Consider the following 72,089-nt stretch of genomic DNA (forward strand, 5'->3'; position numbering starts at 1 on the left):
TGGTTGAAAAATTGGTTAATGACCAACCGTAGTACTGAGAAGTATAAAAAATACTGAAATATTTTTTAACAAATTAATAATAATTATATGTATAAAAACTAATACGTCAATATTGGTTCTTAGTATCAAATTGTTTGGCAACTATCTTAAAAAATTGTGATTCTATTATTAAACTACGTGTTTACTTTAAATAATTTAATAGGGAATTGTTGAAAATAAAATTTGTGCATTGTCGTAAGATAAATAGATAGGTTCTGCAATGGCTGCTCACTCCTAGCGGAAGCAAGGTGTGCGTATAGTCTTCTTCATGTATTACTCATTGCTACAGTTGGTTATTAACAACATTAGTCGTACAGTTCCTGCTTGTTTGTTTACGTTTTCCTGTGCGTTTAATTGCGACTTTTTAACAATTTTATTCCTTAAAATAGTTGGAAGGTGTTAATGTTTATTTAGAACTGTTGTTATATTCCGTTCAGTTACAACATCATTGCAATAAATAATGCAGTTTTCTTATGGACAATAGTTCGCCTCTGTACTTGGTAAGTTGCATATAGAACCTTGACCGAGACCCGTAATTTTCAAGGCTGTTTTAAACGTTAAAAGTTCCGAAATTAAAATAATGTATTTTGTCTGCTATTTAGCGTGCGTTCAATTTATTTTCATTGTCTTTTTTGGGATACGGTAGCGAAAAAATTAAATTGTTGCGTTGTTTTTGTTATCTTCGTAGCAGCTCACTGTAATCTTATCTCTACGATAATTGAATGAACAAAGTAATTATGAAGATTTTTAAATACGATTACTAGTGCTTTTCTTTTTAACAAAATTTCCGTTTGCTTGTTAATTTCATGGCGCAGCCTATTATTTAGTTTCATGTTCTTTAAGTTCCTGGTGAAAATTTATGAATGTATATGTTTACAACGGAGTTTTGATTTTGTTGGGTAGATATGACACTTATTCTGATATATTTAAATTAAAGAAAACTCGTATAAGGTATTATTACTTCCTTAAGAATTTTTTGAGAACGATTTGTTGATTTTCAATTTACTGGATTACGAGCTGTGAAAAAATCAAGAAACATTTTTATACAGTTTGAGATTATATTTTTGTATTTGTTTTTTCTGGTTAATTTTTTTGCTTTAAAATTGTGCTACAGTATATTGGTTTGCTAAGGTGTTGTATTATTGATCATATGTGTTGGTTACATTTGAATTGCTATAATAACCTATCATGAAACACAGACAGTATTTAATTATTTTCTTGAGAAGCTTAAAGCTTAAAAAAATTTAAGCGTAAATCAGCTGACAGAATTTAGTTTTTTTATCTTAAAACTTGAATGAAAATTTATGTTGCTGTTTTATTCAGACTATTGAAACACTAGTTTCTATATATATTGTATCTGTTTGATATTAATTATACATTTAGGAATTTATTTGTTAAATTCTTGTAATACTGATTTATCTAGGGTCAATCTATGTCAAGTCACCCAATGGTGGTTACATGACGTATGTTTTTATATATTCATTCTCCTGTATTTCAAGAGTTCAAAATAATTTTTTTTTTTATTTTAGAAATTATATGCAATAGGTTAAATTTTACAATGCCCCACTTGCCAATTCTTGCATTTGTGGTTTTTCCAATATTTCAAAAATTAATTGAAGTAGAGACTTAAAACAAAAAACTATTGTATTCTACACAAAAATTATTACATATTGTGTTATGTATATCATTTTCCTATCTTGTATATTTATGCCCTAAAATCAGATTTGAATGAAAGTATTGGGAATGCAAGAATTCCAATTTTTGTTCAAGTAATTCATTGTGAAAGGAAGGGACATCAGTTATATAATATTTATACTCCTTTTTATCATATTTATCAATTTTGAAAGCTGATATGTCCTCTTCCTTTATTTTTTTTTATAAAATATAAGTGCAGGATTTAAAAAAAAATTAATTTTTGATTCCTTATATCTCGGATGAGGAAGGTAATACAAAGTCCCATCAGTAAAAATTACAACATTGATATTCAACTGATAAGAAGATACTGTAGTTACAATATGTTGAAAAAATTGTAAAATCGGAAAGTATAATTTATTCTTTTAAGAACCAGATCTTGTACTTAGAAACGATTAAAATTCCAAGAATTATATTTTTGTTTAGCCATAGAGTAAAATTAATTTGATATATGTTCTTGAAATGTTAAAGAAATAATTTAGGCTCAAATTAACTGAAAATGCTAATTACAAATAATGCTGACACATGTTAATAGTACATAGTGAATTTATGCATCATAAAAATGAATGTAAAACACTTGATGTGACCATTACAATTTATTTTAACATAACTTTGAAATCTCATTGTACAGTAACTGTTGTAAATTTGATTTGATGTGGAATGGCCCTACAATATTATCAATTATTTATCATATACCGAACTAAGTTTATTTTAATATATTTTTTGGTACTTGCGTATTAGCTTGTCAACCTCTAAATTGAAAACTTTTGGGTTATTGTTAGTATCACCTGATATAATCATTTATATTTATTTATTTTATAAAAATAATTTAACCAAACTTAACCTGTGCTCGCTAACCTTAAATAATTAACACAGTAATGTTTTGAATATTAAATAATAAATTCAGTAATTATTACAATTATTTATTATTTAAATAATGAAAACAAAACATTACTGTTAATTAGTCGAGCAAAGTGAGTGTTAAATTTGGTTAATTTATATTCATAATTATATCAATAATGCTTATATTTTTAATATGTAAAATATATTAATGATCCTGTAACTTTGAAGTATTTTCAGTAACAGGATCATGATGGGCTAATACGTAAGTACCTTTTTTTAAACTTGCATCTCTTAGAAGAACTTAATATTATAAAATATTTTGCACATATAAATGAGTATATCGACACACTAATAAGAGTGGCACAGATAGCGTTAGCCTTTGTATGAGAGATTCAGCCCCAGTTAACTCCCTGCTGAACCAGTTATATTTGAATGCTAATGCTCTTTGATAATATTTTCAGCCATCATTCTGCTATTGGGTTTTGATTAATCACACACCTTCAACTTATAATCCATGAATAAATATAACTGAACATATATATATATATATATATATATATATATATAGCTATATTCATATATAGCTATATTCATTGATTACATTCATATTATATATATATATATATATATATATATATATATATATATATATATATATATATATATATATATATATATATGTGCATGAATGTAATCAATGAATATAGCTATAAGTTATATAGTTCTACAACTTTTCTAAGCCATTTTGATGTTTGTTTCTGATTAATCACAGACCTTCAACTGGTGATCATGAATTTAAAAAGCTACAGATCCACATATTATACAAAAAGCTGCTTATCCCCAAATCCACCACTGTTCTGAATGACCTTGATATACATGCATCCAAAAAAAAGTCCATATCTTAATACATATGAACAGTTTTTGTGAAAGAAATGCACAAATATGATATACTAAATGGTAGAATTTATTTCTAACCACTTTCTAAATACCTTTAGAATCTAGGAAATAATACTTTATTCTTATACTTAACTTTAAATTGTAAATATTTGGTATCTTAATTAGTCGTCAAAGGCTATTAAGTAATTGAATGTATGAATTGAATAAAATTTTATTTCCATTGTACAAAATATGATATAAAAAAGAATCGCAATTTATAATTAGTTAACAATATCTGCAAATGACAACTTGTGCGCAGGTATGAGCCACTTTACATAATGTTTCTATAAAGTTAATATAAAAATTAAAACAATTTTTAAATTAAATAGTAATTAAAAGTTCCTAAATAAATAAATAAAAGTTCTTATAAACAAAAACTAATTGTTAAAGATTAAGATCAATTAAAATTTAAACTTATCTTGCAAAAAGGATGAAAGAATAAACAAAATTAAACATAATAATACTATAACAAATGAACAGCTGTACCCATGCATTAAAATTCAATATTCTAGATTTAGTAATATCAAAAAGATACAAGAATATGAAGATGATGTATATAATGAAAATATTGTACACTTTTATGCTTATAATCACAAATTTACCCATAATAAGTTTGCCTTCTTTAGCTTGTATTTTCAATTAAAATTTTATATAAAATTCCAAAAAAATAAAATATTTAAAGATGGATTAGAAAAAAAGAAAATTATCTAATTTTGTATGATTTAGACAGGATGGCAAAAATATGTTTAGAAGAGTGATTCGTGTACATTATTTGTCAGTGTCCACTCATCTGTTTCTTTAAGAAGTTTTTTGCTCACCCTGTTATACATAAATTTATCAGGAATAAGATTTATTAGTTTAGCAGAAATATACATGAAATGCCCTTTGTTGACTGATAGGGATCGTTTCAGGGTATTATAAAGGTCCCTAAATGGCCCTAGATTATTTTATGAATTACTGATATTAAAAAGGTTTATATTTTTGTTAATATATAAAACAATGCTTTTGACATAGAGCTGTATCATTGTTAACATATTTAAAGTCTAGGCCTATTTAAGGTTACTTTTATTAAGTGTTTTTGAAGCCCATACGCATTATTTTAAATTTATTTGTGAAACACCCTATGGCAAAACATTATTTATTAATTTTTTAATAGGCTTAGCTCTATATGGAGAGATTTTTTTTAAGAGTGTTTTCAATACCAAAACCTGAATTATTTTTGAGAAGAGTAATTAATTATATTTTTATTTGTTGAAAACAGAAAAAAAGAACCGGATTTGCCATATCAACATCTGGTTGATGATTTTCTTGCATAACAAATATATTTGCATTTAACAACTTTTCTGCATATTCCGTACCTACTTGAACAAAATAAACATTTAAAATTGCAGGATCTACATTTGAAATAATTTTTTGTTCTTTTAAAATTTTACTTTTGTAATAGTCATTTACATTTTTTGATTAGTTTGGTTAAAAGATTTCTGTATTTTTTATATTTAGATTATATATTGGCATTGAAAGGTTGTTTTAATGCAAAGGTTGAGGAGAATTTTATATAATTTATCATGATTTCTTATAAACATGACTAAGCCAATAGTTATCCAGTTTTCTGTGTTATTTGTTTTTTACATGTTACATTTTTTATGTGGTCGGTCAGTTTATTAAAAAAAAATAATAGCATATCATCATTATCTGTTCGTGACTCAATATTCTCCCACTTTTCTACTTTAAGATTTTGCTCCTAACGTATCATAATCTACTTCATTAAATGACTCCTCTTCAGTACTGTTATTTACCATATATTCCTTTCCATGGTGTTGGGAAGTGCAAAAATGATCGGAGATCTTGTTTTTTCATTTGGCATTTCTTCCTTTTGAATTTTTGCATAGTTTCAAGTCCTGCACATGAAGCATGGAATAAATTCTTGCATTCACTACAATTAATAGCTTAATTTTCACTGAGAAATATTATTTTAAATTTATACCACTTTAATTGGATTTATTTGTATGGGTCAACTTGATCATCTAACTGGATTTTTTTTAGTTTTGCACCATGTGAATTATTGCTTTTAGTACTTGAGGTAATAGGAATGGAGTAAATTGCTTAGAATAATGAATTGCTTGTCTGTTTATGCATCCAAAGAATATGTAGACACCCTTTCACTTTTTTCAAGAACTTGACACCAGTTGCACTGGTGTTCACGTGCCATTCGATAAAGTCTGTCCAATAAAGTAAGTTTTATTTCAACAAATTTGATGTTGTTTCAAGATAATTTTTCATATTTTATTATGTGTTTAAAAAGCCTAATTTATCAGAATGATTTCTCACTGGAATGAAATGATGATAAAATTTGTTGAAGCCTTCAGGGGCAAATAGGCTTTTGAATACTAATATAAACATTTATAAAAGTTAACACCTAACATACAAAGAAATTTAAGAAATAAAATTAAAAAACAGATTATTATTAATAATATTTGATTTGGTCTGGAATACCGCAAATCAAAAACAAAATTCAAATTTTAAAATCAACATACTTGCAAGAAAAATGAAAAAAAGACTTAAAAGAATCATGAGCAACTAATGGTTCAAAGTAATGAATGAATTTGTACGTTATTTGGAGGAAATGAAAGACTGACAGAAGATGATTTTTCAGAAGTGTATTTACTAAATGAATCCACCAACATTTATTAGATAAACACAGTAACTTGATTAAATAGTCTAGTTTTAGCTAGACTATACCTATATTTATCTGTACATATGTTCAGATCTGGCATGTATTCACTGAGTGTATAAAATATAGTTTAGATATTTATAAAAATTTAAAAACATTTGTAAAGAAAAACGTACAAGATCCTGCATTTTGTTCTTAATAAACCTTCTAGAAACATAACTTAAAATTGATGGAGATTATATGGAACGATGTTTTATTTTTTGCTTGCTGATTTATAAAAATATGCTGTTAGATTAAATGAAATGTAATTGCTGTTGGTAGCTATAAAAGTAGATCCAGCTTGACATGCTTGTATTTGGACATTATATTGCAAGTGAAGTTGTTTTCTTAACCAACCACTTGTAGGGGATTATTTTTAATCACTTGGGGTTATTTTTCATAGCAGAGGATGTGATGATATGGTCACAGTACTCATATCTTATGAAAAATTAAACTATACGCTCTTGTTAAGGGTTCTAAATAAGAGTATATACAATAAATTGGATGCTAGTATTGAGGAAAAACAGTATGGATTTAGAAGTGTTGGAACAAGGGACATAATAGGGCTGCTAAGAGTAATAGATGAGAGGTACATGGAAGAGAGACGGAGGGTGTATTTGTTGACCTAGAGAAAGCTTTTAATTGGAAAAGAAGGAAGTTAACTGGAAAGAGAGGCGCCTAATAACAGCTACTATAACCAGAGAATAAAAGTGAAGGTAGGAGATGAAATGACCAGAAGAATAGGGATTGGAAGGGGAGTGAGGGAGGGAGGCTGCATGCCATAAACACTGTTTATATGTCGGAAAGAAATAATTAAATGCTTTCCAATTGGGAAAGCATTTAATTATTTTAGTATATTTACTTAAGTGTTATATTAGTTAAGTTATGACATTTACTTTATCATAGACTGTAAGTCAGTTTTATTTTTCAGCTCTTTTTTTAGGATTAAATTTTATAAAAATATAATTATTCTGATAAAAGTTGTGCTTTTTTTCCTTTTCTTTCAGTTCATAGTAAATGCATTAATATGATCTATAGGACAGATATATAAAAAAGAAAAATATTGTATAGGTGTTTGTGCAAGAGTACAAGATCAGTAATAATTGTCAAGATCAGGGGAAGAAGAATATAATGTATATGTTTTGCTAATGACATGGTGGTACTGGTGGAGAGTCCAAGTAAACTAAATGAAATGCTTGATGACTTGAAACTTGTGAATGTCAGGGTATGAAGATAAAAAAAAAGTAGATAAAATATTTGATATTAGGTGGAAAACAGGAGAAGATTGAAATTAAGATAGGAAATGAAGTTTTAGAGCAGGTGAAAAAACCAATTTCAGTACTGTGTAACTGATGACCTGAGTTGTAACGTAGAAATTAAAACAAGAATGTCAAGAAGTAAGGAGGCATTTAATAAGAAGGGAATACTGCTGTATGTGGAAAGTTAAATTTAGCATTAAGGAAGAGATTAATGAATTTTTTATTTGGAATGTGATGTTCTATGGAGCTGAAACATGGACTATGAGAAAGGCGGACAGAAAACGAATTGAGGCGTTTGAGATGTGGGTGTGATGCAAAATGATAAATGTCAGATGACAAGACCATGTAACAAATGAAGAAGTATTAAGGAGAATCAGAGAGAACAGAAAAATGCTAAATGTGATTGAATATAGGAAAAGAAACTGGCTAGGACATTGTATGAAAAGAAGGTGTTTATTAGTGGATGTGATGGAAGGAAAGGAAGAGATTTCAAGTGATGGATGGTTTTATGCAAAAGGGAAAATTTGTGGAAACAAACAGGTTTGCAAAGGATAGAACAAGAGTGGAGAACCGCAGCCATGACAGGATCTGCCCTAATGGCAGAAGACAGTTAATGAATGAATATGCTCTTGATCAGTTTAATTGCATTCCACATAATTTGATACAATTTTGTAACTCATAAGTGCTAGTGAAATATGTATTTTTTATTTTATTGCAAGATGCATTTTTTTACTATAAATTTATATTGCCATTTTGGTTGAGTATTAGTGAGTATAATTTCTATGAGTTAATGGTACCTGACTTGTTTGATATTACTGATGAAATATCAGATATTAAAATCCTTTATATATATATATAGGTAATTTTGTTTCTTTATAATGTGTCTATGGTTTGGGCACAGTGACCTGTGGATGAAGGATCAGGTGTTTCAACATTGCTTTACTTTGTAAAACACAACTTAGATTAAAAAAAGATTGGTGTATGGCTGATTATAATTAAATTTAAATCTATCATTTGATGATTCATACATTTTTCTTAATTATTGACAACAGTTTGTGAATTTTCTTATGAAAATTATTGTGTATGATTTTTTTTCATTAAAATCTGTTTAGAAAAACAAACTTTTTAAGATTAATGTGCAACATAAGCTTAAATAGCTAGCAGCTATAGATTTCTCTAAGTAATAATTTTGTAATTGTCAACCTAAAGCTGTGTATAAGTTAGAGGAAGAAAATAACATTTTTTTTCTCTTCAGATTATGTAAGTACTGCAAGTATTCCACAGGTTGCTGGTTATCTTTGAATTTATTTTAATGTTATTTTAGTTATATTATGACATTTACTTTATCATAGACTGTAATTCAGTTTTATTTTTCAGCTCTTTTTTTTTTAGGATTAAATTTTATAAAAATAGAATTATTCTGATAAAAGTTGTGCTTTTTTCCTTTTCTTTCAGTTCATAGAAAATGCATTAATATGATTTATAGGACATATATATAAAAAAAAATATTGTATAGGTGTTTTAAGAAAAAACTACACACAGCTGTGCACTAGTACAATATGTAATATTGACTTACATTACAGTAGTTAGTGGAAATGATTTTTGTAAACATCCAGTCATATCTGTGTGTTTTTCTTGTTCTCAAAGACTTACAAGTTCATATGGAGTGTTCTTGGTGAAATCATGAATAGTAGTTTGAAGTTTGTGGAGGCTATGAGAAGCTTCATCGATGAACAGTTTTTGTATAACCCTAGAAGTAAAAAATCTGGTGGGCTTAAGTCTGAGAATGAGGGGACCACAAACTCTTAGAAATGATTTGATCTCCAAAACCTTGCAGTAATTTAATGGACTACCTGGCTGTATGCATGGTTGTGCTATCTTGCTGAATCCAAGCATTATTAATTTCATTCTTTGTTACCTTTCCCATGAACAGTTGAATGATTTCACAATAATGAGCTGAATTTATTGTTTTTGGAAAGAATATTGGGCATACTATTACTTATCTTGGATATTGCAATTCACATTCTGATCTTCTGGTCATGTATAGGAATTTCATGTGTGGCAGTATGTTGTTAGAAGACTATAAAAAGTCATTTCTGTATGTGTACATACTCTGATAATTGAAGCCTTGCCTTGTCAGAATAGAAAATGTAGTCCAAAATATCATCAGAATTGTCAAACAGTAGAAACCATTCACGATATTGAATTCACTTTCCACAGTCCCTGGCCAATAACTATTGAACAGCTGTCACTTTATATGGATTGAGACTAAGATTTTTATGAACTGCATAGTTGTATGTAGTTGTCTGTGTGTACTCACCATGCTTACAGACAAGTGTATTCAATGAGAAATATTCACTGGCTAAAATTAACACCATTTTGAGGCATATAGAAAGACATAGTCTCAGTCGTTCAAAGGCACTTCTTGTCTCAAAGACACCAGCCTGATTGGCCTGCGTAAGCAACCTGCACTTAATGCAGGATTACCAATCTTTGCAGAAAACATCCACAATAACTTATCTCAACATCATTGTTTTTATATAGGTGTGTAGTTGTTACTTTTTGAATGTACTGTATATGTCTGTGTTGACTTTAAGATAAATTTATCAGGCATTGATCATAGCTACTTAAGGTTTTGTTTCAAGGGTGATTTTCAAGATATAGTTATGGATGGATAAAATTATTTTTTCAGATTAGTAGTTCTGATGTGCTGTTTGATAATAAAATATTTTTGGGAATTCAGAATGTGACAGTGTAGTCTTAAAATCTTAAAAGTCATTGAAATTATATGACATCTAAAATACTTATATCAGAAATAGCCAAGATTAATGCGATTTGAATAAATATTGAAAACTATGTGTGTATGCAATAACTAATAACATGTTAACTCCAATAAGCTACAATATAACAAAATTAACCCTTAGAAAAATTCCATCAAGTAAATTGCTTCGGTTCCATTGATGGAAATTTTTTTAATATAGTACTATGTATGTTTAATATTTTAAGTTATAATTTTAATATTTTAAATAGCTAGTTTTATATTTTTATTATTTTTAGGCTCATCAGAATGATAGGAAGGCTGAAATTCATATCCAGTTTAGAAGATTTGATGAAGCATTATTGTGCCACCAGCGTGCTTCTGAATTATTGCAGCATGCCATGACCTTGACCAATGTCACCAAGGCTTTAGAATCGCTTAAACTGCAACAAGAATACCATAATAAACAGAAGGACATTATTCGGTAATAACTGTTAACGATAATGTATTTTTTGTCAGCGGGTACATTTATATTGTTATTGATGGATGAATTATAATATACTGCAGTAAATTTTATTAATATTATTATTTTATTTGTATTATTAATTTACTTTTTTCTAGAGTAAAAAAATTCCAATTTGATAAAAGGAAGAAAGCTATTGAACATAGAAAACGTAAAATGGCTTCTGAAAAGAAGATTCAAGAAAGCAGAGATCAAGATTTACAATGTGCTATATTCAGGTTTGTAAAATTTTTAATGGTGTAATTTCATTAATCATAATATGCAATGGACAATTTTTATTAAAAACAAGAACTGAAAGTAATTATATAACTTTATGGATTTTTTTAGAACATTTTATTAACCTATAAAGTTTAATTTTGTTCAGTTTATCTGTTATGTTTTGACTTTTGGTTATTTTTTTATTTCCATACAGTATGCTGTTACCATTTTTATAGATATTTTTCAAATGTGTTTGAGTGTGGACAGCCAAAGAAGAATAGGTAATTCCCTCAAAATTATTGAAGGTGGTATTGATATAATGAATAGACTGATTGCTATGAAAAGAAGACCATGAACTGCTAATTCTCTGGAAAAAAGAATTCTGGTTAGTCCCCCCCCCTTATTAATGCTATTTGTAGTCATTCTTTGATTGAATTAGAGAAGTGTGTACTTTTCTTCTAAAATATTACAATGTACTTTTAAAACGTTTTGTTATCCATTTATGTATAAACTACTGACAGAATTATAATTTAAGGTAATTTCATATCCAGATTAATTTTTATAAAACTCAAAAACTTAATGGCTGAGCTTAATTTTTTATCATTGTATTTATTGAGTATAGAGGAATGTTTTAAGTATAAATTTGTTTAAATAGCCCCTTTACTGATTGATCAGTAAGACTTCAACTGATAGCATGCCATATTTTACAGCATTAATTTGCATTTATTGATATTTTAAGTTAGTCGTATTGTCTAAGAAATAGCCAAAATCTTTGCATAATGAAATTTTAAAAAAATAAACAGAATTTTTTTCTGATATTTCTTTTATCACAATCATGTAAAAATCTTTAGATAATCAAATTTTAATATAAAATTTTATTGTTACAAATTTCATAGGTAGATATGATGTGATTCTTGTTTAAACAAATTCATCCTAATTCAAAATAAACTTATTTATATTTTATGGTATTTTTTGATTAGAAGTTTTCAAAGTTTTCTATGTTATTAAAACATTTTTTTTTGGGTTACTTTTGAGAAAAATCCTTGCATAAATTTTTTCAACTTATTAATTGTATATTCTAAGTGAAGTGTATGTTATATTTTACCGCTTGAGTTTTAATTTAAGTCGCCAAATTATGATCTGCCTAATTTTCTTTTAGTTTTTAATTTATAAGATTTGGCCAATCTATTCTGTGAATGTCACAGATTTAGTAGAAGCTATATAGATTTGGAGTTTTTTTTTGTTAAAAAGTTTAGATTCAGTTTTATGAGAGAAGTGGTAATCTGGCTTAACCCAGTAGGCATCTCAAGTGCTAGTTTGTGATATCCCTCCATGGATAGGAAATTGGGTTCTTGGACAGTTTCACAGGCAGACTGTCATACATCATGCAACCCTAATAGTTGCTGCCTGATTAGCTAGTAGAAGGTTCCATGAAGCAGGATGATCATATTCCTATTTCATTCATAAAAGAAAGAAAAAATGAAAGATGAGGAAAAGGAAGAGATATGAGATGATTAGGCCCCACAGAGAGACTGCTTCTGAGAAAGGTAGTCTTGTTTAGGTAGGCCAGTGATGTAATTTTTTTTTATAGGGATCACAAAATTTATATTTATTGCGTACAAGTTTTATTTGTAAATTTCTAAGAATATGTTTTTTCATTTTATGCTTGCATTTCACACAAGATTGAAGTGAAAGAAGCATTCTCTTTTCTATTTAAGCTCATTATCGTGTTAGCCCATTTTCTCAATTTTTCCCATTTCTGTTTGTACAGGATTGTGCATGAATGGCTGAACTGGTTTAATAAAATTTGTAAATGAACTTTCTTTAATAGTCCAAGGCAGCTGATTTCTGCAGGTATATGTTTTTTTAATGAAATTCGATTTGAATGAATGATTAATGATAATTAATACATTTACTGCCTTACCTAGCAAAAATTAGCTGCAGTTACCTTTAATTAAATATATTGCAATTAATTTATTTTAACAAATTGCAACTATAATTTTTAAGTGAATTAAACATCATTTGAAAGAAAATGACGTGAAGAATTAAAAAAAAATATTGCCATCTTTGAGTCAGCCACAACCTCCAAGTTGCCAGGTGTTAACTGTTATGTTATTGTTAATTATTTATGCTCATCGTGTTTTCCAAAAAATTATGTACTAAATTGAAGTTTATTTCTTCTGTACACAATAGTCGTTGTTTACAACATGAAGTATCGCACGCATTCCTTCTCTCTCATTCACACTCATCCAGACTGAAAGTAATTAGTTCAAATAATGGCAACCACCACTTGCGGCCATTTTTTTTTTTACAGGCAACCATGTAGTACCGTGTACAGAAAAGATTAAACCTCAATTTATTATATAATTTTTTTGAAAAACATGATTAGCTTAAGTAATTAACAATAACATACCTGTTTACATCCGGCAGCTTTTAGCTGCCGTTTACATCCGGCGGCTGACTGAGAGCTGGCAACAATTTTTTTTACATTCATCACATTATTTTCTTTCAAATTATGTTTAATTCACTTAAAAACAATATAGTTGCAATTTGTTAAAACAAATTAATTACAATATATTTAATTAAAGGTAATTGTGACTAATTTTTTCTAGGCAACCCGGCAGTAATGTATTAAATTATCATTATCATTAATTTAAATCAAGTTTCATTAAAAAACAGATACCTGCAGAAATCAGCTGCCAAATCTTGTACTATAAGCAGACATAAAAATCTGCATAATTAAATTTGTAGCCTTAGTAAAAGTTGAATTATAAACAACTTTCCTTGAAAGATTTTTTTCAATAGAAACTTGGATTACAACCAATTAATTTTCTTTATAGTGACAATTTTTAAGTGATTAGTACTGTTTTGTACTTTTTTTTTAAATATTGTTTTATTGTAATCATTTGGACTGTTATATTTTTTAATTCTGTCTATAGGTTTGCACTTGTCTTAATTGATATTAGTTGACATATACCAGGCTTGTTTTTAAAATAAGGTCCTTTTTGAAATAAAAACAAAACTAAAAAATATGAACAATTTTTATTACTTGTAAATAAAAACTACATTCATTTACTAGTTTTCTACGTAGCTACATTTAAATTAACAAATTTTTCATAGCATTTTACTAGCTTCTTCATTTCCTCTTCAAGAAATTCTGCTGCCAGTGACTTAAATCATGCAGTAATGCCTTTTATCAATTCGTCTCAAACTTTATCAATTCTTTTATTAAACTTTTTGATGCAAGTCATTATTTAAGGAGAAGAAAAATGAAATAATTGCTGGGAGCTAAGTCTGGACGGGCTATAGGATTGATGATAGATCTTCCTGCAAAACTTTTCCAACTGCTCACTGTATGTTTCACCACGTGTAGCCAGATATTGTCTTACAAAAACAGAATCCCGCAGGATAGCATCTCACATCATTCATTTTCTTGTAGCTCTTCTGTGATTTTTTAATGTTTCACAATATATTTGGTATATACAGTAGCTTACTAAATTGAACAAGCAAGACAACCTTTTTGTCCGAAAACCAGACAGTAGCCATAAGCACTTGTACTGAACATTCTTGTTTGAACGTTTTTGGTCTAGGAGAATGGTGCAGTCCCTTTGGCTGGTGTTTTGTCTCATGTTTAAATGAGAAATCCAGGTTTCATCTCTGGTAGGAATGTGATCAAACAATTTATCACCTTTAGACAGTTCATTTGCAAATTTTCATGCGCTGCAGAAAGATGTTTTCCTTGTGTGAATCAGTTAACGTCTTTGGCAACTATGTGGCACACAATTTTTCAGTCAAATTTTTATAAATGAAAGATTATGAAACAAAGATAATTGTGAAATGGCAAAGTGTTTTATCAAATTTTTTTGTCAACTTTTCAATCAAATCTGTTATCACTGAGGGCTAGCTGCTTTGTTCTTCATAATGAATATTCTATCACCTTGGAGTCAATAGAACCATTACCTTACTTTAGTATCACACAATATTTGGCCTGTAGGGCACAAGTTTTCCTGTGAATTTCAGCTGCAGAATTGTTTTTGCCATCAAAGACTGGATTATTCCTCTTATACTATACTTAGTGAGATTGCAAATTGTAACACTAATTATAAATGAATAAACAGCTTACAACAAAGTGGATAAACTACTGTGGCTAATCCCTGACAATGGATTGAAGACTGAGTTACGCAAGTGCCATCTGTTTGCATCACATACATAGGTAGCAAATTCAAAACTGAACTTACTTAAAAAAAGATGCCTTTTAGTTTTTCTATTTTCATGGTAATGATTTCTGTTTTGTTTAAAAAAAGTTTTACTATATATATTTGAAGATAAAAAATTCAAATTTTTAAACAAACTTAAAATAAAATTAACCAAAATTAATGCATTCAGAAACCCATTTCTAAATAAGTTTAGCCTGTTGGTTAAATGTAAATCTCCCTTTTTAAGGAATTGATGCAATTTTTTTTTATTTATCAAGTAATTATTTTATCCCATTTTTGTTTGAACTTCTTTGGTCTGGGAGAATGGTGCAATCACTCTGGCTGCTGTTTTGTCTCTATGTTTGAATGAGAAACATAGAGCCTAGGGAATGTGTTTATATATTCCTAGGTGAATATATTCATAAATTCTTGGGAAATTACTCATGAGGCTAGGGAATTTTCAAACATACTTGCAATTTGATTACTTTTAAACAAATTGAATATCTTCACAAATTTTATCAAAATTAATTTTTAAAAGCACCGCTTAAATGTACTCAGAAAGACGCTTCTTAAAAAAAGGTTTGATTGTTAATTATCTCAGGAGATTTAATTGATCAAAGTTGCCTTCCATGTACAACAATACTAAAAGTACAGTAGAGCTGTTTTTTGACAAATATTTTCATTTCTCCAAGTACTTTCCAGGTATATATTTTCCACTCCTGTGCTCATGTGCAACATAGATAAAATGTCGATTGAAAATACTCAAGCTGCACGAAAAATGCATGGGTGGCAGTGGTGGGGATAGCTAAACGTTTGGCCGCTCTGGCCAGCTCAAAATAGAATTCAAGCAAATCAAAATTGATTTCATGCAATCCAAAATAGTGATGCACCTTCAAAATGCAATTATCTCAGCTTCTATTGGACAAATTTCCATGTTTTTTTTTTTTTAAGAAGTGTCTTTCTGGGTACTTTAAGCTGTGCTTTTTAAAATTAATTTAGATAAAAATTTGTGAAGATTATAATTTGTTTAAAAGAAAAAAAAATTGCAAATATGTTTGAAAAATTCCCTAGGCTCTCCGAAATAATTGATTTAAATTTTTCAAAATGTATTTGAAAATTTAAGTGTTCTTTTATATGTGATTAAATTTTCCAGTATCTAGAGACTTTATTTCAGGACGTACACAATTTGGAAAATTTGCATTTTTTTTTTTAAATCTGGATTGGAAAATTTTTAATTTGGTATATTGCTTTGTCATATCTTTGAGACAAAATCTGAAGGGCCTATGCATAATATTAGTACTTGAAACAAATTCCCCAAAAAGTTTTTTTTTTTTCATTTTTTGACAGTTATTGCTATTTTTGCATCAATAATAATGTATTTTTTGAATTGGAACTGATGATATTGTGTATAAAATTTAATAATAAAACTGTTTTCTCTATCTTTTCTCCAAAGTGAACAGTTATTGAGTTATCTGAAATAGGTGAAAAAACTACATATTTTTGTGATTTACATTTTGGTTTAATAAAAATTTAAGCATACCTTTTTCAACTGGTGCATAATGAAGTAATCATTTCTGATGATATTTCAGAGGCGTTAAAGCAAAAATTAGCATCATATAATTTATCATATAAAAAAGTCCAAATATGCCCATTTTAAAATAGATGTCTGGATTACCAGAACTATGAACATCATCAAACTAGGATTTGTAAATTATGTAATGTATGAACTAGACTATGCTGTATTGACTGTGGAATAATTCAGTTATGAAAATTCCAGTGTAAACAATAATATAAAGAGAGAGAAATAACAAGTTGTAAGTCACTACTCTTATTTAGAAAGAGAATCAGTTAATAATCTTTAGAGTTCTAGTCAATGTTTTAAATTCCAGACCTGAAGTATTTTCTCTTTTCTCTTTACTGATAAATTTTAATGATAAATTATCATTCTTTAATAATAAATCTCTTAATAAATTATCTCTTTAATGATAAATTGTCATTCTTTTTATTAATTGAATGGAAATACAGTAAAGCATTAAGTTAGTATGGGGTCACATTGAATATTTTTTGTTTAGCATTATGTGTTAAAGGTTTACATATTATGTAAGTATATACATACACTATAAAAAATGTTAAATTATGCAACTATAAAAATAATTACACATTCACAAATACATAAATCAACATTTTTTAAAATTTAAAAAAAAGGCATTACAGTAATACTATTTTTAAACAATTGAGTAATTTTTTTTGTTATTTTTTGTAATCACTTATACATTTTATGATTAAAAAGTCAGGTAGACTTGTTAATAAAAAAAGCAAAGCTCTAAGTAATTAATACTAATTAATTAAGTATTTAGTAAGCCTAAGCAAAGCTATTAAGTATTTAGGAGTGTTGAAGATCTTTTTTTTTTGCTGGAACTGTAGAAATCTTAAATAATTTTTAAATTGGCTGTATATAACATTTAAAAAAAAATTTCAATTCTGAAAACACCTGATAATTCCAGTCTTATCTTCAGTTAAAATAAAGTACTGTCGCCGAATGGCTTTGATGGCATTGGCACTTTAAAACCTTATGGTAGCCCTGAAATGGGCTGTTGTCGCCGAATGGCTTCAATGGGTCATGGCAATTTAAAACCTTATGGTAGCCCTTAAAAGGGCTGTCACTGAATGGCTTCAATAGCTTGTGGTAATTTAAAACCTTGTGGTAGCCCTGAAAAGGGCTGTTTGAGGTTTCTGGAGCGGTTGCCCTGAAAAGGGCCATTTTAGCATTAGCTCTGAGAACAGCTGTTGGGCTGGAAGCTCGTCCCCAGCGATGTAGACTCGGCTGTAGTCAGGGAGTTGCGGCTCGGCAAGTGAGATCAGACCAAACTTCCCTTCAGCGGCAGTTGGGTCCCCACTATAGTGTGGCAGTGATGGCCCCAGAGCCCTGCAGTGTTGAGTTGGTGTTGGTTGTCTTCTGCTGGCGTGGCTGAGGCGGTTCTCCCTGAGCGATTCCACGCTGGGCTGACTCCTGCTGCTGAGTTTGCCGGTCAGGGCGATTGAAGTTTGGCGAGCTGAGGTGGGAAGGTAGCGTTGGCGGCCAGCGGCTTCCTTGGTGGGATGACCAGGCTTGCTGCTCCGGCAGGGAGTCCCACATTGAGCCAGCCAGAAACTTCTGTCTTCTTCTTCTTGATCTTCTCCAGGTGGTGGTTAATGGTGAATTGAACATTTGCTCTTTTATTGGAGCCTGTGACTGGTGGGGCCGCTATGGTAGGAGAGCTGCATGGTCAGCTATGTAGTGGGAGTGATGCTTGTGTAAGCATGTATGTATGCTGTACTCCCATGACATCAGAGCTGCTAGCATTGCATCCACCGATATTAAGCTAGGCATATATATGGTAACAGTACGCTTTTATTTTCCAGCAATGATTACTACAAATCATAATTAAGACTTATAGTTCAGTAACGTGAAAAACGAACAAAAACAGTAGTCATAAAAGATACACTGTACAATTAGATGCTATAATGTAGTTCTGGTGACTGTAACAAAGTATACATACAGATCCCAATTTAACTAAATGATCTTAATTATGTAAATGTACCCAATAACAGTGAAAGCAAGTTTAGTATAGCAGATTGCCATGTTAATAAAGAATGGTGAAAGAAAGCAACCAAACCAGATTAGAATAATAATGAAACAAACCATTTTTCTACAAAAATTTGGCCTTCAACTAGCCTCCAAAAAATTAATGCAATTGACTCATTCATTTATTTTACTACCTTTAAAAAAACTTATTCAGTTTAATTTTATAAACAAAAAAAGTTATAGTACTGTTTGCATTTTTTAGAAGAGGAACAATTACTAAATTTCTTCAATTCAGATATTAATTACATCTCAAATAATTGAATACCTCACTTTTGGATTAACAGAATAATGTAACATAAAATATTTATGTTGTTACACAAGTAATAAAAATAATTTTTCCAATTTTTGAAAAAAAAATCCTTATTTTGTAGTGAAGGTGCTGTAAGCATGGTTTTCTCTTCTCTCTTTTATGAGAAAACATTACAGAAATGTTTTGCTGTATAACAGCATAGTGAGTATGTACCAAAAAATCTATTTATGTTTGAACTGGGGATAAAATCTTTAAAAGTAAGATTTCCAATGCATTAATTAAGATTTGTAGGGAAATGGGACAAGGCCTACACATCTCAGCCTAAAAACATTTTGTATATTTGGATTCATTTACTCCAATTCTACATACTTGGTAAGATGCAGAACCTGGATCGCTAAGTTAAAGTATATGCAGGAAAAAAGATATTCCAAAAAGTTATATTCTCTGATTTTAGAGCATTTCACAACTCAGGAGTTTTGCAAATTGACTATGCAGGGTTTTAAATCCAAATTAACCTATTAATTAAACTCATGCAATGTTAATAATTTGATTAATATATGACTAAAAGTATGAAGCAAGTTTTTAAATATTTTTGTAATAATACATATGTAGGTAGGATGCCTTTATGCAAAGAAAGAAAAAAGATTATAGATTCTTTCACAAGAACATAAAAATGTATGGACAAAGGGATGGCTTCTGAGGAAGTGATGAAGAAGTGGAGAACCAAACTCCAATACAGCAGGTTTTTCATTAAAAAATCCAGTAAATTTTCATTAAATAAATCTCTTCTTAGACCATGCAGGCAAAATAAGTTGATAAAAAGTTTCCTAACTGGAAATGGCATTTTCAGGAATTGTTTTATAACTTTTTTTTGTTAAAAAAAATCCAAACAGGTAGATTATAACAATAAAACAAGAGACTACAAAAAGACCAAAGACTTAACTCTTGTCTTTGGTAGTCTCATCGTTATTCAAATTTTTATCATACATTACATGAGTTTAATTAGTAGGTTAATTTGAATTTAAAACCCCGCATAGCCATTTTGCAATTTTTTACACCCGCATCCTTAATTTACCTTCGTACAGGGGATGTTTGCAAAAGTAATTGTGAAATATTGTATTGTCACCCTACCTTATTAACTATGTAAAATTTCACCAATCGGCAATGTCAGAAAGTATGTTAAATTAAGGATGCAAGATTTGAGGACAAACATGAAAAAAGAATTAAAAAACATTGTGAGTTAAAATAAAGCAAATAAAAAGAAAGAAGAGCTTAAAAATGGATGAAGAGATTAGTATGGATGAGCCAACAATTTTTTTTCAGAGCGGTGTGCTACTCTTAGATTTAAGGTAATTAATGTGTGTACGAGTGCTTTTTGTGATGTGTCTCGATAGTAGTGTAAAGTATATTAAAAACATTCTGTGTAGCATATTTTTCAATATTTACAGTACTTTTTTTTACTCTACTCTAGTTGTAAAATGTAAGCGACTATTGTTGATGCTAGTGGTTGGTGATATTTATTATTTAAAAATTTTTAAATATTCAGTTATCAATGAATAATTTTTCAATTAGTTAAGAATTACTCGGTGATCATACATATTTTTGATTTATCCAGAAATGTTGTTTACGTAATTAAAAAATATTCATGTTTAAATATGTCTTAATGACAAAAAAAAAAAAAATCATGTTTAAATATATATGTTAAAAAACATTTTGATAAAGATTTTTACTGGAGAAAAATGTTTTTTATTTCAGTTTTTAAATGAAAGATATATGATTTATGGTAATGGAATATTTTAAAAGGTTAGATTTTTATATAAAAATGCTTAAATTTTTATTTTTTTCATAGATTCAGTATTTCATTAGTCAATATTACTTTCGTTTAATTTTAATAAAGAATTACTTTATATTCTCTTGGAATTCAGGAAGCGTTTTTCTGTAATATTATCTACAGTAAAATATGAATAATATAAATTTTTTACTTTAAAAAAAATAATTTTAAAACATGATGATTGGTATGATATTTTGTGCAATATGCAAAATATTTACTTAATTGTTTTTGTGTGCTGCATTTCTGTGATCTAAAAAATTATGTTATTTTCATATATGTTATATTAATAATTTTTTTTTTTTACTATTTTAAATTAGGGCTATGGAAGAGGCAGATTCTCTACTAGACCAGCTTGGTCCTGCCAAAATAGACACAGGAGACATTAGTAGTGAAACCCCTCCTGCGTCACCATCTTCACCGCCATTACAAGGTGTTAAACGGCCAAAAGATGATCAAATGGTTATTGAGGAATTGCATACATTAAACATGCAATTGAGAACTTTAATAGCACAACTTTTAACGCAGTTGGACGCTAGTGAACGACAAGTAGAAATGTTACGAGCTAGATTGCGAAAGTATGAGCCAGAAGATAATTTGGTACCAATTTCAACCATTAATGCAGGATCATCAACTAATGTTACAACAGCATCTGTACCTTCAGATATGGTTGTATCATCATTACCATATCTTGCTCCTCTTGAAATGCCACATTTTAATTTTGATAACCTCTGATAGTTTTGATTAGTTAAATGACTGTTTCTTTATTATAAGCAGGCTGTTAGGAAATCATTTAGTGTTTAGATAAGCTGTAGAAGATTTAAGTTATTAGTCTAATAAGTAACATAATATTAGAGTAGTGTGCTTTCCATTATATTACTTATTCAACAACTGTGATTAAACTAATTAACTTTGATCAGAAATTTTTTATTATTATTAAGTATCTCTGTTAAGATTTTTGGTGTATCATTCACCATAATCTGAAAATAATTGTTGAATACACTGTACTTTTTAGTTTTCATTTATTTGTTACCAGTGTTATTTGATTAAGTGGTGCTTAATTTTTCAGTGTTTTTTACCATGGATGCATATCAAAATCTGGTTATGAGTAATTATTTTGTAAAAATCAAATATTATTTTATAGATATATTTCCTTTTTTTCATGCCAGTACATTGAAGTAAGATGATAAACCTTTTTTTTAATTTTTGTAAGCCTGTATTTAATTATTGTAAGCTTGATATTAAAATTTACTTCTGATAGTTTTGTTGTTTTCACTGGAATTATTTGTGAATTATTTCTTTACAATGTACAAAATTCTGGATTTTGCGTACTAGCCTTTCCTTGTATACATTATTTTTTTTTAAGTGTTAACATTTTAAAATTGTTATTCTTATTTTATTTTTTTAGTTTAGGAAATTGTTTTCAATTCTAAATGATCATTGATGTTTTTGATGATCAAGAATACGTAATGAAACATTTTTCAATAGCAGACATTTTTTCTCACTTTGAATGAATTATTAGTTGTTTGGAATTTGACACTTAGGTTTAAATTATTTATTTTTAAAATAAAATAATAATTATGGGCATTGTTATTTTTAGTTTTGATTTTGAATTTTTGTTGATGAGATTTGATTGTTAATTTTATTACATGATTTCAAGTACATAGGAGATGGTAATTTAAATTAACTTGTTAAATAATGAGTGTCTTGCATTGCAGACCAATCTGTTTCTATTAGATTTATTATTATTATTTTATTTTCATTTAATTGTTTTTAATAAGTATTTGCTGGCATTTATGATAGTAATGAAATAATTAAATATTTAAAAATGTGTATTAATAAAGTTAGATAAATTTTCTGCTATCATGAATAGGTAATGTAATTAACCATTTATCTACATATCTGATAAGTTACCGAAATAAATATTTCTTTTTATTTAAAATTTATTTTTGTCTCCTTCTGTTATGTTCATTGTTTATAAACATGATCATTTGCGTAAGAAGTTTCATTATATTGTGGTCATATGCATGTATTTTATTTTAATGCAGCATTTATTTTTGGGAGTTAGGTAAACTTTGCATATATTTCTTAGTGTAAGCCATAATTACTATCCGAGGCATATTAAGTAAGATTATTAAAGGATAATAATGTATTAATTAGATTTTTATCTTTGTGATGTAAAGGTTTTTTTTTTACAAATCTATTATTATTAGTGTATGGAAGGCAGTGAATGGAAAGAAGTGACAGCTGATTTTTTTTTGTTCAGAAGATATTAAACCTAAATTGTGTTTTGCCATCACCATCTCTCATTTTAGCATGTTGAAAAGTTAGATAGAAATTTATTCTCCCACATCTATAACTGTTTAGATATTTAATGTTGAAGTAAAATCTTATATTTGTTTATATACTCCTAGGTGTGTTATGGAAGATTGTTGTAAGAGTAGCAAAAGACAGTCTTTTAAGTAATAGAACAAAATATTAAACGGTAAATGGTAATAGAAAGTGCTAGAACTGAAATATTTTAGCATCTGAAAGACTAGATAGTAGAATATTGAGTGTTTTCAATAAAACCCTGAAAAACTCAGAGATATCAACAGTTGGGTTCATTACTATTAATGAATCAATACTAAAAGTTACAAGGCTTAGGGATGATGAGTGGGTAGGGATTAGGACACTTACCATTTGGGTGAGAAATCACTCTTAAAGATTGAAGAACTGCATAGTTGGTCGATGACATTAGGATAAAGAAGGCAACAGGATATCACATCATTAAAGATTCAGATGGATATGTCAGATCACATGTGGCAAGCAGTGTTGTTAATAGCCAATGGTCAGTGGCCGTCAGGTCACCAAGAAGAAGTAATATGAACAATTGGATTCATAGCTATTAGTTAAACAATACATAACTATATGGAAAATTATGTCATTTAAAAAAAAAGTAATGAAGTCATATTCTTAATTTATAATTGGTATTTTAATTATTTGTGCTATGTCCTATACTTTGACATAAAATGTGATTGAAAATAATTGACAAAAAACATTAAATGATGAGATAACTTTAATAGTCAAATATTTATTAATGTTGTCATGTAGTTTTTCTAAAGTAGATTATTACTTAAAACAATAGTTAGTATTTTCTAGGGCTCTTGATTTGTGTAATTTTATTGTTTTAGTTTACTTATTGACAATATGTGCATTTTTCATATGGAAAATAGTGTGCATTCATCTAAATTTTTTTATCTTCCAATCTAGGTTTTATTTTTCATATGTTCCAATGCATTTTACCCATGTTTGGAAAGGGGAATATCCCCATTTGCATTTGATAAGATACAGAAATAAATTTTTGCTGTGTATTGGGTATGTAAGACTTTTTTCTTATAATGAATTGCTTAAAGGTGCACCCAAGTTTCTTACACTTATAGTTGCACCATTGGACCAGATTCAAGGTACAGCAAAAAAATGTATAATTACATAAATGCAGGTAATAAATATCTGTCTGACGTTTATTGGATCTTTTTTTATATTTGTTTTGTGCATGAATGAATATTCCTTAAATATTTTTTATATTAGGTCTACAACTTAAGAAAAACTTAGGACTAATAGGATATTTTTGTATTATGTTTATATTTTTATTTGTTGAAGACATTTATATAATGTTAAATGATAATATAATGCCAATTATGTCTTAAATAATGTAAAATTAAATTAGCATTGCATTCTATATAATCTGAAAAAGTCATTCGAGTAAATTAGAAAGTAAGTGGATCCCCAAAAGTTGATCACTCCTCTTTTTATTAGCAACTCTTTTAAAATTTTTTAGTTAATATCTAAAATATGTTTTAACATATGGTATAATTATCCTACCCTACTGAAGGGGATTTGTATGTGGGTCTGTCTGTCTGTGTGTGTCCGAACCCTGTAGCTTAGAGCCAGAATGTACCGATCACTAGCGGAAAATCCCGATTTGTTAGTACATGTCTCATGGTGGTCAGGTGTATACTTTTTATATTATTATATATTGCATATATATTAATACATTTTTTTATTTATGTGATTGTTTTTCTTCGCAAAATAATGAACTATAACCAAAAAGTAGGTACTGGAATGTACTGCCCACTAGTGGAAAATTCCAATTTATTAGTATCAATTTCTAGAGTTAAATTTCTAATTTAACTTTCATTATATCAATTTTCCTCATTCAAAAAAAAATATTTTTTACACAGAGGTAATCAATTTTGGACACCTAATAATCAATTCTTCCATTCCAAGACGCTGCGTGCAAGGGCAACCTGCCAGAGGGCCTAGCTGTGGAGGGCGTGCCTATGGGCGTGCTTCTGCTGCTAATATTAAAATAAAATATGATGATTATTATAGCTGTGTACAGAAAAATTCCATGTTAATGATCATGTGATATCCTGGAAATTAACATTTTGGTTGTACGTTCATACATACAGATAATTGCATGTACACTGTATATAAATTACTCCATTATAAACAGTTTAAATAATTCTAAAACAATGCTGAATATGTAAAAGAAAATCTAGCTGTCACTTGTCATCCAGATGAACTGTTTTATATTGAGCCTTTTTGGTCAGGTTCGTTGCTTTATCCTAGATTGTAGGGTTATGTTTTAAGTATACTTAGATATGCTTCAATAGCAGTTCTTTTGTGTGCATGCCATATATCTCTATAATTCTGTGTGTGATGTAGGTGTTCCTACGCAGTTGTTGAAATGAAGATTCCAGGTTTCGTTTACATCAGAGATATTTGGTTTTCTTTTTAAATTGATACCACCTTCGTTTTTTTTTCTTCTGGAATGATGGACAATATGCCTATCTTTTTGATTCTGAACTTCTATTAATGTTCTTAACTACAAAGCAAATTGGTAGCAGTAGTGGTAAACAAAAAAAAAGAAGAAAGTATTGCTCATTTGTAGCTTATAAAATAATAAATTATTTTCTAAGAGAAGTCATTTGTTGAAATTTTGCAGGAAATATTAATACAGTATAAAATACTGTAATAGGAAATTTAATTAAATTTAATTTTGCAGGAAATAGTAATACAGAAAAGAAAGAAAGATATTTATAATCTCTTTCTACGTAGCCCTAAAATGTCACCTTTGTGGGTGAATAAGCATAATGTATCTTAATTGCCCAACAATTTTAATATACAATAAACTGGGTTATTTTTCGGTAAACATTCCCACTTACATCATTAAGTTCTCTACTACAAAATGATGTAATTAATCTGTTTTACATTATATTCATTATTTGTTATTGCTTTCCTTGCTATAGTGATAAGTGATGCTGAAGCAGCTCTAACTGTTAACAGTAAAGTATACAGATCGGTAAAAAAAATTAAAAAATTGGTCATTTTAAGTTTTGTCTCCTAAGGAGATATTTAAAAAGATTTAACAAAAAAATAGATTTAAATAAATTGTAAATAATCGTGAAAAATCTTTCTTCCAGTGCTGCCAAGTCAAAAAAAAATATTTTTGTCAGGCAGACATTTGTACGTATGTGTGTGTGTGTATGTATGTTGGCCTGTATATTGTCTTATAATCCTTTATCCCATTGACTGATATCTTCAAACTTTGTACAGGTACTGCTTTCCTTTACTAACACAAGAATGTGTTAAATTTGTAAAAAAAAAGATTGGAAAAAGAGGTGCAAGTGTTAAGATAAAATTTCAAATCTTCTGGGGCACAGCTACTACTGTGTGCATGCATGTACAGCAGTAGTTGGAAAACTGGTTAGAGAAAAACAACTGGAAAGTTATTAAGAAATTCTTGATTTATTTTATCTAATTCAAGAGGTCTATATTAAAAATCACCAAACATAAAGTGATTTTTTTTTTAATATTTCTTTCCTAACCAAGAATTCATTTATAACATGTATGAATCCAGTTTTATATATATTGTGTGATCTTATATAATAGAAATTTCAGTACCACTACCATCAATTTATTTCTACACAAGAACTGAGTATTTTAATTTGACTAGATTCAAAAATTTCTTTATTTTAAATTATATTCTCATTAATATAAATTAATAAACTATGCCATCAAATTTATTTATTCTACTGTTAGTAGATTTAGCCTGGTAAATTATAATATCTATAATGTTCTAGGAACCAAGTCTCTGTATGTATAATGATAAAAGGTTTGATTGTTAAACTCTCAATAAATATCTTGTTTAGAAAGTTAGTATCTAAGCTTCTAATATTTACATGTAATATTAAATCTTTCATACTATTAATAGCCTTATTGAGAGTTGGAATATTATTGAAAAGTTTTTTGTATTGAGTTAATAAATTTTGAGTAGTTTCTAAGAAATCAAAATCTTGTCATATTATTATTGTTATTCCTCATTATTCTTCTACCTGAAGATTTGGGTTTGGGTATTTGATGCTGCTTCTGCTTTATACTGTTCCCAGGAATCCAAGTTATTTTGGAATTTGTGGTTGAATTGGGTATTCAGTGCTGTTTATTTTTCTGCTTATTTGGCATTTTAAATATTCACAGTTATCTATTGCTGTATGTTATGTTCCATTATCCTCATTGCTATTAATGCAATTAATTTACACATTTATAGGTCTTAGGATTTTTTAAAATCATTTGTGAAATGATCACCAGCACATTTCAAGTGCTTTTGACTATTAGTACATTTATTGCCTCTATGTCCTATGCATGCACATTTACCAGCAGGGCATGATTTTAAGATCAACATATACTCTGTAACATTGATGTACTATATGGATTTTGTTGTTTACATAATGATCATTTTTATTTATACATTTTAATTAGACCGTACCATATAGTTATTTATTAGTTATTTTTTTAACTGGGATTACAATTTTTTTCCAGCTTGTTGATTATTTGAACATATGTTTTCATTTTAATATCCTTACTTTTAACTTTAATTGAGTTCAGTATATACTTTTTATGTTTGTTAGTATCAATATTTTTTGAGTTCAAAATTGTGGAAAAGTGGCAACATTATCATTTTTGTTATTGTTTTCTTAATATTTTTGCAATAGTTCTTTTTGTAGCTAATTTTTATCATTTAATTATTGATTGAGCTCCTTCAGAAGCACTATTTCTGTTTTCAGTCCTTTATAATCATCTACTTCATCACCAAGCAATGTCTGATTATGCTGTGATATTTTGTAAATATAACTCACATTTGATGTGAGTTGTAATTCTTTTTGAACATTATCTTTCTTGCTTATTTATCGCTAAGAATTTTTTAGCATTTACATCAATATATTTGTATTTGGAATTGAGGTTAGGTCAATATCATCATGTTCATGTCAAATTATCAGAAATTTTGTTAAGTGTTTAATGTAATTTTTTCGTTTCATATCTGAATCATGTGGTATGCACTGTTGCAAATTACAACTGATATTGTGCTTTCGTATTAAGATGTCATTTATATAATTTCTCACTATTGCCTGACAGCTGACCTTATTGCTGCCACCATCTTATAAATATTTTTCAATTTAAATTGTTGCTTCTTTAATTTTGTGTTTTTAATTTGCTTGCTATTGCTTTTTATTTTTCCCATTTTATCAACCTTTAGATTAACCATCCATTGTATATTAGTTAATTTTCACATATGTTAATACCAATTAAAAATTTATCATTCTTACTTTAAATTATTTTATGTACTAGAACTGTTTATTTTCTAAATTATAAAAAAAATCATTAATAACTTAAATAAACAGTGGAAGCTTTTTTCTATTTAAAGACATAGAGGCATAGATAATTATCCAGAAATAGTGCATTTCATTAGGCAAAATAAATGTTATAAATTATAATCTGTTTAACTATGATTAAAACCATTATCAAAACAGAGTTCAGTGCACAAATAACACTATATTTACGTTTGGTTTTATATTTGAATTCCCAAACAAAATTATTATTTTTTGGTTGATATCACCAGATAAGCTTGAAGTTTGTTTGTGGAATATGGAAATGGAATTTTGTAGTGTATAAAAAGTACCATGCCTGACTGGGATTCAAACCCGGGACCTCCAGATGAAAGGCCGAGACACTACCACTCATAAATTCCTTCCAATTCTGCAATAAAAAATATATTTTGGATCTTACCTTATTAATCAGGAAATTTAATATAAAATAGTATATAATATCATAAATATCCCACCAAAACAAAATGTAATAACCGAGTTGGAATTATATTGTTCACACCACAGCCATTTTATCTCAAATATGTTTTGGTTTTAATAATCTATATTTTCTATATTAGTAGGCTTGAAACTACTATAATGTTTTTTTGTCCATTCCACTCCGATGGTCTGTGGAGTGGGATCTTTCAAAAATTAATTTTAAATTTAAATTATCTCGCAAGTTATCTACGAGGGTCGTCTCAAAAGTAAGTCATACTATTTTTTTTAAAAATCAAATAAATGTTCAAAAATTTAGAAAAGGTTATATTTTGAAAAGTACATTTCATAGTTATTTTTCTACGTAATCTTGAATCTCAATATATTTTTTCTCTGTGATAACAGTTTTGTTAATCCAGTGTCAAACCACTCTCCCACCAAACTGGCTAGGCATCTTTCCACTTCTTGTTTTAACTCATTTTCATTTGCGTAGTGTCTTCCCCCAAGATGTTACTTCACATGCAGAAAAAGGTGGAAGTCGCTCGGAGCAAGTGCAGGAGAGTAAGGTGGATGACCGAAAATATCTCATTGAAACTGCTTAAGCAGGGCTTGAGTCTCATGAGCAGTGTGTGGGCGAGCGTTATCGTGGAACAAAAAAACTGTTTTGCTCAACTTTCCCCTAATTTTGTTTTGAATCGCCTTTCTGAGTTTTCTCAGTACCTCACAATGGCGAGGACCTGTGATCGTGGTCCCATGGGGCAGGTCGATTAACAACACTCCTTTGGAGCCCCAACAGACCGTTGCCATGACCTTGTTAGCAGATTCCACAACTTTTGCCTTTTTTGGCATTGGGTCGTCCTTTCCTTTCCACACCGTACTCTTTGTCGTGGATTCAGGCATCCAGTGATGGTACAGTACTGCCATTACACCCAGACAAAAGTTCCCTGTGACTCCTGGACTTTTCCCACCTACTGCGCAGATTGATGTTTTTTTCAATCTGTGTAATTTACTTTTGAAATGAACTCGCATTGTACATTAAAAATGTAAAAGTCTTAATTTTCTTGTAGCCCTACCCTTTTTATTTCTTGAAAAAAAAAATAGCCAAAAATTTCCACCCGTTTACTAGAAAATTATAATTTTGTTTTTGTTTATTTAGAATTACAGCTGTATCGCTGTATTTTTTAAAAGAATTTTAAAAAGTTTCTTTTTTAATTATCACTACTTAGGGATTATTTATCTCCTTGGGTATGGGAACCCCAAAATGAAAAAAAAAATTGTAATTTAAAATTTCAAATGATTGAATTGAAAAAAAAACATGAATTGCATAATTTAGCTGAGAAAGTTATGCAATTCATTGCCAACTTTTGCAAGTTGGTGTATGATCAACTACCAGGTTTAAAATCTGTAAAAAAGGATTATTTTGCATAGAACTTGGACATCAGTATTATTTGATTTATTTTTGTGTAGTGTGAGACCATTATAACAAAATTTTGAAAAAGATTGTTTTATTTCTAAATTAGTTTGTATTAAACTTTGATTACTCATCGAAGTAAAAAAAAAAAAAAAAATTATTTTTAGTCATCAGGTTGTTTCTTGACAGTATTTCTTATGTAATTAGCCATATAGTAATTTATGAAAAGAACAAGTGTTTTAATGACTATTATATATGTTTGATGACTATCAAACATATGATAGTCATATGATTTGTTGTATTATATGTGTTTGATGATTATTTTATAGCCTCAAGTTTGACACTTATTATGGGGTTTAGGAACTCTGATATTAAGTCTTCACTCATGTTAAATTACTGTATCCTGTGTAAGCCTAAAGTTTATCGCACCTATGAAAAAAAATATATTTGTCATAAAATTACACATATTTATACAGTAAAATATATATTTGTTTATGCAAAATTAGTATCTAATACTTCACTGCAAGTAAAAAAAAATAATATACAGGCCATTGTTCAACTCTAAAAGAAAAGTATTTGTTTCTTTAATAAAAAGTTCATAAAATTATTACTATTTGATACTAAATATCATAAAAGGTTCGTGTTTCAAAAAATAAATGAACATTTTTCAGAAGTCTTAAAAATTTTTGAAAATTGACAATATTGATATTGTTTTATATTGGTAAATAATTTTTTCTTCAGAATTCAGGTTACTGTTGTAATTAAAATTGTTGGCAAAATAAAAAAAAAGCAACAAATTTTTCAATTCCTAATTAAGTATTATAAAAGCAACAAAAAATGGATGAAGTATTTGTAATTATATTTCTTTCAGATCTTAATAATGCTTACAAGTACTATCTGTCAATTTACTTATTCTGCATATTATCAACTCAGAATCAATCTCATATAAAATCAAATTAGTGAGAAATTTTGCTATTAATGTTTGGAATAAAAGCAACTGAAGTTATGACATTAGAATTTTATACAATTAATAAAATATTTATTTAAGGTATCTGTTTTTATTGTAGTTTTGTTTCACTGAGATAATTGCTTGTCACTAGCATGAAATTTAATTGGGTGAACAAATTCAATTAATTGCACCACATTAACAAAACTTTTCTATTGATTTTAATGTTATTAAAACAGGTAATTCCAATTCCGAGTGTTAGATAAATATAGTTAGCATTATAGTAATAAAAAAAAAAAACTTTTATTTAAAATAAAGAGAAAAATCAGGTTGTCTTGATTAAATAATTTTTTTATCTTCAGTTTTTAGTTGAAAAAAGGTATTGAATTTGCTTTATGGCTGGCTGGATGTACTGTTTGTTACGTTATTATTGTTATGCAATCTGACTTATTAAAAATGTGTATAGTAGAGGATCAGTCTAATTTTGTTTGAGTAGGTTAAAAGGAAATTAAGAGACAAAAAGAAATGTAATTGTTTTGTGATTATGGTTTTTTGCGTTAGGCATGAAACATTAATTAGTATATCAAAAATTAATATTTCACTATCTTTATGAATTTCATTCAGCATCTTTTGCAATAATATCTGAAAAAGTGTTTCATTTGCTTAAAATCAAATTAATAAATTTTCATAATTTCAAATTACTAAAAATAAATTCAAATTATTGATTGGAAGTCGGTAATACTTTCTTTCATTAATTTTTTTAAGATTCAAGATTAAGGTCATTTAAAATATAATTCTGCTAACCTTTATATTATCAGTATATTGTTTTATTCTTTTTGATTATTTTCATCTATGCTATAATTTTGTGCAAACTATATTTAGAAAAATCTTTAAAACTGTTAAAAAACAATTGTTTTCTTTTTTGATATTTGTTTGCTCATGTGTGAACTAATTTTATTACAAAATATTTTTTCTTGATAAATGGTTATTTCAAGTAAATTATAAATTTATACAATCTGTAATTATACAATTTTTATATGTAATTAAATTAGAAATGAAATGGTGCTTATAAAACCAAATAATTAAGCTGTAAAGTTGTTATGTTTGGGATTATACTTAGTATATTATTATTTTATGTATATATAATTTTCTTTTATAATTCTCCATTAATGTTAAGGTGCATTATTTATAAATCATATGGTTAAATTGACCAGAATTAAGATTTTGACTTTTTTTTTTAAATTAAGCAATGCTTTATTCTTATGTTTACAATATTATAAATTATCATCTAAACAACTACACTACAGGTGCACAGAAAAAATCAAGGGAACACAATATTAATAATATATTGATAAAATGTATAAATGTCTAATTTTGGTATACTTGACAATGAGTAGTTAAAGGTGATTTTCGATATAGGACACTTTCTTCCTGCATGTCAGAAATTAATCTTGAACCAAAACAAACCAATGACCTAGCTAAACACAGTATTAGGCACAACATCGTGAGTAGTATTTGTAAGTTTAACATTGACTAATAATACATCAAGTTTTATCTAAATGTTTGTTGAATTATGCATTGTTTTTTTTACGTAATAGACTATCAGTTTTTTCTGGATGAGTTAAGTTTTTCTTGATGTTGTGAAGTATAATACAAAACATAAAATGATTTCCTTTATTTTTTTAAATTTTGATTTAGAATTTTATAATGTCATTTGTTACAGTATTAAGTGAATAAAGAATTTTTACATGTCCCATTTCATTTTTTACTTACTATTGGGTTTTCTAGAAAGAAATGAGATGCAATACATATAAAAATATATAATAAATTTTGTACGTTTTCAATCATTGTTGATCTCAGAAGATTGTATTAAAAGCTATTTTTATTATTATTTGACATTTGTCTGAATTCTGGGCATACTTTTCAGTGTTTGTTTTAAATTGTTTATGGTGAATCTTTTTCCCATCATATATTAGAAATAATTAGGAATTACCTTTTTATTTTTTTATTATTTTTTCACTTGATTTTTTTAAATTTGTAATAGACACATTCCATTTTATTCTGTATAAATAGTCCATTAACTTGATTGTTTACTGTATTGTTACCAATGTTATTAGTGTATGAGCATAGTGCAAGATGATTTGAATTTTTTTAATATAAATTACTAAAAACAAAATTATTATTATTATGTCATTTTTTAGCCAGTTTACCTTAATTTAAGGTACTAAATTTTGTTTGTTTTTATGTTTATCAGTATTTTGTAAAATTGTTATCTTAAATTTGTGTAATATTCAGATCTTTGTAATGTATAGTGTTTTGTTTAACTGTAAATTCTGTTGTTAGTTAAGTTAAATAGACAGTTTATTTAACTTTTTTTAGAAATAATAATTGTAAAAAAGAACGAATAAAAATTTTTACTAATACTTTGGAATTATGAATTTACCAGTTAAGGGAAGAAACCTTTTGAATTATGAATAATTCAAAACTTAATGATAATAAATAATCACTTATTTTAATTATACAATTTAATACAATTATTTGTTAAATTACTATATTCTCTGCCCATATCAGAACTTAACACTAGTTTAAAGAAAAAAATTATCATTCAGTTTAATAAAATCTGTTTTATAATTATGTAATATTGTCAATCTATACTATATTGTTGTCAATCTGTACATGATATTAGACACATAAGTCTTTTTGTTGCCAAGGTCCTTGATATATTTAAAAAAATGTTGCTGTTTATAATACATATTAACAAATTTAATAACTTATGTTTGAGAAACCTTTTTTTGTTTGACAAGCAAAATCAATTTTAGTCACTGAAGAAATAATTCTTCTGTTATAGTAGTTATTTATTGTTTTCTGTTGTAGTTGACACACTCTTAAGGTTAACCAATTTGGGTTTTACATTATTTTTGTTTACTTATATATCATGCCCTTATTTTATTTACAATGGCTGATTGTTTAAGATTTTTTAAAGTGAAAATTACGTGATTCAGAAGTTTATATTTAAGGTAGAGTAGGAACTATATATTATTTTTTGTGTTAGGATAATTGTGTATTCTTATTTTTTGTTATATTTTTTTATCAAATTCACATTTCCATGATTATATGGTAGTTTTCATTACCTAGGGTTTTTTAGGATAGTCTGTATCAAATTTGTTCTTGAGATTGTGTTAAATGTCATTAACAAATTCGTAAAAGCAAGAGTAATAAATCATATCCACTGTGTTACAGAATTTATGTTTTTTTTTTTTTTTTAATATATGCAAAATTCTGTTGAAAAGGGAGAGAATGATAAATATTTTTGGATAATAATTAAAAACCTTAAAAAGGTTTTATTTAGCTAAATGCTTCAGCCCTGTTTGAGTAATGAGAGAATGATTGCCTCATTGACTAACTTTAGTTCACCTCACCATGCTATGTAAGGATTTTTTTGGTTTTATTGTTAAATTACTAATGAGCTATACAGCTGATAACCAAGCATTGCACAGCAATCTCTCGGGATATGATTTCTATTGCCAAAAATAAGAAAAAAGTGCATATATACATAGGTCAGAAAATGAAGTGAGTTTCGGCTAGCAAAATGTTTAGCCCTGCTTTCTGCTCCCTTTGTGAAATTAAACCCCATACTATAATTTTTTGGGTACAAGTAGAAGGGTAAATTTCATTTTTCCTTATGGATTTTGATCTAAGAAATTAAATGAAAGTGGTGCCAAACCTCTATCTCACTCAGGTTTTAAGAAAAGTGGAGTAAAACATGAAAATGTTTTGTCAGAAAATGCACATTTTTAGGTTTGAAATAAAATAACTTTATTAATTTACCAATAAACAAATAAAAATACACAAAATAAAAATTGTAGAGAGAATTTAATTCAGAGAAAACTGCTGTAAATAATGTCTATTAAAATTTGAGAAGTTCAACTTTAATAAAAGCAAAACACACAAACTGGATCAGAAAATTGATATGATTTTAAACAGAAAAATTTTCACCAATGTTTGAACAATATAATGTAAATGAAAACTTAATAGGAAACTAATCGGTAGCAGAAAAAAAATGAATAAAAAGTATATTTAAAAAAATAAAAATCACATACTTTTTGGTTTTTTCTAAAGAATATCTGAATGGTTACTTGATAAAACTGCAAACATTTCTTCAAAACAGTTGCTCAATGTGACCGCCATTCTGTTCAATGCATAGTTCAGCTTGGCAAATCCATGCTAGCTGGTTATGTCTAATAGTGTCATTATTATTACTAATAGTAGCTCCAGATTCTATTATACAATGCTCAGTTCTAGTGTGCCAATATGAATGAAATAGACTTTAATGACTTCATCCAACCCCAAGGGAAAAAGTCCGTCTGTGTGAGATTGGGAGATAAAGGTGGTCATTTTACTTGTCTGTTTCAACTAATCCATTGATTACTAAATGTGTTATTTAAACAATTTATCACACCATGACAGTGGTGAGCAGATGCATCATCATTGAAAAACCACATCTGCATTCTTGTCTGCAAGTGAAATAATTTCCAAAAAATTACATCAGATATGTTTGCAAAAAATGCAAGTACCGCTTTCCATTGAGCCTCAGTGAAAGAAAGAGCCTTGTGAGATTATCATCAAAAAGACTACACCACACATTAAATGAAAAAATTGCATTGGAAATGACTTGTAGCAGTCTCATGGGGATTTTCTTCTGTCCAGGTATGAACGTTTTGATAATTTACAATTCCATTTCTTGTAAAACATAATTCATCAGTAATTAGATTGTTACTTAGGAAATTGGGATGATGTTCATATTCTCTAATTAACCATCGACAAAGTTTCATTTTTTTATCAGTATCAGGTGGTAATAACTCTTGTACACGTACATGTTGTATAGAATGGGTATAATTGTTGCTCCTGTAACATTCGTCACACACTTGATTGCAGAATATGAAAATGATGTGACAACCTTCTGGTGCTTGAGGTGGGAAATAATTGTACCGCATTCAATATTACTTTTTCAGCATAGGATCTTTCACAGAATGTTTACAACCAGCATTGAATTGTTGCTTAAGCATACCTCTTTCTTGAACTCACCTCTGCAAAACCTCAAATATTTTACGATCTGGTACATTTTGAACTGGATAATTTTCATGCTTGGCAGCAAATTAATTTTTATCTGCTTTACTGTAAATTAACAACATGTCTGTCAACTCCAAATGAAAACAAATTTCTGGTATCACCCATTGTGAAGGACTGACCGAACAATAACAGCACAAACACCGCTCAAATTAATATTCATATGCTAGACACTAAACTTAATTGTAGATCAACTGTTATTGCAAACCTAAGATAAAAATTTAATATGTTTTAGAAGGATGTTTTTGAAATTTAATTTTATAATATTTAGCATTTGTATAAGAATGTTCTGTTTAGAAGAAGAGAAGAAGAAGAATTTTATCACTCTTCCAATCCAGTTTGTATGTTTTGGTTTTATTAAAGTTGAACTTCTCAAATTTGTGTTTAATTTAAATAGATGTTATTTGCATCAGTTTTCTCTAAATTAAATTCTCTACAAAGAATTTTTAACTTAAAATTTTTATTTGTTTATTGATAAATTAACAGTTATTTTATTCCAAGCCTAAAAATGTGCATTTTCTGACAAAACTTTATCATGTTTTACTCTGTGTTTCTTAAAACCTAAGTGAGAGAGGTCTGGGATCACTTTTATTCAATATCTTAGGTAAAAAATGATAAGGAAACATGAAGTTTACCCCTCTATTTTACCCAAAGAATTTTAGTACAGTTTAATTTCATAGAGGGAGCAGAAAGTACAGGGCTAAATGTTTCACAAGCTGAAACTCATTAACGAATCATTTTCTGACCTTTGTGTATTCAAATTTTTTCCTATTTTTGGCTGTAGGATTATATCTCAAGAGATTGCTGTATGATTTGGAATTATTCTCTGTATATATCACTAAAAATTGTATGATTACTTTAGCTGCTATCAGACTAAAAAAGAGATTACTGAACCCAAAGAGAAATGAACGATGTAATCTGATACATAGTGGAGTAGTTCAGTGATTTATGATGATATTATATAATAGAAGTTTTGAAAAATGTTATTAGTATTCACTGATACAAATGGCAGAACAACTTTCATTTAACTGATGTTATAGTGTTAACTCATTGGTACCAGGTTTGATTTTTGGCAAGGGTCTGATATTTCTACCAATTATTTGATTTACCTCACTTTCTTAAAGATTTATGTTGCAGGTTTGAGTTTTATTTAAAAATCATAATTGCTGTAGAGCCAATTATTGATATTGGATGTACATGATTTTGTGTTCAAATTCATGTTTATTTCTTGTGATACAAATGAAATGTAAACTTTTTTCCTCATCAGATAGTTTTTGGATAAATGAATTATTCATCAAATAGTGAATAATTTAATTTTTATTACTATACAGTATATACATCTTTATAAAAAAGTCTATATTGAAGGCATTGGCATTTTATACCAATGTAATATAATAGGCTGTTAATTTTACAGTAATTTTTAAAAGTAATGAACTAATGAATATTTCTTTCCAATAATTACCTAATTAAATACTGAAATGATTTTTTTTTTTATTGGAGATCATTTAACTACATAAGGCATGTGCATTTTGCCACTATACGAATGGGAATAGGAACTTTCATGTTTAATGTTAGAGGTGTAACATTTATAGAGTAAATGAGCGTTTCCCATCTGTTCATGTAGCCTTTCAAAATATAATCTTTGATTCTTCATAGGAAATGCTATGTAAATTTTCATCATTTAGTGTTTATTTTTTTTTGAAAATGGCATATTCAATAAGTTTTTTACTAATGCATTATTGTAATTTTCTTCATAGTTTCAATTTCACGTTGAACTAACTTTCTTTTTATTACTCATTTCAAAATATTCTTCGATTTCTTCCAAACTTTTCTTTTTAGTTTCTGGTAAAAATACTAAAACAAATATACAACTTAAGAAGCAGAAGAAGGAATATAACCCAAAGACACCTTTTGCACCGACAAGTTCTTTTATATTTGGATATGTTTTAATTACTAAAAACATTGAACCTAAATTCATAGCACCAGCTACTGAACTTAAAAGACTTCTTTGTGCTAATGGTAGTAATTCGCCCATTAATAAAAATGGTATATTACAATATCCTATTGAAAAACCTGACATAAAAACTATTAGACTTATAATAGGAATTAAACCGATATCTGATGCCTTTTCAGGATAATTTTCTGTAACATAAAAATATACACCTAATAGACCCATTGAAATACCCATAAGTACACCAGATAATAATAACAGAGGTTTGCGCCCTGTGCGATCTGTTAAAAATGTTGAAATGAATGTGGCAACTACTTGAACTAATCCGACTGTAATTGTTGCTTTGTATTCACTGACAGAACTACCACTAGCGTTAAAAATACTTACTGTATAAAATATCACAGTATCAATGCCACTTATTTGTTGAAATACTAATATCCCTACTACCAAACCGAATGGTATTAAAACTGATTTTTGTGTTAAAGCTTCTCTTGAATAACGACCTTTCAGTACAACTTTTGCGGTTTTTATTGAATGTTCTTGCTTATTTGATGCTGAAATGGCTGTAGACGTTGCAGTTTTCTCATCTAATGGTGATGGTAGTACTGTAAATATTTCTGTTTCTCCTATTGGTTTTCTTTCTTTACGATCCAACCATTCTAATGCCAAATCTGCTTCTTTATGTCTATTATTATCACTTAACCAATTTGGTGATTCCGGTAATGGTATCAATAATACTAACATAGCTGCAGGAAAAAATGATGATGCATATGCCAAGTAATTCCATTGTAACCATGTTCCTAATATGTATGACACTAGAACTCCAATTGCCATAAATAAGGCTGGCAGTGAACCTAATAATCCTCTTATTTCAGGGTATGCACATTCACTTACCTAGAATGAAACAAAATTAATTCTATATAATCTTGGCAATTAATAAAAACTACAAAAATAGTTGGAAAATTATTCTTAATACAAAACTTAACCAGTACATATATATTTTAACTAAAATTAAAAAAAAAAAATATTGTGATAAGTATAGATATATTTATAATAAAAAATATTACATTTACAAATATAAAACTCACTTATGAGTAAATAGGTAAGTTTTTGAACATAATGAATCATTTAAATCTACAGTCCTGTTTTAATAGCTAATTTAATTGGAACCGCTATTTAATTTGCTTGGTTTTGAATTATGATGGTTGTACCAAAAATAATGTACAGTTCATCAGGAGTCAAGGAAATTTATTTGTATACCAAATGAAGTTTATAGCCCTTTGATATAATCTTTCAATGTAATCCTTCCATGTGTAAATGCACCTCGCCAACAGTCTGACAGCTTTTGGATTTGTGTCAGGAAACGACCTTTGTTGAGGTGTTGAATTTTGTGGGTCACAGCATTTGTTAACTTTCAAGCTGCTAAAACAAATTCCTCAGAGTAGCTCTTTCAACTTTGGAATGGGATCTAAGTCTGGTGGACTCAAATAAGGTCTGTTTGGTAGATGGTGAAGCTTTCCCATGAATGACTGAACAATATATCTATGACAGAACTAACAACATGTGGGCGTGCATTGTTATCCACAACTGATACACCGCTGTCAATTTTTTCTGGATACAATTTTTGAATTTCGGTTGTAAAAGCTGAAGTAAATTTCTGTAGTAAGTAGCATTCACACTAACACTACTTGGCACTCTGTTTGTTACAGTAATATCCTCTTTAATGTAAGACAAAAATCTTTAGCCTTAGTGAAGCGAATTTGCTTCACTCTTGTCTGCATGCAACAACATTTTAGTCTCTGAGAGGGTTGACTCTTCTAAACACTGCTTTGTGAATTCAGTTCAGGTTCAAAGTTATGTATCCATCTTTAATGAGTTGTAATTATTAGATTCAATATCTACTTCCTTCCCTTTAATAACTTGTAAGCAGTTGTACAATTTCAAGATGTGTCACTTTTTGCTATTCATACACTTGGTGTGGTACCCATTGCGCTGCAACTTTTTTTTTTCATTTTGTTAAAATGCAATGTACTGTAGTTTTTTGTTCATTTTTGATTTCTCTCACTGTCATGTGATTGTCTTCAATGATTAGTTTGGTAATAATAGCAGTGTTTGTGTTGTCTATAGCATTAGACTGTAGGTCAGAGCATGGTTCATCTGGTGTACTCTGTTCATGTTATATCGTCTGCTCTGTGACACTTGGGGCTACTCACTACTGGTTGATTTAAGTTGTTCTGTATCTTTGTTTCTTCTCGCATATGCATAGTGTTTTACTTTTAGGAGAACTCTCATAGATTTTATATGAGTGATAATGCATTACCTGATAAAATCTTTGTTACTGGTGATGAATCCATGGTTTTGAAAAGTTATTACTTTTAAGACATTGGTCTTGGTATGTTTATAAGTGGTCTTTTTACGGCTTACTAGACAAGACATGTTCAACAAAATTATAATTAAATATCAATTCTAATTTAATATTTCAGGAAATTAATAACTTGAAAATAATTAGAAAATTAGTTATGGGTTTTTAGAAAGTAATTTATAGTATGTTTTTAATCTTATAGAATGTAATAATGGTTTAAATTTATGGTAATTCTAATAAAGTAGGATATTCCATATGTAGTGTTGATATACATCAAATTCATCAATTCCAGCATAAGAAATTATTGTTTAGTAATTGGAAGATCAAAATTATTAGATTGTCCTTAAAATACTCATTAAATTTACCTTATTAAAAAATAAATTGTATAATTTTGTCATATTTCTGTTCTCTTCTTTTAACACTTATAATTTCATATAATTTAATTTACTGCATGTAGATTACTCTTTAAGTATATATAAATTTGTAGTTTTTACTTCCACATTGGTTTGCTATCAAATTATTATATTATTATAATTGCTAATTTTTTGTGCAGTTGAACTACATTTTATCTTTATTCTTTTAATCTAATACCCTTCAAAATTTTATTCTCTGACTAGACTTATTTCATTAATCTGTGAATAGTGAACATAAATTTTGTATGACTTTTTTGTTCCCAATAAGTACTTGCTGTAAAAACTAAGCATTGGTATTTTGAAGAGAAATCTTTTCAATTTTTTCTTAAAAAAATTGTTTTGGGATATTGGGAAATATAATTTGAGAAATTAGATTGTACTTGATTTTTTGTATCATGTGCGAAACAATCTTCATCTGTTAGAGTAAAGAAAAATGGATATAGACACATTATAAATATGAATACAAATTTTATAATATTTTTACAGCAATTCTGGTTGATGTCTGTAATTCTAATTTGATAGTTTTTCAGATAATCATTTTATCAGGCAAGCTAATTATGAACTGATCTGTTATGTATTGGACTATAAATATGAAACAGTTAGCAACAAAAATAAACAATTATATACAGTAAATAAAAAAAATTTTAAAAACAATTTAAAAATTTTTTTTTTTGTTTGCACAAAAATTTTAAACTTCTAATCTTTTAAAAGTATTGAAGGTCAGCTCTATTACTTTGTTTGTTTAAAGCCTTTGTTAATTTTGTCAGTATAGCAATTGCAGGACAACCTTTTGCTGAAATTTTGCTTCTTTGGAAAAATATTTTTCATTAGAATTATTATATGCAAGAGTTATTTTTTTTTTATGTTACAAATTGGGAATTTGTATTGTTATTTTTATCTATCTTGTTTTATATTTAATTTTTTTATTTTTTTGTTATCAAAATTATTAAAAATATATTTGATCACTTTTTGTGTTAATAGTTAAAAATAGATGTAATACTGCTCATATTTATTTTAAGATTAAAACTGCATCGACCATAGTCCTTTCAATCTGTTAGTGTTAATAGTCACAAGTAATATTTCATGAGATTTCAATTTTACCTGAAAATGACACAGCCTTGTCAAGAAAAGTATACTACTGTTACGTTAAATAAAATGATTAAAAATTAAATAATGACATTTTTGGTGAAAATGTAGTATAAAGTTTCAGATTTATTTTTCTAGTGAGCCAGTTAATCTTATCCTTTGACAATTTTAAATCTCACATTTCTGTGTTCATTCAAAACTGACTTGAACAACTGCATTGAATTTTTGCAGTTGTACAGAACTGGTCCAGAAATGTCTGCTTATCAAATAACTAGTAGAAAACAGATTAATTTTTGTTCTTATTTTGGTAATGTTGGACCATTTTCTTCATTTCTTTAAGCTAGTCGTTTACTTTATGTCTTTTTCTCACCGTTTCATTGTTTTCATTCTGAACTCATAAATTATTTTTATAATAATATAATTATAAAGAAATAAGTAATATAGTTAATTTTTGGTTATCTTTGTAATAATTTACATTATGATTCTTAAAGTATAACTAAAATTTTAATTAGATACATTTATGTTATATTGATTTTTTCTTACATAGACTTGAGCAGAGGGGGTAACAAGTCCAGCACAAAATCCAGTTATTGCTCTAGCCGTAATTAACAGTTGTAATTTCCTTGCTGCACCTAGCAGTATCCATCCAAATATAAAAATTGGTCCACTTAATAATAATGTCTTCTTTCGTCCAAAGCGTTGTAATAATGGTCCGGCTGTTAGACTACCAATGAATGCGCCCAATGGTGGTATTGCACCTATGCACATAGAATATTAGAAAAACTACTGTTTCTACAAAAAAAAAGACACACATACATTACAATAAGTAACTTATAAGAAGTTTTAATAATGACTTTGATGCAATTAATTACTTCCATTTTTTAACTTAGTTTTCTGTCTAAAATACACTTTGTTTACAGAGAAAAAGGATACTGTTTAATAAAAATATAATAATAACTAAATGTTTCACTTTTGTTTAACAATAGATGTGGTTTAATTAGTATTATCACTGACACTGTTGTATTATGACTGGTAACTGTTGTTAACTATTTGAAATTCTGCAGAACCTAAATTAATATACAAATTACATTGTAGTTTGCCTTTGATAACCGGAGAACTATGAACATATTCAAAGGAGAGAGCAGCTGCCCTTCCCTTTTAAGATGAAAAAAATAAAACAAAAATATATTAAATTTTTGATAAATTTAAAATTAAACATTTTGAAAGAACTATTACAAAATAGACACTTGCATCATGTGTGAAGATTTAAGAAACACTGTTACACGCCAATGGCAACAAGATTTTTCTAGAATATTCTTGTCATTTCACAACACAACAGGAATATGCCAGAAGCTATTTATCAAGTATATAAGAGCACACACATTTTTGCGTATAATCAGTGCAGTTGTTACTTTCACACCTGTAAAAAATGTGCAATTTTTTACACGTGTAAAGTTTGTTTTTTCACACTGGCCACTTGCTATCCACTTTATTATAATGAATGGATATTAGAAAATTTTTTGGTATGTAGCTTACTGAAACATTTATTTCATGCTTTTATTTAGCTTGCAATATATATAACATAAATTTGCATCAGCATGTCTCTTGCTTTAAAAGCTTGTAACTTAAAATTTGTAATTCTTCATTTTTTGGTTATCTTTCTATGCTTGCAAGTGTTATGCCAATAGGGATTCTTTTGGATTTTTCAACATAAAATAGAGTTTACTATTTCAGTTTATAATTTTTAAGTTCTTCTAAGTAATCAGTACTTTTAATGAACAATTAAAGTTAATTCAAAACATGGCCTAATTACCAATATTTTTTTTTGGCAATTACTCATTGTTTATCAGTAAAATCAGCTCATTTCTAGTTTATTTTGAATTGGTTAGTAAAGAAAGGAAAACATTTAAAACTACCTTGCGACAAATTTATGATTATGATACGGATTTATGGAAATATTTGTTTTGGAGTCCATGAGTCCAAAAAAGGGTTAATGTCTGATAAACTTTCTGTTGATAATTTTTCCATAAGTTTTTAATGTTATGTCATATTAAGCTCAACTAGTATAGTCATATACCATATAAAACTCATTTTTTACAAAAATATCAGTTAGAACCTTCCTTGTCCTAGATGCCACGTCTGTATCCACATCAATGTTTGATCAAATAAAATTTTTTTTGCAGTGAATTAAAAATGAAAAAAATACCAGCAGCAGCGATAAGGATGAGGACAAGGAAGTACAACTATCTTCTGGTACAAACACTGCAATTGCGGGGTCTTCTACAGTTCAAACCAATGTGCGACAGTAAAAGAGAAATTGAAGATGATATTGGAAAATTCGTCGGCCTGGTGAACACTATGATGCTGGTTGATAAGAAAAATGTCTCTTGGAAAATGTCTGGAAAAATTTCGAAGAATTACGATTTTGCAGCAGATGCCAAACATCTCAAGAGGAATTCAACCACCAGTGACTGGACGCATATTCATCATGGCTAGCTCATTCAAAGGTGTTTTCTATAAATATTGTGTGTTGTTTTTGTCTTCAATCAAAACGGTGAGAGATGGTTGGAGTTCTTTTACCCAACCACAGATGTACACTGATGTACAGTTCCAGGGACATCAGACTGCAATGGAATCTGCAAAATTGTTCATGGAGGATGTTCCAGTGGACATCCAACTTCACCAGTCTTCATGAAAACTAATAAAAAAAAAGTACTGTCCTTAATTGATTCCTTGTCATTTGTTTTCAGCACACATGATTTACCTCTCAGTGGCAAAACTCTTGATGAAAATCTACTTATCAACTTAGGCAATTTATGCATCGATACAGGTGATTCACAACTAAAAGACTATTTTGGGCATGAACCGAAAAACACGTCATACCAATCACCTATCATTCAAAATGAAGTAATTGATCTATGTGACTGTTGACCACAGTCAGGGAACACATTGTCACAAGGGTTAAAAAATAACTTGAATTTACAGCATTTTGGCCAATGAAATCGCAGATATTTCTGGCAAAGAACAGCTGTGTATTGGATTACATTTCTTCAATGAAAAGGCCAATGAAATCTAAGAAGAATTTTTAGGCTGTATAGAGTTTGAAGGATTTAATACTGTGAGTATTGCCAAAGCCATTGAAGATTTTATGATAAACAATAGACCCTGTTAAGTGTGGGATTAGACTTCGACAGACGTTCCACCATGTCTGGGAAAGAAGGTGTGCAGGCGACCTTGAGACAAAAGTACAAAAAAGTCTTCTACTTCTATTGCTCTTCTCACAAGCTTTACCTTGTTTGTGAATGACTTAAATGTTATCCTTTCTTTTTTCTATTTAGCCTCTGGAACCACCATAAGGTATTACTTCAGAGGATGATATGTATGAATGTAAATTTAATTGTAATCTTGTACAGTCTAAGGTAGACCATTCCCAAGATGTGTGGTTAATTGAAACTCAACCACCAAAGAATGCCAGTATCCACGATCTAGTATTCAAATCAGTATAAAAGTAATTGTCTTTACTAGGCTTTGAATCTTACAATTCTCGACTTCAAAATCAGCTGATTTATAATTACAAGAAATGTTATCCTAGAAATTTGAAACTGCGTTGAAACTATCAAGGAGATACATCACAATTTTTTGCAAGGCCATCTTATGATGCAAGCTTATTGTTAGCATTCCTAAACTGTTTGAGACTAGGTGGTCAGAAAAATATAAGAGCATCTTTGTTTTTAAGGATCATTTTGTTGATTTTTGTTATTTCATTAGATCTTAGCTGAAGCAACGAGAAAAAACGCTTGTCAAATGCATACAGATCTTCATTTATTGTGTCATTAATTGCCAAGTATTCTGTTATATTGTAATCTGTAGCAAATACACTTTCAACTGAAGACACTTGACATAGTCAAAGCCAACCAGCACATTCAAACTATTCTTGATGTGCTACAATTTCATTGGGAAGATTGGAGAATGTTTAAAAGAAGCAGGCAACATTGTAATGCATTACAATGTTGCCTGGTGGTGATATAACCACCACTTGCACTGCTGGCTGATAAACGCATAGGAGCAATCAACCAACCAAAAATCCACTCGAATTTTGGTACTCTAATAATTTCTTACTTGGATTCTATCATATCTTTAGAAGTCAGATTTTCTGCAGACAAATCACCTGCATTCTCACTGATAAATTTCCATTCGAGTAACATGAGAAGTGTTTCATGGAGGAATGTAATGAAAGTACTTCATCTTACACAACTTTCTACAATTGGAAAGCATTGAAGAAGAAAGGAAATTGTGGTTCAAAATGTGGAATGAGGTACAGGAAGTGCCAGACATAACTGAGGTTTTAAAAACGATTGAGTCGTTTTTCCTGATTATTAGAAAGGTTTTGCTAATAATACTTTCACACCCTTGCACAAGTACTATCATGCGTTCACTTGCTCCCTTTGTCGAATTAAAACATGGCTAAGAAGCACTATTGGTAAAAACAGGTTAAATGGGTTAGCTATGTTAAGTATTCACCAACAGTGGGTTTTTGCTAACAAGAAGCAATTAGTTGAAGCTGATGTTAGAAAGTTTGCTTCTAATCCTTGGAAACTATTGTTACAAAATTAGTTTTTTTTTAAAGAAATATTTTATTCTTCCATTTGTTATTGTGTATTATGCATAGCACCTCCCCTCATGGACTTCCCTTTCCCTATGAAAGAAGTGAAATTCAGAAGTACCTCCCATACTGTTTTGAGTAGGATATGCCCCTGTGGAGAACTAGGTGGGCCAGCTTTATCTAAGATTTTAAGCTAGTTGACTTTAAAAACAGCTCAGAATAGGAAATGTTGTTCTAAGACAAGCCTGCAAGTACATGTAGGTTTGCTACCATATTGAGCTTTATCTGGGTAGCTTATTCACATCTTTCTATCATTGTAAATGAAGCTGGTGCTGTTGTCAACCAAATTCTTATTGTACCTTTTAAAAAGGAATGAAATGAGAGTATCGAAATTATTTATTTATTCTCTTATTAATTGGGGTAAAGCCTAATTACATTTAATTATTTTTAATAGTGATGAAAAATGAATTTTGTACACATGAAAAATGCTAAGCCTTACCACTCTGTTAAAAGTTTGATTTTATATAAGCCAAGAGTATAGTGGTTCAGTAAGATGTTTTATATGGTTACGGGAATTGAGCAGGTTAAAAATATCTTCAGATAAGACAAGCCTGCAAAATTTGGGTTGTGGAATGTTTTTTAACTTTTGATAATTGATTCCTATGTATTTTTTAGCGCTGGATATGAAAATAACCTAATTTTTTACATCACGTCAGAATTTTTTGGAAATTCCGAATTTCAAATTTGTAAAAAGTTGAAAAATTGCGAAAAATGTTTTATGTCTATAATATAGACATAAAACTTTTTTTTTATAATAAATTAATATAATATATTCACTTTTTGGCTTATACTATGCGTTCTTATAGCTAAACAGTAGACTGGTCTGAGGTGGGTGGAGGGGCTTTGGGTTGAAGATGATGAGATGGTGGGAGAGCTTGGTTTGACAAAACTTAACAAGATGTAACACGTTTACTGGCAGCTATCTGCACCACTCATGCACCATGCAACTACTATCAGTGCTGTTTCAACCATCAGCTATTAGTTTTCACCAGTATTATATTACTTTATTGTCTATCGTGTTTTTGTCAACTGTGATGTAACTTTAAATATAGCTGCCATGTAATTAATTCTTAAATAGCATGATTCAATCGGCACCAGATGCATATAAGGAGAGAGTTTTATAATTTGTATATGTAACTTTTGAGACAATCTTTTACAATGCCATGTTTTTTATTTACAACAGGATAGCTCTTAAAATAAATAGTTATAACTAACTGTAAGAACAGCAATCTCAAAAAGTATAAACTAATGGTATTATGTTGCAAAATAAAGCAGTAGCCTTACCAGCATTACTAACACAAAGATATATTCAACAAGCAGATTATGGACAAAACAAAGTTAAATTGATAATTTATGAATAAAAATTGACATTATTATTGTTGAATTCATTCAGTATATACAATTTAGATACGCTCAGATTTTTAATATAAAAATTACATGTTGCTCTTCTTTATTATTCAAAATTTGTGTGCAGAGTATTGTTTAATAATAGTATGCCTTATATGTATGTGCTAATAATTCTATGCTTTTGTTGTCAAGTAATTTTGAATACTCATAGAGCATTTAAAACTAAATCTAATGTGTAATAATATCATAAAATTCTAGTACATTTAGTAAAATGTCATTTTGTTAAAAATAACTCATAAAAAATAAAATCCTAAAACAATCTTGCTGAAATATGATTAAAGCATTGCAAAGATGCAGTTAATGAATCAATAAGACAAGCTACTATTTCACAGTTATCTATTTTCACAACATATACTGAGCATTACACTAGTGGCCTTTTGTATATATCTGAAGAAGAACCAAAGAATCTGAAGTGAATAGAAGAATTCTTAAAATCAATTTAGATGAAGTTTGGGTTTATATAGTGCATACAGATATTAGGAAGAGCATTCTGATTGTGTGCTAATCAAAAAATAAAATAAAATTAGGGCTATGGAGAGAGAGAGAGATGAGATGCATGATGTCCACAAATCCAAATATAGAACAAGGCATATCAAAAGACTGTGTAAAGAAATGTTGAAGAATGAATCAAGATGATTGAGATGAAATCCTGAGGAATTAATTACAAAAGGTATCAGTATTTATTCCACTCTGATCCTCTCTGTAGCTTTAAGATTTTTAAGTAATTTGTTTATAAACTAATAATAGTTAATGAATGTATCAAACATGCATAAAAGAATTGTTTCAAAAATTCTTTAAACATCAAACGCAATCAAAATAATTGTAGTACGAGATTTATTTTTTTACAAATGAAAGGAGGCAGGATTGTAATAAGCAGTGTCAACTTACACCATTGCCAAGTTGATCTAATAATGGATGAGCATCACAGCTCTCTATGAGGCAGAAAGAACTATTGCTCTTTAATTTGAAGTGAAAGGAGTTAGATATGGAGCCATAACTAAACTCAGATTTGGCTAAAAAGGAGAGATGGTTTGGAAATTGGTTTCATGGAAAGTATTCACCCTTCATTCAATATTACTGACTTTGATGCTTCATGCAGGTGGCTTGTACTTACTGTCCACAAGAAAATGTATGTAAAGAAATTTATTCCTGTTTTTAAGCAAATTAATCAAGAGACTGCCTGTAAATGAGAATAAGTAGTTTTATAAACTATACTGCAATAGAAAAATTTCAAACAAAATTTTGTTATAGACAGTGTATCTAGGATCAAACACCTAATGGTTATAGCCTTGGTAAAAATTGCTGAAATCACTTTCAAAAGATGACGTTTGACTAATGAAGTAAAGAAATTTGGCATCAAGAAAATAATCTATTTTACCAGTGGTGGGTGCAGCTGGATAAGTTCCTAATGAATTACATGATGCTATATGCTACCTTAATGTGACTAAAAACACCTGTTTAAAATTGCAAAAGATTGTTTTGAAAAGTTATTGTATAATGAAAAATATAATTAATTACATTCTCGTAGCGACTAACTTGTATACAATTAAAACATTAAATTCATCCAGAGATAAAAATTGATTGTAATGTAATATATGCCAAAATATATCCGTTATGTTACTGCCAAGTATATTAAAATTGCTACAAGCAAATATAATGGAAAGGACTATGAACTAGGGGATTTAAGATTCATGAGAAAAGAAAACATGTTAATTTTAGTTTTATTAATTAATAAAGGTTACCTACAGATCCAAGATTCTGCATCATCATTAGGTATCAGATATGAATCAAGTTTCTCCATGGATGGCATTGCTGTTGAAGACCATCCTCTGATTAGTCCTATTGTTAAATAACCTAGTGATGCAGCCATTGTTAATACAACCTGTGTAAAAAAAATAAATAATTGTATCAATTACAGTTTTGTTGCAGGTGTAGCTTTTATTAAAAAAAAAAAAAAAAAAAAAAAAAAAAAAAAAAAAAAAAAAAAAAAAAATTGATATAAACAATGAATTAAAATTCTGAAAATTTTCTGAAGGTAGTGTAATAAATTATGTTGTTTATTTCTATTAGTAAAGAACTTGGAGGGTGCACCATTAATCTTAACTATCTGTAGCTCCCACATCTGTCTTTAACATTTTTTAACTGTGTAAAGAGTTGAAAGTTGTAAGAGGAATAAATTCCTTTACTAATTTACCACCCTAAAATTGGTTATGAACTTGAAACATCTAGATATAAAAGAGAAAATTAAGATCGTTAATAGTATTATATGGCAATGGTATACAAATCCAAATTCCTGGTAAAGTTATTTTAATGCTTCCTACCATTTAAAATGATTAAAATTATAAATTCAGGAGTATTTGTTGTTAAGAAGTTCTGTTTTTGTAATCTCTGATTGGTGATCCCTTAAAAGAGAGGCCATTGTAATTTACGGTTCAGATTATAACTGAGTGATGATCCATTGTTAAACTGTGCTGCATCTTCTTGAGCTATGTTTAATTTAAAATAATTTTTCAGTTGTAAATTACTATAAATCTTTTACACCTCTTGATTAATTAAGTAAATTGTTTTATACCAGCATAATTAATTATAGCCTTACAATAACTACTGATCAGTTGTTTAATTTTTTTATTATTTATCATTTTAAATTTTGAAAGATCAAAAGTTGGAAGTTTGATAAAGATGTTTTCAGAATTTTATAAATTTGTGGAATGTAATGCGAAGAATTTATTGTAAAGACAATCTAAATATATTTATTGTTAAAAAATAATCATTATGTTAAACAACCTATTCCTGAATAGAGAGTGTAATAAATAGCTTAAACTATTTTGAGTAATGACAAAAATTGTTAGTCAGCATATATGAATACATTTTATACTCTTATTACTTTTATCCTGAAAATACTGCATTTTGATGACAATAATATTAAAAAAAAAATTATATATAGAAGTTAGAAGTCATTTAATTAATTTTTTATTGGGTAGTATGATGAAATGATTCTTATTCTGAATTTTTAAATAATTTGGTGCTATTAAATTATAGTGATACACAAATTATTATTAATTGCACCAATAATAAAAACGTACATTCGCCACACTAGAAAAAATTCTTTAACTCTTTAAGTTGGTAATTCAATTATAATTCTAGTTCACATTCGCTGTTATTGCCCATGCCCTCCCATTGGAGTTTTGATTTCTTCGAATGAAGTTATTAATTCAGCAATTGCATTTTGGGGCAAGTAATCAATCATTAATACAATCTTCAACCTTTTTATGTTGTTCAGTGTATGATGTTCTTTCCAGTTATGTGCTATGATAGAATGAGAATAGTGTTTATAATAATAATAATATTATTATTACTACTATTATTACTAATAATTATTATTATTATTAGATGTTTATTTCCTTTAGGAAATTATTAGTAAAACAATTTTTTTTTCATTTTATGTTTTATTCAGTACCAAAGAAAATAACTCGTCTCTTAATTTTATACGTAATTGCGATGAATCCTTTCGTTTTTAAACGCTTCTTTTTCTGTAAGATATTTTTTGGGAGTTTAAATTGTAATTGGTTATTGTGTGTAATAAACAGGTAAAATTTTAATATATTGTGTATTTATAAACTAGACCACTTAATGAATTTGACAGTATTTATTTTAAAAGTATTCATCGTAGTAAGTGAATGCCAGAGACATTTAATATTTAGTGATAAATATAACACAAAAGAATATTGATTATTTTATATTAAAAAAGTTTGATTTCACTTTATTTGAAAGCAGTAAACCAAAATTAACCTTACCTAATGTAACTATTTTTTTCATTAAAGAACTTTAGGTTAAATTAGTGAATTCATTCAGAGCACAGATTGAGTAACCCATTTTACTTTCATTCTATCTTTGACAAAAATTGTTCAATTTAAACTGTTTTTCGTAGAAGTGTAATTAGATTTATTTACTATTCATAGCAAATAAGTACTCTAATTAGTGAAACATTTTATATGTACTGACTTTTCTGTCACATTCAACAAATTTTTTCACTTTATTTCAAAATTCTCCACAGTATTACAAAAACTACCCTTTTCAAAATATATTTAATCTATTATTTCTGAGAGATATTAAAGACACTCACAAAATATTACTTTAATTTATTGAACACATATTGAGAAATTATGCTTTTCTCAACTAGATGAACTCAAAATGTACATAGACTTTATTTCCAACAAGATGGAACCCCCCCCCCCACATTGTAATGCATTTGTTAGCCAGGCTTTGAATTAAAACATTTGCTTATAGATGCATAAGTTGGATAGGCCATATCCTGGCTCCAAGAAATATGGGCCTTACTCCTTATGATATTTTTTTTAAGAGGGATACATTAAAAACATTATTTACTTGTAAAAATTACATGCCCTGAATCACTAAAGGAAAGAATTAGGAAACCAATTAACAACTATAACATAAGATTTTTACATTGTGTATTGGCAGAAATTGAATATCGATTGGAGATTTGCTGAGCGATAAAGGGTGCCTGTTGTAATTTATTGATTATGTAGCAAAACTATCTGTAATGAAGAATTTGTTAAAACAGTATAGCAATAAACAATAAAGACAAAACAAGCGTTTTTGTCTTTATTTAATTCATGCCTTAAGCCTCAATATAGTTTGTGATGACTGTATATTGTCTATATTTTTTGTTTTTGGATTCAGTCTATAAAAATTAAAATAATATTCTGATGGAACTAATAACATCCTGTTATATAATATTTTGCGTGGGATAACTGTTGCAAATTTATGTAAAGAATTAAGCTACAATTGATAAATTACGTGACTCTGTAGTCAAACCTAATATGGTTGAGTGATAGTATAACAGTATCATATAAAGATGTAGTGGTCATAATTTACATTCATAGATAGATTAAAAGTGACTGTATGTAGTTTAAATAATTGTAGATTACACATAATATCTCATTACAAAAGTTTAAATTCATTGTACTTTTGTTGTCTTACTTATTAACAGATGATTTAATCCTCATACTATATAATGTAGTGTACGCCTACATTCTAGCCAGGTGCTATTCCCTCTCAACTCTCTTACTTGCCTTTTCTAACAATTTTATTTTTTCCTTCAAATATTACAAAATTGTATTATGTATAAAAAAAATTGTTAAAAATTTGAATTTATTTAAAAAAATGGAATTATTAATTATTTTTTTAAATCACTCTACTTATTTAAATAGTATTTAGTTAACAAAATACTTACTTAATTAAATATTTAATTAAGTATTACTTAAGTAATACATAACTTTTTAATTAATTTATTAATCACTGAAATTAACTACAGAAAGTAACACAAAACCCAATAAATCTGTTTTCAGTTTGCTTAAAATTAGTTGTTTTTCATTATCTTGACAAATCTCAAAGTTATTAGAAAGTATAAAAAACCTATGAGAAGAAGAAGGGAAGGAAAGAAAATATAAGGATTTTACATTAAACATATAAACTGTCAGTTCAGGCACACAGAAAGTAGGCTTGTTTTTTACACAGTTTAGTTTACACAAGCAGTAGGGCAACTACAACTTAGGTGGTGTATTTGAACCATTTGAAACATTAATTGTTGGTAAAGATTTTTTAATGCTATTTGAAGACTGTAATCATGAAAATTAATTTAAAGTAGCAAATATGTAGTGAACTACTTTATTTTTAATAATTTTGAAGATAATTTCCACCACATATACACTTCTCCATCCTTCGAAAACAGTCTTCAAAGAAACCCTACCATGTTTTGATAGACATCTGGGCACACTCATTGTCCCAAGTCCTTAAGAGGTCATCATTGCTCATAAAATTCCTCCCTTTCAGTCTGTTCTTCACCTGGGAAATAGTGCGAAGTCACATGAAGTCAGAACTGTAGAGAGAGAGAGAGGGTGCTCTAACAATTTTATTACAGCGCTAGCCAATTACTCGTAGCCAACTTTGGAGTGTTATCGTAGTGAAGAAACCATGTATCTATCCTTGAGTTTGGGAGCAGGTTCAAGTTCAACAACTTCAGGCAGGCATTCTTCGGTATACCACTTCCCTGTAACTGTCATGTGAGTTTCCAACACAATTCACTCAGGAGTCTCCTCATCTTCGAACACTCACACTTTGTTCTGATCTTTGTCAGGACATCATAGTAGTACTGTCAGGTTTCATCACCTGTCGCAATTCTGTTCACGTAGGGAGATTTTCCATTTTCAAACTTTTTCAGTATTTCATGCACCATGAAACATGACGTACCATCTGATGGTTGGTCAAGTTATCCAGCACCCAAAGGATACAAAGTATTTTAATTTCAAGGTGATGTTGCAGAATTTCATGAACTGCTGGTGAATTAATGCCCAAGGACATCTCTATTTGGTGGTAGGTCACACTCCTGTCTGTCTCAAGGATTTTTTGTACTGCAGCAATGTTTCCTTCAGTTACTGATGAAGATAGTCAAACTGACCTTGAAGTGTCTTCAAGGCCAAAATTTCCTCTTTCAAGCTCTCAGTACCACCTAAATATTGTTGTACAAAGGGAACAATACTGCCCAAGCACAGCAGTCATTTCCTCTAATGACAAACACTTCCATGTGCAAAATTGCCTAGTATTTAGTTTTTGACAACATCACTAACTCTTTTCTCTAAAACTGCTAAAAAGCAAATGATGCTGAGACAGTAACTAGAGCAGCTATAGTGCAGATTGGGAACTATCTAAAGGTGCACTAACTTTCTGCCTGTGATGATCTATTCTGTCTTATTGGAATACTTTCCTAGTGCTGTTTGTGCAAACTTTTAAAAAGTGGAATGTAGATTTCAGATAATGGAACTAAATTTCTGATCACGCCATATTAAAATTTGTTTATATTTTGAGATAAACGTAAAATAGTATTATTTTAATCAATCATATTTACTTCAAAGAACACTGCATGAATGTTTTATTATAATATATATGTAGTTATCAGATGGAAAGTTGGATTGAGCCTCCATTAGCTTTTATGTGGCTGTGATATAAAATCTAGGTAGTATTGAAAAGTGTACTAAATCCATGAATTATGTGCCTGACTTATGCCAGTTCTGTTAGCTAAGTTGTATTCTTTGTAATAATTGATGAATTATTTAGATAAAAATTCACTGAATTATCTCTAACATGCTTTGATTAACAACTAACAGTCAACCAGATTCATGACTAAAGGTTAAACCTATACCATTAATTAAAGAAACAGGTTTTGTCTGAATGATTTTTTATTTAGGGTTCACAGGAACTAATGAAAAATTCCTTCAGAAGTTCACTGAAATGAAATCCATAAATTTTGCAGTAGTAATGGTTAAAATTTTTAATGAGGCCTGCCTCTGTTTAGTGAAGGAATTCTTTCACAATTTATGTGCTAAAAATCATGTAAAAAATGTCAATTATAAAAATAATTAAGGACACAACATTTAAATTAACTTTAAAGGAAAAATGTTTGTTTCTATTTGATCTTATAAATTTTTTGTGTGATTGTATTTACAATGTCCTCATAGATGCTTTGAAACCATGTGCTCATAGAATCTTCATCGTGAACTAAAAAAAGCTTTATATGATGATAATATGTGACTACTAGTCATAGATAGATAGATTCCTGCTAGTTTTAACAAATGTAAGAAATCTATTTTGTAATGAAAAATGAAGTAAAAATTTGGTAAAATAAGATTTTTTAATTTATCAAAATATTATCTCTATTGACATTTCATTATTTATTTGGTTAAATCAAATAAGGTTTTTAAGCACAATGAGCTTAAAAACCGTGTACCGTATTCTTGAACGAAATAAAGTGTAGAATTAGATTGTTATCCTGCTTTCAGCTATTCTTTTTGATTCATTTTTTTTCAGTTCTTTTATTTTACAGAAAACCATGGTCTTGAAAAGGCCCAGAAAAAAATTTTCTGTAGCAACACTCTCACTAATTTTAGCTATGAGCCTCCATTGAATATGAATATTCAGGTGTAATGTTTAGAATCGGATTATTTAACTTTTATCCAAAATAACAACTTAACAAAAGTCAGATTAACTCGCCAGGAGGTGTACCTGGGTATAACTGGAACAAATAGGAAAAATTTGTCCAATGAACTGAATCTAAACAAAATTCACAATCTCATTTTTCGTCAAGTCATACCTCCCTATCAGATCTAGAGTTGTAACTTGGGACCTAGTCCTACCACAGGTGACTCCTTGGCAGTCAACCATGAAAGGTCTTTTAAGGAATACTACACTGGCTGAACCAAGCAGCACCAGAGTTCAGAGAATGCAGCAATCAGATATGATGGACTGCCACCTAGAAGCTAACATGAGGTCGAAAGCATTGGAATACTGTCCTAACATCGCACATATAAAAAAAAACAATAAAAAATCCAAAATCAAATCAAAGCAGGTCACCTACATTTGTATACACAATGGAAACTCATTCATCCGGATTGATAGATAAACTTAAAATAATAACCGACCTAATGGACCAACACAAAATTCTCATCATGGGACTGCAGGAAATCAGGAACACCAACCAGGACACCATGGAATCTCAAGGATATGGGCTCTAAAAAGTGTTTCACAGTTTGGAACAGGCATTATGGTCAGCCTTAAAAAAATAAACTCTGTACAAGAATTTAAAAAACAATCTTCAAGAATCTCAGCACTCATCCTAGAAGCATTTAAAACTTCTATACCATAATAAACACCTATGCTCCCACTAATAATAAAAATAAATCTCCAAAAGACCGTAAAGAAACAGAAAAGTTCTGAGCTTGACCAGACCATAAATAAAATCCCCAAAAATCATGTTAAACAACTAATCAGAGACTTCAATGTTCAACTAGGCAGAGAAAGAAGATACTGTGACATCATTGGAAAATGGCTGCCCAAAAGAGAACAAATGAAAATGGACAGAGACTCATTGATCTCTGTAGAAACCACAACCTAATCTCGAAATCCACACATTTCAAGAGGAAACCTCAAAATCTGGAAACACCGCAACTATACTAAAGGAAAATGGCAACTAGGTCATGTCTTCATCACAAACACGACCACAAAGAAATCTACAATGTAAAAGTCCTTTGAGGAGTAGACAAAGGCTTGACCCTAATAGTAAAAAATTAAAATTAAATTCACTTCCCAAAGGAAGCAACAAAACCAAGCTCCTAACACTAAAAAAAAGTAGACCCTATCCAACTAATCAAGAATGAAAATTACCAAAAAGCAATCAAAAAAACAATCACAGAAAATCAATAAATAACAATCACAGATGAACAAATCGCAAAAAAATTGGCCCCCAATAAAACCCTGTAAAATGCATCAATGGTGGAACAGCGAATGCTACAAAACAGTGGAGAAGAGACATCAAGCATGGCTATTATACCAATCCCAAAAATGAAAAACATCCTTCCAAAATCTAGTAAAACAAAGAAAAGAAACCATCTAATCTTAAGTAAAATAAAAAAAAAAAAAAAAACATGAAGACTCACTGAAATCAATTGAATAAGTTGAATTATGCTACCAAGCACTGGGTGAGATGAAGAATTACAAAGCAGCAGGAGAAGATCAGACCTTTGAAGTGATATGGACATATGCAGGAAGACTAGCAAAAATCGCCCTTCATCAACAGCTTGTCAACATCAAGATCAAAGAACTACCAGAATACTAGACAACAGCTCTCATTCACCTGTTACACAAAAGAGTGGGTAAACCAGACCCTAACAACTATGATGATACTGTGTGTATGATGATTTCTTCCGTGTTGGAAGAATCCTAGAATTCTTGAGGGTGCAAGATTCAAGTCTTCTGAACACGTGGTATAATACAATCTCAACTTGAAAAATCACCAAGACAGGATGTAGATGAATCATACAAATAAGAGAGGATGTGAAGGAAATTGGTTTTCCACCAGAAGACACCACAGATAAGATAAAATTAAACAAAAAAAATCAAGGACAAAAACACTCGTTTCACACTTACAAGAAAGATATTCACAACATGAACATTTTCAACACCAGAAAAGGCACAGAAATTAGAAGGTATGAAAAAGAACTGGGAGGACCACAAGGCCCGAACAGTCCCTTTGAAGAAACTTCAATAATGGGATGACTAAAGTGATCTTATGCTGTCATAAAAGATGAAAAAAAAATATTCACCCATTCTGTGGGTGCACTTTCACTAAAATATTAAATACAATTTTGATTCTGGAATACAAACTGATTTTGATTGTATTAATTGAGTGTAGAGATTTCTTTTAAATTCAAAAATAGATCAACGTTATAATCTCTTGATTTTTAAAGACTACCAGAAATTGAATTTAAATTTATATTAAGCTATTATTAAGGATTTGTTATTTATCTTAACTATTATTTGCTGTCGTTGTCAATGATTCATTGTATTTAAAGTGGCTACAAAATTTTCTGAATATAAGACATTTAACCAAAAGATATCAAGAATCTTTGCCAAGTGATAAGCATAGTTAAAAGAAATTTAAAGATTGGTTGGTCAAAATTGTAAGAAATATTAAATGTAGGCATATGTAATTAAATGATTTGAGGACCAGGCATGTTACTGTTGGCCACTGATCTAAATGTTAGTAGGTAGCGATAATTATCGGAGGAACGTCTATAGTTCCAGCTTCCTCATTATGTTAATGTATTTTTAACTGATTTCAATAAAAGAAAGTTTTCAATTTTGATTAATAATTAAGTTTTTCTCATAAAATTTCAAGAAAATAATCGAATTGAACGTATTGAAGGACATGAAAACAGACTCAAAATTACAACATAAATTTTCTACCATAACTCGACTATTTTTTAACCGATTTTAAAAAATAAAATGTAGTTTTGTTTAAAATAAAAGGCTTATTTTAGCAAACATAAATTTTTATAAAACTAATATTTATGGAGATATAACGGATTGAAAAATAAACGGCCGACATTTTGTAATTTGCGACGGTGTTTAAGTCCTGATTTTTTGATAATTTTAAAACTTTATTACCAAGGTGCTTACCAAATACCAATGTGATTCGTTTATCCGAACTTGAGATGTAAATTTTTATATAAAAATAACAAAATGGTGGACGGGGAAGAACGAAGAAGAAATTGCCATTTTCCTAAGTATATTTTTTGTTTAATTTTACGAGTAGAATCCGAAAAAGTATAGCCAGCCCACCATTTTAGAAACACTCTGTATATAAAATTAATCGATGATGGCTTTACTTGGTGAACATCCATAATCAAAAATTGAAAAATGAAAACAATAAATGTTTTTTGATTTTCACAAAAAAAAAATATATATATATATATATATATATATAAATTATTGTATATATTATACAAGTATATATAACATATTATTTTTACTGAAATTAATCTTTCTGTGAGAATACTTTAATCATAAAATTTAGGTAAGATATATGTCTGATCATATTCTGAACTAGGTGGTTATATTAATAGAATTTAAAATATAATATATTTGTATATATTTCATAAATATTTGATTTTAGGGCCATGAAAATTGTAATGTTTTAGGAAAATTCTAGAAATGTACCTGTTTAACATATTTGGTTAACAATAAACTTAAAGCGCATATGTCTATTCATCAGAATAAAGCTGCAAAAATTTTTTTAAATATTGCATTTGATTACTATTACCTTTGAATCGTAATATATACTGTGGCTTAATTTATTTTCCAGCATCACTTTAAAAAAATATTATTGAATAAGCAATCGATAATAATGAATAGTTTTGAATTATTTGAATTTATCAACAAATCTAAATTTTCAATTGATAGATCTAGAAGATGCTAAATCTGTAACTCCTTATTTAATCAATAAGTTTTAATTAATAGAGGCAATTAGAAAAATTACTTAATGTAGGAATCTTTTGTAATTAAAGGGGATAAGTAAATATCTTAACAAAAGGGATGTGGATTAAAATTATTAAAAAAAAAAAAAAGAAGCGCTTGCGTAGTTCTTGAATGGTGCTTTTATAATAACAAATCTCATGTTTATTTATAATTTTCTGTAGAAAAATCATTTTCTTATTCTAGCGGTGAAGTTGCTGTGATGTTATGATGTGGGAAATACTATGTATATACATAATTTGATGAAATTATTTATTTTAATTATAAACAATCATTGTTTACTTTAATTGCTAACTAATGCTTGACTATTATTGAATAAAACAATTTTGTTCTAATGTTATTTCAGCCCCAGATTATGACTATAATATGTTTATACTTAATATTTTTCCTATACATCTGTTTTCCCTTCTTATTTACTCTTATCATTATTGTTAATTTTTTTAAATATTTTATTCTTATGATGTGCAAATCAATATATCTTTACAAATTTAAACTACAAAATACTTTCGAGCTATTCACAACTGTAGTTGTGAATAGCTCTAGCTTTATTAAGATCATTTTCCTTGTATTTTAAATAATAATTACAGTAATAATACAAATCATTCTCTTAATAGTTCATTGTGTTTTTGTATAAATTGTGGTTGATTTGTGTTGTTTGATGAGTTTAACTTTAGAATTTTATGGTAATTACATTAACAGTTAAATTGTGTATATTTATAAATAACTAGCATACATCATTTTCGACTTATTTTTTATTTTTCTTTATGTTACTTGATAGTTTTGTGACCACAACCATACACAATAATAATTTGCATATTTAAATTATTTCTATAATTAAGTACTGGCAGAACTTAAAGGATAAAGATTCAAAGATAACCTTTTTCATGCTAATATGTGTAAGTAATTTGTTTTGATTTTGACTGATAATGAGCACTTTAATTGCTACTTACAATAAATATGTTAAACTTGTTAATTTTATTCTGTGTTTATTATGCACATTTAAAAACTCTTTGTAATTATTATTCAAAGAAAAAAAAATAGTTTTTTTTAGATACATATAATAGAAATAATTACGTACTCTACATAATATACACATTGATTTTACGTTTTTCACAAGCATAATAGAAAAAAGAAGTTGCTTTTGCATAGTTTAATTTGTTGTTAATCGATTGTAAAACCAATTGACCGTAAAAAGTTAATTTATTTTAGAAAGTGCATAATCTTCGCTAAATTATAAACTAAAATTTCACTTCAAATATGTTTGAAAGAAAAAACTTCCTTATTGATATAGTTTTTTAGAATTAAATAAAAGTTGTTTATTTTAAAAAATGCAGCACTTGAGACAGCTTAGCTTACGTAAACCGATTAAATATGACGTATGGTCGAGCCTGAAATTTGGGAAGTGGATTATCTGATTTTATTACACATAAATTTTGCTGTTAAGATTTGATTAAGTTAAGATCTGTTAAGTTAGAGGTAATCGCTTACCCCTAAGACCTAAATAATTATTAATTTTACCTTATATAATATAATATAACGTGTATGTGTGTATGCGCGCGCGAACGCGTGTTTGTGTGTGAGGGAGATTGATAGATAGATAGATAAATAGATAGATAGAGAGAGAGAGAGAGAGTGAGAGGGGGGAGAGAGAGAGAGAGAGAGAGAGAGAGTGAGAGAGAGTGAAGGGGTGAGAATGTGTGTGTAGCCAAAAATCCAATTATTTATACTACTTTTTTGGCACTTTAACCCCTGGGGTTAAAGTACCACACTTTGGAGACCACTGTCTAGACCTATGCTGCAAAAAGGGAAGTAAGGTAATCAATAAAAAAATGGGGTATGTTTCTTGCATTTCTAGACGTTTCATGACCCAGGGACCCAAAAAAACAATATTGGGGATGGGGGAGCAGATCAAAGTTTAAATATATAAATTTTTCAAAAACCTTTTATATCAAAATTTAAAAATATAGATTTTGAATTTTTCACAACTTTTTTGGTTTATTTAAACATGTAATGATCATTTTGTAATAAAAGCTCATAATAAATTATCACAACACACAAAAAGAAGTCTCAAGTATTTTTTTTCATGGATAATTTTTTTTCTCACTATATAAGAATATTTATCACACTTGTTTGTAACACATCTTCCGACTAATTCTTCATTAATTGAATATATTTTTAAGTAATAATTTAACAGAGAATATGTCTTGCCGTTTAATATTCTTTGTTGGACAGAACTATTGCATATGTATGTAAATAATTGAGCTTCAGTTGACAAATTACATGACGTTGTAGATAAATAATCGTTGTTGAGTGATATAACGGAATCAAATAAATAGATAAATTGCTACATTCTGTTAAGCATAATAAATTAATAAATAGATGAATGCTCTACAGAGTTGCCTTAACCTTTGTCCAGGAATCTGTCAATGGAACGGAAGACCCCCACGCAGGTACAGCTATTATGTTCAACTTTAATTGCATTTCGTGTATATATAATATTTGTACATTAGTCCGAGGTGTGTCTATCAAATGGGTTCCTGTATGTCACACGGTACCTGACGATCGGAATTGATTCGACATTTACCCCTGATATTTTTAATTAGTGCTTTGCATTTCTATGAGAGTTTTTACGGGAATCCTTAATCGAATTCAAGCCATTTTTATATTAATATAATTGCAGACAATTGATAAATGTTACTCCGGCTTCCAATAACTTACGCACTGTGTTAGCTAAATTTTGATCAACAAATTATTGATTTTCGCTATCATTTAATACGTTTAGATAATAGATAAAAAAAATTAAGTGTAGATGATGTAAATAAAAGATTTTAATACTCAAGAATAAATTAAGATATGATGCATAACCAAACTATATTTTTTCACATATGTGGACCAAGATTCGTGGGATAAGTACAGTTACATCATGTCATTGCCGATGAGTTTGTCATTAAACAATAACTCATTATTACAATTTACGAAAATTAGATTGTAGAAGAGGTATTACTTTATCTTCAATTCCTATCTCTTTTCTGTTATGTTTCATTACAATACTGAAATGTCCTTAAAAAGCTGGAAAAAAGAACCTAAGAAAGTCTTTTAATTAATTAAACAACTGGATTTTAATGTGTGGGTGGTGCAAAAAATTACAGACACATGCTGTGTTAATTGCTCAATAAATACCCTAAATGCTCAATAAATAAAACTGTATGTTTTTCTCATTCTTGCCCTGTTTAAACAATTTTCACACAAACGATTTTTCATTTATCGATTATTAACTGCTATTTCAGTTCCGAACAACTATTTTCTTAAATTAAAATCCTGTTGATTTTCCTTTAGTAAAAACTGTAAGAAAATATGTTCAGTTACGAAAAACAACCATATTATATCGTGGATGAGACTATGTTTGAAAATAAATAAGTGATACTGGCAATGTAGAGTAAAATGCCGGTTTAACTCTTTAGCACTTTTATCTTATGAGCTGCAGTATTAATTAGCAGCTATTCAAAATATTTTCTTTTTTACTTTAAAGTATTTTGTACTTTACTCTCCGTAGTAATTCATTTTATAATTATTTCAGAAAAATATTTTCTCAAACTCAAATTTTTCGCCATTATAACGATGGATACTTTTAATTACTATAAGATTTTTTTTTTGCTTGATGATATTCACATAAGCTTGAAGCTTTCTTACCCATTTTATCAAAATACCTTTTTTCTCCTTTTCCCGGAAGTTATGACACAATACACACTAATAACATGGAGATAGACCCAAATTGTAATTTCATGGAGAAAATTGTAATTGTGCCAAAATAACCTTTCTACTTTTCTAGTTTTTAGACTTAGGGTGTAGTGAAAAGTCGAGGATAAAAAAAACCCGAGTTAAAATTTCTAACTTGGTTAAGACGCTCAAACTGTGTTGGTTAATCACTCAAGATTGACTATTCTAAAAATCTCCAAATTTCCATGATTTCAATAATCCAAAAAATATCCAAACGTGATATCAGTGATATCCGTGGTGATTTCAGTGTATTGGAGATTAATGACATTAAACTTTGAAGTCAAGTTCTCAACAGGCTGATGAAATAGAGGGGCGTCAGGGATTATATCTCAGCTGAGATTGGAGTTATTGAAAAAATAACAGCTTTTGATATAACTTGATTTTTAAAAAAATATTTGTGCGTCTTTTTATATAATAATTTTTGAGATGCAAACCCAGTTAATTGAAAAAAAAACTCCCCATTTAAAAAACAACGATTTTAGTTAGAATTTGGATTGGTATTTTTCATTCACATTTGGTATGTATTGGTAAGTATTTTTATCAATAAATTTTGGAATTTAGATTTCCAAAAGGCGAATAGTTGGAACGGGTTAAATCTAAGATCGTGTATTTTTTATACTCGTCAAGAACGTCAAATTTGGTGAGCAAAAAAAAATTGCTGATATTAGCAATTAGGCAATACTAGTACGGTGTATTTTATCGTTTATTGTGCGTTCACTTGAGCATAAATTCTCACGTGAACGTTAGACAATGTGTTATTCTTACGTTGTAGAATAAGATTTCTTTTTTACTTCCTTGTACGAAGTAAAGGAAGTATTGTAATCGCGAAAAATTTCGGTTTTCATATTTCAACGAAAATATCCATTTTGAGCATCCCTGAATCCATTTTGATAAGTTTCGGCGTGACGTCTGTACTTACGTAAGTCATGTGATGTCCAAATCAGAAACTTTCTTTCAGTTTTTGAAAACAAATTTCAATAATGAAACAAGTTTAAGTCAGCTAGCTGATCATCTTCGATTATTTATCCCCGATGGGGAGTCTTATTCTTTAAGACTTTGGGGATTGGCGCCCCCACGGCCCTAGCCTCCGCAGCTTTTATTCCCGTTACACACAGAGCTGCAGAACACTTACATTATACACATACACTACACCAAGAACACTACACAAATTACAAGATATATCTTTACAGAACTGCACAACATCTTACACTATCTCTTCTTACACTTACACTCGGTGTGTTGCGACACCTTACCAAACGCAACCGTAACCCAAGGTGGAAACTATCGTGCCGCTGGGTGGATGGCTCTACGTAGTCAGTCTTGAACGATGTTCTCTGGGCACCTGGGCGAACCCAGTTGTATTTAGCTCCAGCTTCTGTACGCGTGGTCTCTGCAGAGGGGGTCTTCTATTTCCCCGGTACTCGTGAGACCAAAATGAGTAATTCCCAAGAAACCCCTATGATGGTTGATGGTCCAGCTGAAAAAAAACCACTATCCGAAGTCATGTGAAAATCCTTACTCAGCGTTATCTGATGAGGATAAAAATTCTGTTGATGAGAAGTTTAACTGGTGACGTTAAAATATCCCGTCCACAGTACAAGAACATAAGATTTGTTGTTCTTAAACACAATCAGGAAGTAGGCTCCCTTCAAAAAAGATCCTTTCCTGACAAATAAAGTTACAACAGGTTTAAGTGGCTCTCAAAAAAAACTTCAGAAAATTGAGGGATGGCACGATATTGATTGAGACATTAGGTGGTATTAACATAAGAGCGGTGTGTCAAAAATCATTGAATATCAGTCGAGGAGTAATCTTTTGTCGAAACTGATGAACTTCGTCCCCAAGATATTGTTGAGATGAAACGCATTATGAGACGCCAGAGCGGAATGGAGGAACCTACCCCTCTCTTAAATTAACGTTTAACCTTCCCGTACTTCCGGAGAAAATAAGAGGAGGTTACATGCCTATTCTAGTGCGACTATTCATTCCTAACCCTAGGCGATGTTTCCAGTTCCAAAGGTACAAATCCACACTACAAATTCTTGTTCGAACACTGTAATATGTGTTCGATGGGCAAAAGAAGGCCACAACGACTCTGAATGCCAGCAGGAAGAAAAATGTGTTAAATGTGGAGGATCACATTCAGCTCGCTCACGAGATTGCCCAACTTGGAGAAGGCAATTCTCAGAATTTGTACCGAGCAGAAGCTATCATTTCCAGCCGTACGAAAAGAGTATAAAAAGACGCTAAACTTCCGCAACCTAGTAAAAACAGATGTTTCTTTTGCAGCAGCTACAGGTAATATTACCTTTTCAGGTATTATTTGCTTTTATATTAGCTTTTTCAGGTATTATTTGCTCAGGTCGCGTCGCTCACAACCGTTATTTCAGAGCCAACAAAGAATACAAGCAAGAAGAAAAGTATTATTTATGGAAAGACCGACTTTTTTTTACTGAAAACCACTTGTTGATACTACACCAAATAAAATTCCTGCTGCACCAACAATGCAGCTAACTACCAAGATCCCTACGAAGGGATCAATCAAAAAATCGTCGCCTGGTACTGTATCTCCGGCCTCCCAGGCTTCCAAGGCCCCACCACAATTTCAAAATATCTTTGAGAATATAGAGGCCGATGAAGTGCTTGATGAGCAAAGCACTTCCTTAAAGGTATTAACAGCAAAAAGAAAAAACAGATTGTATTTGACAAATAATACGTACGCAGTTTTTTAATAACAGGAAAAGAGTATTTATGGAAACCAAAGTTATTAAATGGAATGTTTGCGGTCTCCGTTCTCGCCATGAAGATATTTAAATCCTTCTAAAGCAGAAAATCCTTTAATACTGTGTCTGCAGGAGACTCACCTCCGTTCCTTAGGATGATGTTTCTTTTCGCGGATACGTTTGCGAAAGAAGCGACTGATGGCAGACGAGAATAAAGGTGGCTCTTTTCCTAAAGGAAATAGTATTGGCCACCCGTGTTCCGCTGGTGACAAACATTCCTGCAGTCATAGTAAAGGTATTTGCGCCATTCAAAATGAATATTTGCAACTTATTCCTTCCTCCAAATTTCCAGTCAGTGAAGATCTGTCCAGTTTGTTTTCACAGATTTCATTACCTTGCCTAATTATTGGCAATTTCAATGCGCATCACTATTCTTGGAGCTCAATATCGTGTTATCCTGGGACCTATAGTTGATCGACTGACTCAGAACTTAGATCTCTGCTTACTGAACGATGGGTCGTGCACATTTGTATTATCTTCATCAATTACGTTTTCGTGCATCGATCTGTCCTTATGTTCAGCAACCCTACTCCCACGCCTTACTTTGTACGTTTCCAAAAACTTCTTTGGAAGCGATCATAGACCGGTTGTAATGTCAGTCGGTAATAGTGATTTGCCTCAGACACAGTCACTTAGATGGGTGGTTCAGAAAGCGGTCTGGATCGGGTACAAGAATTCCTTCGACCAGTATGACAAGAGCGGTAATGAAATTAATCAATTTGCCAAGTTTACCCACCAAATTCTGGAGAGCGCGAATGAATTCATCCCTTTAACATCTGGAAAGCCAAGGCAGCCTGCTGTTCCTTGGTGGGATGAAGACGGCAGGCGTGCATTAAGAAGTCGGCATAGGGCTTTCCGTGATTTCAATCGAAGACCGACGACTGAATTGTTCTGCGCCTTTCGCAACGCGGGGCTGTTTGCCGTCTAGTGTTTCGGTGCGCTAAATAAAAATCTTGGTTGAATTACGTCGAATCCATTTCTCGTACCACACCATCATTAGTTGCATGGAGAATGATTCGAACCATGTGTGGATTGGTACATTCACCGCAGCCGATTGGACTGCAAAGTGGTGGAGACCTTGTTACCACGTTAGTTAATGTGGCGAACACATTTGGAAGATCGTTCAGGGCAGTTTCACTTACATCATCGTACTGTCCTGAGTTCGTGAGATATAAGTTGCAGATAGAAAATATCCCGTTGGTGACTGGATATTCGCAAAATGAATTAAACATACCTATTTCTTATAACGAATGAGCTAAGATATGCCTCAAAAATAATTATCGTGACACTTCCCCCGAGAATGATAATATCAGGCTCAGCATGTTATCAGACTTTCCAGATAGTACACTACGACATATTTCTTATATCTTTGATAGAATATTCTCTAACTGGTTTTTCCAGATTCTTGGTTAGAAGCACCGTTGATCCCCGTACTGAAACCTGGTAACGATAAATCATTCCCCACAGGCTATCCGCCATGCGGTTTCCGACAGGGTAGATCGTCTACTGATCATGTAATTACCCTGGAAGCTGCTATTCAAAACGTCTTTTTATTTCGCCAATGGCTTTTCGATTTAAAAAAAAGCGTATGACATGGAATGGAGGGGAGGAATCCTTAACACACTTCATGAATGGGGTATACAAGATAATTTCCTCGAATTTTTCAGGGTTTCCTCAATAGTCGATCCTTCCGAGTGCAAGTTGAAACGATGGTATCTGAAAGTTTCACACTGGAAAACGGAGTACCTCAGGAAAGGGTCCTAAGTGTTACTTTGTTTGCCGTAGCCGTAAATAGTGTAAAAAACTGCGTGAGAAAACCCGTTGTGTTCTTTATTTGTAGATGATTTTCTTATTTACGTAGCACGTAGGTGAGAGGCTGCTTCAAAATGCAATAAACCGCTTAGAATCGTGGTGTAAATCTACTGGATTCACGTTTTCCTCGGAAAAAATGAAGTGTACTTGCTTTTCCCGGTTGAGAGAACATGTTGATCTTCAACAGTATTTACATGATGAACCAGCTGAGGCACGCATGTGTTAAGTCTGCTGGTGTCCAGTGGTGAGCCATTTCTTTGGATTAGACGGAACCAAATAATATGCTCCTATGTGGTTCAAATTAAAGCGCAACCTACTTAACCAATCATTAATTCTGTGGGTTGTGCTTTAGTGGGTGGGCAACAGAACATACATGTTTGGCTTTTCCAGGATCGTCAGTATTTTCGTCACCTAGCTGTTTGCTATTTGTAAGGCCTTAAATATAATTATAATTATATTTAAAAGGCTTGTATCCAAGCCTCCTTTGACCAGTCGCGTTGTTTCGAACTATCTCGTCTGTTCTCTGAAGCGGGTGGTTCATGATGATTGGCAAAGTGAATGGGATGGTACTATTAACAATAAACTTTATCGAATTAACAAAACTGTATCACCGTGGAGTTCATCTTGCAGAAATAACAGTCAAAAGGAGGTTATTATTTGTCGTTTGCGAATGGGCTACATTAGGCTCACTCATGGATATCTGATGACGAAAACAGATGCACCCTGTGCGCTTTCTGCGACTGCCAACTAACAGTGCATCACATCCTTGTGGATTGTACGAGTATCTATTATGCGGCATTGCGTCGCAGATTTAAACTAGAGGCTAACATGCGATCTATTCTAGGGGCTAATGAAACGAAGTTTTGTTTTACGATATATATATTTTTGTGTTTTTTTTCCACTTTAGCATACGCTACAGGTTTTATGTAGATTTCATAAGAAAGCTACCTATTGGAATGAGTACCATGATTCGACTACCGAAAATTCCGACATATCTTCGTGTTTCACATCTCCCAGACCCCAAAACCACCGTTAGTTCTAAAGTTATATAGATATATATTTCACTTTCTTGTGGACACGATAACTGCCGTAATTTTGCGCCAATCACTTTCAAATTGATACATAAAATATTACGACCAAAAATCTGATCGAGTTTTTTAATGGGCAAAATCTGACCATGGGGGTGGAAATGGGGATTTTTCGAAAAACATATCACTATAACTTTCTTATTAAGTAAAATATCGAATTCGTTTAAAGTTACTACTGTTCTTTAGATAAGGGCCTAAACTTATATAAGTAAAGTTTTTTGATATCACCAACCACTGGTCCAAGGGGTGGGAAAAATGGTGTTTCGAAGACAAAAAAAATCATACCTCCCTTAACAGGCAGTCACGAATCGGTTTAAAGTGGTCGTTAGTCCTGTAAACATTACCTAAAACTTTTGTCTTCAATAATGTTTGATATGACCAATCCTTACGGCAAAGGTGACCAATATATTGCTGGATTTGTAAGAAGATGGGGCTTGTCGTATGCTAAACATGAGAAATTTTTTTCACATGCAACCATTGTATTGAGCAAATTTGAATTTTTTTTAACTTTAAGGAAAAAATCTTTTTTATCCCCAACTTAGCCCCGGTGAAATCTACCTTCACCTGTCGGCGTGCCGAAAGGGATTTTTTTTTATTTTAAGATGTATTTTTACATTGCTGTGTTTTAGTTTTTAATTTTCAATTTTTAACATTTTGTTATTTACAACAAATATATTGTGTCCGGGTGATAATAAAGCAAACGCGTTTTTGCTGTGGAAAAAAAAGATTATTTATTATTATTATTATGAGGTTAGTTTAATATTATGTTTCAAACTCATAGGGATAAGATGAAAAATTATTAAGGTTATCATTACGTGAATAATTTAGATAAATTGGTCGATTTTAATTATACTCGTACCAGTTCTGTAAATTTACAGTAATTCAAAGCATTATTTTATATTTTGTTTAAGCGGATATTTTAGGTTGCATTTGTCTACTGTATAAAGTTATTTCTTTTACAAATATTATAAGGGAAAGAGGGAAACGCTCATCATAAGGGACAACTCTGCCTAGGTTGGGTGCCGGAGCTGTCCATCTCAAAGATCAGTCGTTTTTTCTACCAGTAACGCATTTTTTCTATGTTTAGGCAGGTAATAGATAAACCGCTTAACAAGGGGTACATTAATTTAAGAGATTTGATTTAAATCTTCATCTCAAATTAGAAATAACTAAACAGATATCAGAAAATAAACTTAGTCTAGAAGGACAAGGTATGAGATCTGTCATAACAGTTGGTTATAAAATTAAAATGATTAATGTTGAGGTGTAGACAAATAAAATTAATGTTTATAAGGCTTCCTGAGTCCTTAAGTAAGTCAGAGACTGATTATACTAGTATAAAAATGGCCTTCAGTCAGTTTGTAGAAATAGTTACACTGCGAAGCGATAATCTATACAAATAATATGCTCTATTTGCAGTATACAGTCAAAAGGCTTTGCATATAAATTCAATTAGCTACATTCTATGCTCTGGAGTCAACAACCTCACACTTGTAGCTTTTTGTGTATCAATCTGGTTGAATGTCAAATGATTTCTTTAGGACTATTTATTTCTCATCGTAAATTTATTTATTGATATTCCATCTATAATTACTTCTAATTTTTTACATTCTGAATTCAAATTAAATTAAAAACCTAAATAAATAAAAGTATAATTTTTTAAACGATATTTAAATTATAAAAGTAGACCTACACCAACAATCTAGTAGTGTGAAAGTTGTACTACTGGACACATCTACTCTATTGAGTAGTTTATATTATGAAGGTTTCAGGGACATATCTATTAAATTTAGAGTGTTTATTTTTCCTTTGCTTATAATGCTTTTTATTTGTTCTTTGTTACTTGATTGTAACTTTCGTAGGGTAATCTGAGTGAGGAATAAGTACATATTCATCGACTCTTTAATGATTACGATTTTATATATTTTTATCTTGTACGTATTGTGATCGTGAAAAATTTCGGTTTTCAGATTTCAATGTAAATATCCATTTTGACCTTTCCTGGATCCATTTTGAATAGTTTCGGCGAGACATCTGCACGTACGTACGTACGTATGTACATAACTCAAAAACGATTAGCCACAGGATGTTGAAATTTTGGATTTAGGACTGTTGTAACATCTAGTTGTGCACCTCCCCTTTTGATTGCAATCGATCTGAACCAAAAGTGTCTAAAAAAGTTCAAAAAGATAATTTGGATTTTGGGAAGGACCAATTTTTATTTACGTTTTGAAGTCTCCTGAACACGATTCTGCAATGTTTATATACATATGTATGTATAAGATTTTTTCGTCCGCTCTACCAGACGCAAATCTTAACCGATTTTGACGAAACTTGGTGGGTGATGTAAACCTGTTGGGAATAGAAACCTAATGAATTTCAAACGAATCGGTTCTC

At 29.6% G+C, this 72,089-nt stretch overlaps 2 protein-coding genes across 6 annotated transcripts in view; one reads left to right on the top strand and one right to left on the bottom strand.

Annotated features, from left to right (window-relative positions):
- The first annotated feature begins 267 nt into the window (after positions 1–267).
- LOC142325120 (nuclear receptor-binding factor 2-like) lies at positions 268–22,117 on the top strand. Of its 3 annotated transcripts, none has more exons than XM_075366476.1 (4): positions 268–539; positions 10,537–10,721; positions 10,859–10,978; positions 21,178–22,117. In XM_075366476.1, the coding sequence occupies exons 1-4, from the start codon at positions 513–515 to the stop codon at positions 21,590–21,592; spliced, it is 747 nt and encodes a 248-aa protein (XP_075222591.1). In that variant the 5' UTR covers positions 268–512; the 3' UTR covers positions 21,593–22,117. The 3 variants fall into 3 exon arrangements, with proteins under 3 accessions (XP_075222591.1, XP_075222592.1, XP_075222593.1); XM_075366477.1 differs by lacking the exon at positions 268–539 and adding an exon at positions 747–770; XM_075366478.1 differs by lacking the exon at positions 268–539 and adding an exon at positions 809–938.
- Positions 22,118–37,922: 15,805 nt separating this feature from the next.
- The window catches only part of LOC142325119 (facilitated trehalose transporter Tret1-like), a 93,616-nt gene continuing 59,449 nt past the window's right edge, over positions 37,923–72,089 (bottom strand). For all 3 annotated transcript variants that reach the window (XM_075366473.1, XM_075366472.1, XM_075366474.1), the window contains exons 2-4: positions 50,093–50,228; positions 42,820–43,034; positions 37,923–39,309 (exon numbers count right to left, since the gene is read on the bottom strand). In XM_075366473.1, coding sequence (XP_075222588.1) covers positions 38,230–39,309; positions 42,820–43,034; positions 50,093–50,228 — 1,431 coding nt within the window. In that variant the 3' untranslated portion in view covers positions 37,923–38,229. The remainder of the gene's footprint in view (positions 39,310–42,819; positions 43,035–50,092; positions 50,229–72,089) is intronic.

The sequence above is a fragment of the Lycorma delicatula genome, chromosome 5, assembly GCF_047948215.1.
Source record: "Lycorma delicatula isolate Av1 chromosome 5, ASM4794821v1, whole genome shotgun sequence".
Lineage (NCBI taxonomy): Eukaryota > Metazoa > Arthropoda > Insecta > Hemiptera > Fulgoridae > Lycorma > Lycorma delicatula.

What these genes read in the sequence shown, in the direction of transcription:
- LOC142325120 (XM_075366476.1), top strand. Translation starts at nt 513, where the DNA reads ATGGACAATAGTTCGCCTCTGTACTTG. An exon ending in AAACAGAAGGACATTATTCG is followed by an intron (nt 10,722 to 10,858) that starts GTAATAACTGTT and finishes ACTTTTTTCTAG; the next exon opens with AGTAAAAAAATTCCAATTTG. An exon ending in TTACAATGTGCTATATTCAG is followed by an intron (nt 10,979 to 21,177) that starts GTTTGTAAAATT and finishes ATTTTAAATTAG; the next exon opens with GGCTATGGAAGAGGCAGATT.